The 72089-nt window shown below is 36.4% G+C and overlaps 1 protein-coding gene, 1 long non-coding RNA gene and 1 gene segment (V, D, J or C); all 3 read left to right on the plus strand.

The window, feature by feature from the left end:
• Positions 1-14998: 14998 nt before the first annotated feature.
• Positions 14999-15805, plus strand: LOC128649631 (Ig kappa chain V region 3547-like). The segment is given in 2 exon segments: positions 14999-15088; positions 15294-15805. Coding segments are annotated over 2 exon segments (438 nt in total).
• Positions 15806-30500: 14695 nt separating this feature from the next.
• On the plus strand, positions 30501-39119 carry LOC128649630 (zinc finger BED domain-containing protein 6-like). Of its 2 annotated transcripts, XM_053702998.1 has the most exons (4): positions 30501-30842; positions 35164-38695; positions 38795-38910; positions 39027-39119. In XM_053702998.1, the coding sequence occupies exon 2, from the start codon at positions 35300-35302 to the stop codon at positions 37154-37156; it is 1857 nt and encodes a 618-aa protein (XP_053558973.1). In that variant the 5' UTR covers positions 30501-30842; positions 35164-35299; the 3' UTR covers positions 37157-38695; positions 38795-38910; positions 39027-39119. The 2 variants fall into 2 exon arrangements, with proteins under 2 accessions (XP_053558973.1, XP_053558974.1); XM_053702999.1 differs by lacking the exon at positions 30501-30842 and having other exon boundaries at positions 34264-38695.
• Positions 39120-39510: 391 nt separating this feature from the next.
• LOC128649632 (uncharacterized) lies at positions 39511-42726 on the plus strand. Its single transcript, XR_008400684.1, has 11 exons — positions 39511-39619; positions 39988-40103; positions 40230-40345; positions 40472-40587; positions 40714-40829; positions 40956-41071; positions 41198-41313; positions 41440-41555; positions 41683-41796; positions 41926-42041; positions 42162-42726. It is a non-coding gene; the product is annotated as an uncharacterized LOC128649632 (long non-coding RNA).
• The last annotated feature ends 29363 nt before the right edge of the window (positions 42727-72089 follow it).

Below are 72089 nucleotides of genomic sequence, written 5' to 3' on the forward strand. Positions count from 1 at the left end.
GTGCTGCAAAGGGAAAGATTGGTTAATGCTTTCAGGCCGAGGTTGCTCATCATCACAGTTAAATTGTCCGTTTCCGGTCTGTGGGGAGAGAACATGATCAGTACCATTGACATTTATCATTACATTTTGTATATCTCTCCCCTCCCTCTCAGGTGATGCTGCAGTATTTATGACTGTGCCTGTGGTCCACTGCTGACCACTGGCTGTACCCCTAAAAAAGTATTGTTCGGTTGCTGAGCCGTAGAAGGTTGACTCATATTAGTCAATTGTTCGCTCGACCGATTTAACTGGGTAAAAAAGCATATCTACCTGATTGTACAAGTTACCTCTACCCCTGGGCCTATCTCTTGGTGCCCCATAACAATGATTCCTGGACCATTGGGTTCCCTCAGAATCAGGGCCGCTATTTCTATTCTGGCGTGGTTGCCCCTGGGGTTCAGCTTGTTCAGTATTAGTACTTTGGGGAGCATTATATACCTGGGGTGTCTGGTTACCCTGAGAATATCTTCGCCGTCTATTGTATCTACCCTTGCGTGGATACCAATTATTTGGTGAGCATTCTCTTTGTGAGTAATTATTTACCTGATTATGTCCCCCACTTTGGTTATAGTCTCCCTGCGCCTCAACCCATGTAGGGGAGGGGGCAGAGTTAAACCTCTGTGGAGATGGCCTGTTTTGACTGGACACCTCCGTGTAGGTTTTCTTTTTAGACTCTAAATTGAGGGGGCTAGGTGACAACCTAGTTTCTGCTACAATTTTGGGTTTTGACTCCTTTTTCACCCCCTGTTCACTGGATTGCTGAATAGAGTATAATTTTGTACTCTCTTTGATCAGCCATTCCAATGAGCAGTCCTCATAAAAATCTCTAGCTAAGTTAATTTTGATGGGTGTAGGCAGTGCTTCAAAAAATAAATTTACAAATTCTGAGCCATCAAATCTGGGATTATCTTCAGCCATACTGTACGCATTTTTCAATTCAGAAAGGAATTCGATTGGACTCTGATTCGCACTACATTTTAAACCATATACCTCTATTTTTGTGGCAGTTTTAGTGCGATATTGCCTTGAATTCTTTTCTGCATTGTCGTTTTATTCCACTCCAGAAATGAATATTCATATCCTTTAGTGAAGTAAAGAATTTGTGATGCTTACTGTCAAATACCCAGGGCAGAAATTCAATTTTTAATTTCTCACTTGTAACATTCATTATAGCTAAGGCATTTTCAAAAGCCTCTAAATGATCAATTACAGACTTTGTTCCCTTATTGGAGAATATAGGTACTGCACCCTGTATGAAAGTAACTATTTTATGGGAATCATAGACCTTATTAGATTTACTTTGGGATTCTCTATTAGAGTTTTCCTCATCCGCACCAGCTGCGTTATAGCCGTTTCCTGGATTTACATCATGAGGTGATTGTCTATTTGGGAAATCTATTTCTGACCCATTAGGGGTCATTTGTCTATACTCTTCCATATATTTTTGTACCTCATCCCTGACGCGTTCTCTAAAGGAGTTAGCATTATCTGCATTATTCTCACTGTTAATATAATGGTTTTCATTATGGCGATATGACCTTTTTAAATCACTTAATTCCTTCTGGCTTTGCGCAAGTTGTTTATTTAATTCTTGTATCTGTGCGAGTAAGTCTATGTTATCTAAGGTGGTTAGGTTTTCGGCAAATTCATCCATTTTATTTTTCCCTATTTTTAAATCCTCTTCGCGTCTGTGTGAGGAACGAATACTGCCTTCTAGCTCCTGTATTTGCAATTGTTTGTCGATGATACAAAGTGACATTTCGTCAATAATGCATATTATAAGGGGCCAAGATTTCAGTATAAGTTTGTCTCGCATTTTGGGATTTTTGCATTGATTAATCATTAATAATTCTTGGAAGAATTCATTTTTCTCATTCCACATATTATTATTAACGGTAATATTTTTAGCCCTAGTTTCAAGCATATCCATAAAATCATTTAATTTACCCGCAATATTAAACTTCTCTTTAATTTGACTTATGACATCTTTCTTAAGGATCTGACCTTTTGTAAGGGGTATTGTTATGGGACCATTTTCAACGTTATGTACAGAATTAAATGAGTCACTTCTGGCTACAGACATTATTATATTGGTTTAGTATTTAGTTCAATTAAAATGCTAATACAATTTTTACCAATAAAAAGAATAAAAATATTAATTTCGAAATATGGAATTTTTTTTTATTTTTTTTCTCTTTTATAATAATTTCTATTCACTACAAATATATGATATCAATGTGATAGATATTAATAAATCTCATGCAAGTGCCTCCATACAATATGTCAGTATTTATGATAAGAACCTTCAGTAGTGCTCTCCAAATAATATATCAGCTTATGGCACAATATATTTAAATAATTATCCTTCAAAATAAACCCTCAATCAATATGCATCTACTAGGAACCATACAATTAATATAAATACCTGAATTCTTTTATTTAGTTAATATCTATGAACATATTGAATATATTTGCAATACCAGAATATGACACAATATTATATGCGTTTGAAAACTATTTAAATATGCTATGCAAAGTTCATACACGTTTACCTTTAAAACCAGCCTTATTTACAAATAGCCTTTCATTCAGTTTACACAATGAGACTTAAAATCTTTAACTGCTAACAATTCAAGCAATACACTCAGTTATTTAACCACAATTTATTCTAACACACTTCTGAGTTATAATTATATATTTGCACAGATAAACAATTTAAGATTAGGATTAGTTTAACAATAAATAGGCTATGAAATGCTAACTTGAAATGTAAACTATTTCTTTAACTCTGCTACATACAGCAATAGTAAATGCTTACTTTAAAAATGTTTTGCATACAAACAGGCAAGCTAAGAACTATCCAAAACGATGACACACAGTTTAAAAGTACAATCTGCTCTTTAAATCTATTTGTTACAGCAATCTCTTAATACATTACCAAAAAGAGTACCAAATCGATATCCAATATTCCTTGATAGGAATATTTTCACCTCAGAAAATACCAATAAGTATAATTTGCAGTCAATGCGGAGAATAGATCAGCTTTGCTTGGGTAAATGGTATTTCACGCCCAACAGGAACCAGTTACAAGTTTAGTTCAGCAGAAATCTGTCCTTTCTCTATCTTGCATTAAGCCTATATAAGTTTTTCAATCACTGGTGAGTTTGGAAACGCCCAAGCGGAAACCTGGTCTCGGATTGGCCCTCGTGCTTGTCCCTGCTGATTGCTGGTTCACGTTGTAAATGTATGTTGTTAAGGAGATGCATCCTTGCAACAACCAATCATCTCTTGGCTGCAATTCTTGCATCATAACACCGGGTGGCAGTAGACAAACAACACAGCAATACATTTAAACATTTCTAGCAGTGAAAAAAAAATATTTCTTCAAACTATGTAATAACTGTCATAACGTCCTTACATCAATAAGTTCTATGTTTATATGTACTGTATTATATCACATTATTTATTCTGATCAATTTGACATGAAACACAGTATGTCCTTAACACCATACCATATCAAAACAATTATACTGCTATTTTTTCCAGATTGGTAGTATTTAAAACTCCTGATATATTGCATTTATTCAGATACAGCATGTTACATTTCTGTGTATTTCTTCCTGAATACATGAATCCTGTCTATGTAGATCTGAAATAAAAATAAATGTTAATAATCACTTCTCTTCAGGTCCATAAACATCTATTCATGTTCTTAAACACACAGAGGCTAAGATATTTTATGCTTTCAAAATATGCATGTATATATATAATACACACATACACATATATACACACACACATATATATATATATACATACACATCCACATCCACTTCTATGTAGTATCTTGTATTTATTTTCCTTTAGCCTCATCTGAAAAAACAGGAACATATGTTATATATATGTAATTCAAATATGGGATTATTACAAATTTCATTCAATCTATACAGATTTCAATCTATCTCCCAGATATATATTCAAGATAGTCTGGGGCATTATTTGATATGTTTATCTGCAAAATTATCAATGTAGTTATTATTTCTTTTTTTTAAATGTATTTATCTTTATTTATGCTGTCTTTTAGCAATGGTTCCCAAGAGTATAATTTAAAGCATGTGTTTTCACTGTGTGTTATCCTCCCCAGACACAACATCTACATTTTGTATATTCAAGTGTTAGCAGTTACATCTTAACATGTTTTCTGTTCAGCTAGCACAGATGTGTATCTGATTTTCAGGGGTAATTAACACCTCTATGTTAATCACTGTGTATCCAGAATTTTACCTGTGTTAATTTTCAGTTCCTTGTGGTTATACAATTGCATAATTTAGCATATTGAGTGTGGGAGATCTCTTGGAAACAATCCTTTGTTCTCAGATGTGTGTTTAGGATAACTTACATGCTGAGTGGGGGAGAACTAAAACATGATTGAAGTCAGTTTGTCTGAAAGAAATGAATCATTTTCTACTGACCAGCCAGATCTGAATGAAATATATATATATACATATTTATTAACCTTAAAATATATGATTAAAATATATATTTGTTAACCTTACATATACCTTGACATGATGATGGGTTACTTGACACGGTGGCAAAGGGTGTCAGGTTTTCCTATAAAAGGGGCAAAACAGTTGGTAAAATGGTGGCCCCTACCAGATTGGAAAGGAGCACTATCAACACATCATCTTGGCTACAGTTCAATGGAATGTATCGCTGTAATTATCAAGCATGTCTGGCATGTGCCAGAGAACAACTAGGGGACAGCTTTGAATGTCTGGCTACAGGTGAAAGACATCCAATAAAATTGTGTCTCAATTGCAGGTCTACTTACATAATTTATGTAATTTCCTGTAACCAATGTGCATTTCAGTATGTAGGCCTCAGTACAAGGGAGGCTAGAGCCAGAATTAGAGAGCACTTGGCTGATATTAGAGCAGGAACCCTCACGACACCGTTAATCAATCATTTCTCACATTTCCACAATAAGGACGTGAGTAGCTCTAAAGGATTACTTTCTGTTATAATTTTTAAGCTAAACAACTAACATATTAAAGTTAATAAACATTAATTAAAACCTACTGACCTATATTTTCTCCAAAACGAAGTTTCATAACGTTCTAAAAGTTATATCTTTTACTCGCCGATGATGTCACGTTATCCTGCCCACTATTTTCAGCACTGCATGTTCAAAATACTTAAACCAATAACTTTGTGTTTAAAGCGCCATTTTGAAACCTAGGTATTGCAAACGGATTGGTACAGAACAAAGGATACCCACGGAGTGGGTTTGGAAAACAATAAAATTTGCAGACAAGATTTCTGATATACGGTAGAGATATGTTAATGAAATGCTATTGATAAAAAGCGTATTTGGGGAAGTTAGTTAGTAACAGGCATAGAAAATATTTACTTACAGTGGCCCTTTAAGTGGAACATCATAGAAAAAGTCCCCCCTGTAAAAAGGGGTGAAGACAGAGCTAGAAAATTAGCAGAGAGGGAGGCCTACTGGATATTCAGACTCAAAACCAGGATTCCAGTGGGCCTGAACTCTGAATTTGACCTAATCAACTTCTGGTGAATAGGTGGTTCCTTGTGTTGAATTAGAACCCATGTCACTCCTACAACAAAACCAGAAGAAGTCTGATAGCGTGTAATCATGTTCTAAGGGGGTCTCTCAATTATCGAGTCTCTAGAAAGGAGAGAATATTAACAACACTATAGACAACATTGGATTCACTTGTATATATTAGCTGGGGGTGTGAAGGTGCCAACAAGTAATATCCAATTTAAAACCCAAAGCATATCATTGCATGTATTGCTTTTATGTCCTATGCATGTCTCCATGGGAGGAACATTGAGTATATTCATTTAATTTTATTTATGAGTAGGCAATCTACCCGGAATGCTGTCCTCCTATGTGGACATACATAGGTAATATGGGTATAATGTATTGAGACATGTTTCCCTTTAGACATATCTGGTACAATCATTCTAAGGCAAATTAAAAGTACTAAGTTTTGTGGCTTTAATTGCAGGCTGATAGGTAATGAGCTTTATTTGTCCGTTTCCGTTTATGACAATTTATTAGTCCAATTACCTGGACTGCTGAGTCACTGCTTATATATTTTTATGCTGTACAACAGCCTTTAACATAAATGTTCTGTATTTCTCCCTAAATACGAATGGACCGGATTGTGACTTAGCTATATAGAGGCACCACTACGGGCTAGAGATTAGCAAAGTGACAGTATTGTACACACTGAGTAGAAACCGTTTGCGCTGTCTCCATTAGGTGATGCATATGAGTACAGAGTGTGTATTGGCACATTGTGTAAATTCAGTGCTAGCGGAGTGTTTGCGCTATTTGACAGGGGTTCAGTATTAGCCTGCTTTTAGAAACAATGTCCATATTAATAATAAGCGCAGCAGAGGCAGGGAGTTTAGCTACTGGCACTTTCTGATTGGCCCAGCAGCATGAGGGTGTGTGTAACCCAGCGAATGGGAACAGCAGAAATGTCCAGCAATCCTATTGGCACAAATGTTTGGGGGGGGGTGTCTCATAGCCAATGGAAGAGTAGGGTAGGTATTTTAAGGTCATTGTATTGTAAAATGTTTGACATGTGGCTAAGATTACGGCGTGGAAGCCGAAACATGTTAGCCTGATTTTCATTCTGTTTTACCTACCTACACAGTTTTTACCCCAGGGGACACTGGACCCTGAACAAATGTTTTCACAATAAAGTATTTATCTTTTATCCCCCCTGCTAGACTGGGTGCTCCATTTTTTTTTTTTTCTTATACATTATGGCCATGGTGAGAGCACGGGTTATGCAGGGGTGATTTATCTGCACAGAGGAGTAAGGACTACAAAGATCAGTTGTCTGGCAGTGTTACTACATCAGGGAGAGGAGGAGTGCACGCATACCAAGGAGAGGATCACTGCAGAAGCGGAGCACCACTTCAAGAGGACAATACCCTTGATAGCTGGACAGAGTGCACCAAAGCTGATGCTTGCCGCCACATGAGTAGACTGAAAACGGATTGATGTGAGTACAGCTGTAGAGCTGTTTTGTTATCTTTTATTGTTGAGCTTACATGGTCCCAGTTCAGAATTACGATGTTTCTATGTGCATATGCATATGAAACTTAATTAACCAGCAGGAGGTACGACCTCTCCCTGATCAGACAAGTAAACTGAATGTATTTATAATTAGAGACTTGAGTTTTGCATATGTATATATTTATGAATCATAAGACGGATGAAAGTACCTTAGAGACATTCATTTATACACTGTCCTAAATACTTGCAACTCTCTAGATAAAGTTTTCCTGTCATCTGGGACTCCGGAATTGATTAGTTACACAACTGTTTCTTTTATACATTATTCAGGCCCTTCAGGGACAGGAGTTGTATTACTAGGTTCAGGCCTTGAAGCTTGACCTACTGTGCCTTACACCAATCCTACTGAAGCCCACACCAATCACACACAGCATCAAGGCTAGCCTGCTGTCCTCCCAACTCCACAGGCACCCATCTTACCAGACTCATGTGGAAACCTTGTTGCTGGGCCCATGTCCTTTGGCTGTGTAGCTGCACTCCATTGCCTTCCTCCAGTGGCTACAGAGGCGGAAGTGTCTCTGCATGGATTATTTGTGGTCATTGTGTCAGAATAGTCTACATCTACTATGGCTTCAGGTTGTGTTGCAGCTCCTTCCAGTGGCTCTTAAGTGTTGGTGTCAGTCACATCAGTGGTCCCTTTTCTGTTAGTTCTGCAGGTGAACCTGAGTACCAGAGGATGAGTGGGAATTACAGCTCTGGGGGAATTCCTCTGGCAATAGATGAACATATACTAGGAAAGCAGGTTCCAGACACAGCTCTGCTTTATCCTGGAAAGCAGGGACTCCTTGCACAGCAGCCCAGACTATCAGCATGGAGAAAAGTGGCCCAATACAGTGAGAGCACAGGATGATCAAATTAGACAGCAGGCAGCTCTGGATGGAGCACACATGAGTATTGCATAGCAGGAGAGGGATGATTATGCTGTTTAAAATAATTTTCTTGCTAGACATCAAGCGAGTTCCAGCCAGATGGATGTGGATTGGGGAACTTTGGTAAAGGAACAGTTGCAATCATTGCAGTGTCCAAGGGATTCAGCTCCCAATCATGCCCAAGGCCAGGCTGAGCTTCAAGAACAGATGAGCTGGCAGTTTTTACACACATATGCGCTAATATTTCTGACACTTCTTCAGATGATTGCTCTGACAAGGATGAATCATTAGGGTTAGTCAGCAAGGACATAAGTGCATGAATAAAAAGTTAGTAGTGGGTCAGAACGAGAAAGCAAGCAGTACACATGCAGGAGTGAGGGAGGTTCCCTCCAGTGTTACATTACCATTAGATAGTCTACAGGGTATGACAGGGTGTAGGGTGACACTTCACATGATCCATAACCATGTTTAATACACTCTTTACATGCTCAACTGAAGACAAAATACTGCAAGGCTGTTATGCTAACATTTTTTAAATCTCTGTTGAAGCTCACAGGCAGAAGGTAAATAGTGAGGTTGGCACTGGCTCTAAGTGTATGAAATGCCCTGACATTTGTGATGAGTAGCAAAGATGTTTTTAAGTGCTCGCCTTTTTACCTTCAAAAATATCCTAGTCAAGCCTTAAAGGGATATGAAACTCAAATTCTTTATTTTATGATTTAGATAGAGCATTCGATTTTAAATAACTTTCTAATTTACTTCTATTATCAAATTGTCTTCATTCTCTTGGTATCTTTTGTTGAAACGCAGGGGCGTATGCTTAGGAGGTTGCCTATTTCTGGAGCACTATATGACAGCAGTTTTGCAAGAATGTTACCCATTTACAAGAGCACTAGAGGGCAGCACTATTTCCTGTCATGTTGTGCTCCAGATGTCTACCTAGGTATCTCTTCAACAACAAAAAATCCTGGGAACGATGCAAATTTGATAATAGAAGTAAACTGGAAACTATTTTACAACTGTTTACTCATATACAATTATACAAGTATGTCCTATGTCCTCCATGTGCCCCCTTAAACGTTCTCTGTATCCAGTGAATGGTAGCCATGTGTTTAAAGGGCTGTGAAACCCAAAAACATATTTTGTGATTCAGACAGAGCATACAATATAAAAGTTTCCATTTCTATTATCAAACTGACTTTGTTCCTATGATATTCTTTAATAAAGAGATACCTAGGTAGGCATCTGGAGCACTTCATGGCAATAAATAGCGCTGCCATCTAGTGTTCTTGCAAATGGGTAACATTCTTGCAAAACTGCTGCCATATAGTGCTGTAGAAATAGGCAAGTTCCTAAGCATACATCCCTGCTTTTAAACAAGAGATAGAGAACAAAGAACATTTGACAATAGAAGTAAAATAGAAAGTTGTTTAAAACCACATGCTTTATCTGAATCCTGAAATAAAATGTTTGTGTGTCATATACCTTTAAATACATGGATACCATTCACTGGGGGGGCACATTGTGGCAATATGACACTGAGTTTCATTGCAAGATGTTGGCCAATGCTTTGCTTTCACTTGAATATGCAACTCTGGACTAGGTTAGGTCAGGAGAGATCTACTTTACTAGAATGGGCCAGAAGGCCGGTAGATTTTGTTCTTTTCACGTAACCGCAAATGTAGAAGGGAATGTTTGAGATTTTAAGGGAAACAAGGGCCAGCTGCTCCTTGCATCACATATGCAGATACTGTGGGGGCAGAATTCAGGCTGCAACTGTACAAAAATGTGTGAGCAGAGCATGAACAAATCACATTGTAAAAGTATAGCTGGAATTAAGAGAGCCTACTCCTCTGAGGGTGAATGATGGTTGTTTGGGTATCTGGATTATTGGACAGCACATTTAGTACTGTTCAGCCTCAGCTATAGTTTTGTGATACCAATCAGTCAAGCTGTCATGGGATCCACAATTCATAGAAACCTTAAAGGGACATTAAACTCAAACATTTTCTTTTATGAATTTAGATAGAGCATACAGATGCACTGTAAACAACTTACTTCTATTATTAATTTTGCTTAATTTTCTTGGAATCCTTTCTTGAGGAAACAGTGATGCACTACTGAGAACTAGCTGAACGGATTGGTTAGCCAATCACAAGAGGCAAATATGTGCAGCCACTAGTGATGTCGCGAACCTAAAAATTTCGGTTCGCGAACGGCGGACTCGAACTTCCGCAACTGTTCGCGAACGGGCGAACCGCCATTGACTTCAATAGGCAGGCGAAATTTAAAACCAACAGGGACTCTTTCTGGCCACAATAGTGATGGAAAAGTTGTTTCAAGGGGACTAACACCTGGACTGTGGCATGCCGGAGGGGGATCCATGGCAAAACTCCCATGGAAAATTACATAGTTGATGCAGACTCTGGTTTTAAGCCATAAAGGGCATAAATCACCTAACATTCCTAAATTGTTTGGAATAACATGCTTTAAAACATCAGGTATGATGTTGTATCGATCAGGTAGTGTAAGGGTTACGCCCGCTTCACAGTGACAGACCAAACTCCCCGTTTAAAGGTACAGTCTACACCAGAATTTTTATTGTTTTAAAAGATAGATAATCCCTTTATTAACCATTTCCCAGTTTTGCATAACTAACACATTTATATGTGTTTATGTTACAACAGATATGAGTGGTGGCACTGTGGGCAAGTGGGCCTGGCACACACGCTGGCAGGCAGCCAACTGCAATTAGATTACACTAGCAGACTGATGTTTAACAGTCAAAAAAGTTTTTTTTTTTTAAATTTACACTACTGTTACAACAGATATGAGTGGTGGCACTGTGGGCAAGTGGGCCTGGCACACACGCTGGCAGGCAGGCAACTGCAATTAGATTACACTAGCAGACTGATGTTTCACAGTCAAAAAAGTTTTTTTTTTTAAATTTACACTACTGTTACACCAGATATGAGTGGTGGCACTGTGGGCAAGTGGGCCTGGCACACACGCTGGCAGGCAGGCAAGCAACTGCAATTAGATTACACTAGCAGACTGATGTTTAACAGTCAAAAAAGTTTAGTTTTTTTTAAATTTACACTTCTGTTACAACAGCTATGAGTGGTGGCGCTGGCAGACAGGCAACTGCAATTAGATTACACTAGCAGACTGATGTTTAAAAGTCAAAAAAGTTTAGGTTTTTTTAAATTTACACTTCTGTTACAACAGCTATGAGTGGTGGCACTGCAGGCAGGCAACTGCAATTAGATTACACTAGCAGACTGATGTTTCACAGTCAAAATTATACAGGCAAAAAAAAAAAAAAAAAGACTGATGTTCTAGCCCTAAAAAGGGCTTTTTGGGGTGCTGTCCTTACAGCAGAGATCAGATGAGTCCTTCAGGATTGTAGTGGACACTGAATACAGTAGCCTAGCTATCAATTTCCCTATAAAATCAGCAGCAGCTACACTATCCCTCCTCTCACTAAGAATGCAGGATCAGAATGAATCTAAAATGGCTGCTGTCCAGGAGCTGGGAGGGTCTGGGAGGGAGTGTCTGCTGCTGATTGGCTGAAATGTGTCTGCAGACTGTGAGATACAGGGTCAAAGTTTACTCAATGATGACGAATAGGGGGCGGATCGTACATCGCATATGTTCGCCCGCCGCGGTGAACGCGAACAAGCTATGTTCGCCGGGAACTATTCGCCGGTGAACTATTCGCAACATCACTAGCAGCCACCAATCAGTACCTAGCTTCATGCACCGGAGCCTATCTAGATATGCTTTTCAACAATGGATACCAAGACGCAAATTAGGTCAAATAATTAAATTGGAAAGTTGTTTGAAAATTTTTGGGTTTCATGTATCTTTAAGTCAGCTTATCAGTTTCCAATGAGAAGTTGACAAAAGAGGTGACCATGGGTACGAACTTGATTTGAATTCTCCTCTTTTTCAGATTTAGTAGAATCCCTATGTGTGCTGATCCCGGAAAAAAAAATTGAAGTTTTGCTTAAAACAGCACCTTTCTTATATAATAGGGTGTTCATGGAATGATTCCAAGAATACGGTAATCCAGCTGGAGAGGTGGTGACAGCAAAAATTATTTATTGCATATCACAAAGACTAGAAAACAGGTGCTGTTTCGGGAGACAATCCTTTAGTCATGCCATGCCATGCCAAACAATCACATTACAATGACTTATATACACTACATTATATCATTGTGCAATGATAAATGCTAAGAGCGTATGATGTCGACATTTAACAAGGTCGAGAGGACATGATTCGCTACAGCAAATCATATCCGCTCGCCTTTTAATAAATCTACCCCTAAGAGTAAAGGCTGCAATGCGGTGCGAGGCGAAGCAGCTGCTTTGCACCGCACCGTGTCGCATCGCATTGCATCGCATCGCTTCTGAAGTTCGAATATTTCATCTCTGAGCACTCAGCTACGCGACCTGATGCAGCAGAGTACTCAGAGATGAAAAGGCAGGACACACTGAGAGCGCACAACAGCATCTACACGCTGCGCCGCCGCTCCGGTTGCATTGTGTCACACCCTTAAATTAGAAAGTTGCTTAAAATTCCATGCTCTATCTGAATCATGAAAGAAAAAGTTTGGGTTTCATATCCCTTTAATAGACATAATTTTGAAATGTTTTTGCTATATTGTAGTTAAGTTGGATATTTAATTTTGCTACTAATAAAAAAATTAAAGATGTTAGATGTCAGCGCAGACATTGGTTACTATATATTTTCCCCTTAGAATAAAACTGCCTTTTTTATGCATTTTGAAAGAATCATCTGCAATATGGAATGTTGTTTTAAAGGGCAGACTCTTTAAAATAAGGGGTTGCATGATTTTTTAGGTTGTATGGGGTCCAACATATTGGCTCCAGAAAATGCCCCAACCCCCAACCTTTAAAGATAAGAGCACTTCCTTATCTAGTTTGATGTCACAAATTAGAACAACTATGAAGGGTCCTTTGGTCCATCTATATTCTTGCACTATACTAATGGCGATATTTTAAAGAAGCCCACGATTAATAGGCCTATGACTATAATGTGCCAGGTTTTTCTTAATACAGCTAGTTTTTAATTAATTAATGTACCCCACTTACACCAATTTCTAAAACTGATAAATGTATTAAAGGCCAAAAACATTTACATTAGTGACAACATACAAAAACTTTTCCTATTCTAGCTACTCTGTACAACAATATAAATTATAGGCCCGATGTACTAATCCATAGGCAGACAAGGTTTCCAACTTGGGAACATGTCTGCCCATCTTCATGGTGCGCGGGCAGGGGACACTGTACATCTGCTACTATTACACAAGCATTTGCTTATGCAGCCCTGCCCCTGTTCTCTCACTACCTGACAAGTTTGTGCTGAGTGATTTATTTCTGTCATCTCTGGGGTAACTGCTGCTTCTTATATTGCGGCATGCAGCCTGTCCCGAAAGGGATCAAAAAAAGATGTCTGTGTATATGTGTGTGTGTCTGTATGTGTGAGTGAGTGTGTGTGTATATGTGTATGTGTGAGTGAGTGTGTGTGTATATGTGTATGTGTAAGTGAGTGTGTGTGTATATGTGTATGTGTGTGTGTGTGTATATGTGTATATGTGTGTGTATGTGCATGTGTATATGTGTGAGTGTATGTTTGTATGTTTGAGTGTGTATGTGCGCGTGTGTGTGTGTGAACGTATGGTTCCTCTGCCTGTAACTGATACGTTATTTCCTACTTCAGTGACGATTCAGGCTGTATCATGCCCCCTTTGGCGTCCAAAACCAGGGGTGTTATTATTTACTTGCTGGATGTCAAAGGGGGCACAATACAATTAGTATTGTCGGAAATAGAGTATCCATTACAGGTGTAGGAACCAGCGTCATATATGAAGACATGAAAGTGTAATTATTAAAAAGATTAAGCATTTACAAAGCCTTTCATGAATTAAAGTCCCCATCTTTTACTTTATGATTACATATGATTACACAAATGTTAAAGTTTACCATCACTTTAAGTAGTTTTTAGCTTCTGTGATGAAATTTGGGTAAAATATAGTACTATATAGATACTCCTTTATTTGTGTATGCAATTTAATTAATATCCAGCGCCCTCACTACTAATTGAACTGCGAAATACCATCTTCCAGAATACTCAGACTGTGAAGGGTAATTTATGTTGAAGTTTGATACAAATAAATATTCTCTGTATTCTGATCACTGTGTCTGTGAACCAATAGGAACAACAGATGTGCTCTGTCATAGTTAGGTCACTACATGAGTGTGGTGCATCTTTACCTTATGCACACTAGCACGGCACAGCTCTAAGCTTCTTAGGGGCTTCATGATCTAAACCTCTCCGCTCTAATATATCTCATCAGTACAGCGAGGTCCCTTAAAGACTTTTATATAGGCGATTTTTCTCTTGAGATTTGTTTATCTGTCTATGGGGAGTTCTGGATGTGAAGGAGAGACAAGTTTATTGCAAAATAATGCTCAGAAAAAGCCCCCAAAAATTTGGCGAGATTCCTCCCCATGCGGGCGAATTTTTGATCATCAGGCCCTTAATGAGAAATAACAATTGTAACCATTTCCTTCAAAGTTAAGAAAAACAAATGTTCTGCAACAGTTTTTTCTAACATACCCACTACAGGACACCAATTAAACCTAATTGTACCCCTACAAAACTTTATTATTTATCTCATTGTTTAACTTTTCATTTGTAACAAACATTTTTTGTTTTTTTAAATAAATGAATAAATAAGCTTACACATGATTTTCCAATCAGAGAATAATTTTACTCTCATTACAATAAATAAACCATAATATTTATTATATGAATCTTGCAGTAAGTTTGTTAGACCACAAGTTTCACTGAATTTGCATTTAAACAAATAAAGAACCAATATACTTATTATTTGTCTGTATGTAGTGTTGCTTTATGCCATTCTACACTTTGCTTCTGTATTAGTTAAGAGAATTTTTAACCCTGATCATCGTCAAAATGCAGATCATTGTGTCCATATTATGTGCAATGCTGCTGGTATCATGTATGTATAACTCTTTAGTGTATGTGTGTGATATGTTAGATAGAATTTATCATCAGAGTTGTTTATCTTGTGTGAGATTTTAGATGTTATTTAACTTTATTATGAAATATGCTGGTAATGTTAGGTGCTTTAATAATTATATTCTACAGAAGAGAAAGCTTTAATCAGTGTAATTATTAATCTCTGTATTCTATGTCTCATCCAGATACAGGTTCTGTTTCTGTTACTCTGACACCTTCAGTTAATTATGTTGCTGTTGGACAAACTGCTACTTTTACCTGTCAGGTGGGAATTAAGGACCAATATCGGGTGCGTTTCTTCAAACAATCTCCTGGAGAAATTCCTAAAAAAATTCTGAGCTTTCATCATAATCTCACCTCCCCTTATTATCCACCTGGAGTTAATTCATCTCATTATAGCTCCACTGTAAGCAGCTCTGGTACAGAGTATCAGCTCATCATTACCAGTGCAGAAGCTACAGATACAGCTGTTTATTATTGTGCTAAGGGGTTCCAAGACAAACATTATGAATATCACAGTGATACATCCCATAGCAATAACCTCTTAGCAACACTACACGGCAACATGTTGTTGTGAAATACAGTTCATTACATTTTACACATTAACATTGTTTTCCCTAAATGTAATATTAGATTTCTGATACATTTTACCTATTTATTTACACTAAAGTTACTTGTATAAAATGTTATAAATTTTCATGACTATTTTATTTAGGCTACTAGCTATAGTTTTTCTTAAGCATTAATGTAAAGATGGTGATGACTCTAAGCATACATAGATGCTATGGTATTGCAGTACTGATCTAAACTTCAATGCAAATAGACATTCAGAATTACCACCGTTAACAAAAAACACTATGGGCCAGATTACAAGTGGTGAGCTAAATTACTTTATTGCTCATATGTTAACTGCCCTTAAAGTAAAAAACTATAGCAGTCAGGTTAGTGTGCGTATTAAAAGTTAAAAGTAAATAGTTAGCTTGCGAGCCAAAGACCGATGCACGCTAATTCAGGACTTTCGATACTACTAACAGTTATCACTTGTGCTCTAACACGACACCGCGTTAGACCAACTGTGCTAAACCTGAAGTGAGTGAGAAAACTTTAGATTCCAATGTTGACATAGAAAAAAATTTCCTATTTCTTTTAAAATATTTATTTCTATATATTTTTTTTATAAAATATATATCTAAACCTATATATCTATATGAATATATATAGATATAGCTAGATAGATAGATGATAGATAGTTATAGATATAGGGCCAGATTATGATATTGGGTTTTACCAATCGTTTGCACGCAGGTTAAATTGTGCTGGTATTACAAGTTGAAAGTAAATGTGATCACTTGAGCGCAGATCATGTTAATGCTCATCAGGGGGTCGATCCGATAAAAATCGTCGCCCGCAAAAGCCGGCGACGCCAATATTTACGCTGATTTGGTATCACATATACGGCGTAACCTAGAAGTTACGCGCGTATATTTCTGCCGTCGCCCGTAGTTTTTTGGGCCATAGGCAGGTATACCAAACCAGCGCAGTTTGGTATCCAATATGCAGCGTAAGGACTTACGTGGCGAAAATGGAGAAAACTTACTCCATTTTCACCTCGCCACAAAAAGCAGCCGTAAGAAGCCTTACGCTGACTATTGGAGCCCCGTAACTCCCTAAACTAACTAGAAAATAAACCTAACACCTAACGCATGCGCAATGTCTATCTCCCTGTCAACCGCGATCTGCTAAATAAAACCTAACACCTAACGCATGCGCAATGTCTATCTACCTGTCAACTGCGATCCCCCCCCCCGAAATTCCTAATAAAGTTATTAACCCCTAAACCGCCGCTCCCGGACCCCGCCGCCATCTACATAAACTAACCCCCTACTGTGAGCCCCTAAAACCGCCGCCATCTACCTTATCTATCCCCTAATTAGAACCCCTTACACCGCTGTCATCTACCTTATCTATCCCCTAATCTGACCCCTTACACCGCCGCCACCTATATAAAAATTATTAACCCCTAATCTAATCCCCCTATACCGCCGCCAGCTATATTAATATTATTAACCCCTAATGTAAGCCCCTTACACCGCCGCCATCTCTATTAAAATGATTAACCCCTAATTTAATCTACCTACCCCGCCGCCAGCTATATTACCTATATTAACCCTAAGTATATTATAGTTAATATAGGTATTACATTATATATATTAACTATATTAACCCTAATTATATTAGGGTTAATATAGTTAATATAGTTACTATAGTATTTATATTAACTATATTAACTCTATCTAACCCTAACACCCCTAACTAAATTTATATTAAATTAATCTAATTCATTTATAAACTAAAATATTCCTATTTAAATCTAAATACATACCTATAAAATAAACCCTAAGATAGCTACAATATAATTAATAATTACATTGTAGCTATGTTAGGGTTAATATTTATTTTACAGGTAAATTGTTAATTATTTTAACTAGGTATAATAGATATTAAATAGTTATTAACTATTTAATATCTACCTAGTTAAAATAATTACCCAATTACCTGTAAAATAAATCCTAACCTAAGTTACAAATACACCTACACTATCAATAAATTTAATAAACTACAAACATCTATCTAAAAATACAATTAAATTAACTAAACTAAATTACAAAAAAAAAAAAACACTAAATTACAAAAAATAAAAAAAAGATTACAAGATTTTTAAGCTAACTACACCTATTCTAAGCCCCCTAATAAAATAATAAACCCCCAAAATAAAAAAAAATCCCTGCCCTATTCTAAATTAAACAAATTTCAAAGCTCTTTACCTTACCAGCCCTTAAAAGGGCCTTTTGTGGGGCATGCCCCAAAGAATTCAGCTCTTTTGCATACAAATACAATCCCCCCCCCCATTACAACCCACCACCCATATACCCCTATTCTAAAACCACCCAAACCCCCCTTAAAAAAGCCTAACACTACCCCCCTGAAGATCTCCCTACCTTGTCTTCACCACACCGGGCCGAACTCCTGATCCGATCCGGGCGATGTCTTCCTCCAAGCGGCAAAGAAGAATTCTTCCTCCGGCGATGTCTTCCTCCAAGCGGCAAAGAAGAATTCTTCCTCCGAACAGCCAATCAGATTGAGCTCGCATTCTATTGGCTGATCGGAACAGCCAATAGAATGCGAGCTCAATCTGATTGGCTGATTGGATCAGCCAATCGGATTGAACTTGAATCTGATTGGCTGATTCAATCAGCCAATCAGATTTTTCTAACTTAATTCCGATTGGCTGATAGAATCCTATCAGCCAATCGGAATTCGGCGGACGCCATCTTGGATGACGTCATTTAAAGGTACCTCATTCGTAGTACAGCAGTCGGCCGGGATGGATGCTCCGTGGCGGCGGAGCGAAGAAAGAAGATTGAAGATGCCGCCGGAAGAATGAAGACTTTGCTGCCGCTTGGAGGAAGACGTCGCCGGAGGAAGAATTCTTCTTTGCCGCTTGGAGGAAGACATCGCCGGAGGAAGAATTCTTCTTTGCCGCTTGGAGGAAGACATCGCCCGGATCGGATCAGGAGTTCGGCCCGGTGTGGTGAAGACAAGGTAGGGAGATCTTCAAGGGGGTAGTGTTAGGCTTTTTTAAGGGGGGTTTGGGTGGTTTTAGAATAGGGGTATGTGGGTGGTGGGTTGTAATGGGGGGGGGATTGTATTTGTATGCAAAAGAGCTGAATTCTTTGGGGCATGCCCCACAAAAGGCCCTTTTAAGGGCTGGTAAGGTAAAGAGCTTTGAAATTTGTTTAATTTAGAATAGGGCAGGGAATTTTTTTTATTTTGGGGGTTTATTATTTTATTAGGGGGCTTAGAATAGGTGTAATTAGCTTAAAAATCTTGTAATCTTTTTTTTATTTTTTGTAATTTAGTGTTTGTTTTTTTTGTAATTTAGTTAATTTAATTGTATTTTTAGATAGATGTTTGTAGTTTATTAAATTTATTTATAGTGTAGGTGTATTTGTAACTTAGGTTAGGATTTATTTTACAGGTAATTGGGTAATTATTTTAACTAGGTAGATATTAAATAGTTAATAACTATTTAATATCTATTATACCTAGTTAAAATAATTAACAATTTACCTGTAAAATAAATATTAACCCTAACATAGCTACAATGTAATTATTAATTATATTGTAGCTATCTTAGGGTTTATTTTATAGGTAAGTATTTAGATTTAAATAGGAATATTTTAGTTTATAAATGAATTAGATTAATTTAATATAAATTTAGTTAGGGGTGTTAGGGTTAGATAGAGTTAATATAGTTAATATAAATACTATAGTAACTATATTAACTATATTAACCCTAATATAATTAGGGTTAATATAGTTAATATATATAATGTAATACCTATATTAACTATAATATACTTAGGGTTAATATAGGTAATATAGCTGGCGGCGGGGTAGGTAGATTAAATTAGGGGTTAATCATTTTAATAGAGATGGCGGCGGTGTAAGGGGCTTACATTAGGGGTTAATAATTTTAATATAGATGGCGGCGGTGTTAGGGGCTCACTTTAGGGGGTTATAGATATAATATAGCTGGCGGCGGGGTACGGGAGCGGCGGTTTAGGGGTTAATAACTTTATTAGGTTGCGGCGGGGTACAGGAGCGGCGGTTTAGGGGTTAATAGCTTTTTTATTGTTAGACTAGTGAGGGGGGATAGCGGATAGAGGGTTAGACGTGTCGGGCTATGTTAGGGAGGCGTGTTAGACTTGTCGGGCTATGTTAGGGAGGCGTGTTAGACAGTGCGGGTGTTTTAGACTTTAGTCAGGTTTTATAGGCGCCGGCAGTTTCTAACGTGGCGCAAGTCACTGGCGACGCCAGAAATTTGTACTTGCGCAGATTTCTGGACATCGCTGGTTTGTCAGACTTACGGCACGTTAGCATCTGACGGCGACTTATATGGGATAGCTCGAGTTGCGAGCTGAAACTGCGGGCGACGCCGGTTCCCTCGCTTGCGCCGCAAACTGCGATCTATATCGGATCGCGCCCCAGGTTAGCGCGTCCTCAGGGCTATAGTTAACTGTTTTGAAAAACAAAAAGTGTCACAAAACACATAAAAAATACATTGCAAAGTAGAGTTACACCCATAGTAAAACTATCTAATAAAAATTATTTAAAAAATTATTGCACACAAAAGTTATAAGTGCTCAGGTGTTAGGGAAAAAAGGCAGACAAAGGACTTAGAGATTCATTCATATACATATCTAATGATGTATATGTATGTATTTATAAATGTCTATATATGTGTACATATGTATTTATATATTTATATGTGTATATATGTATACAGACATATATACACATATAAAATCATAAATACAAATGTACACACATATAGACATATGTATAAGTGCATTGGAGCCCTTTGCAGATAAATAGGTGAAAACATGTAAAAATATATTAATGCAATATTCATATTTTTCTTTCATGATTCAGACACAGAATACAATTTTTAACAACATTCCTATTTACTTCTATTATCTAATTTGCTTCATTGTTTAGATATTCTTTGCTGAAGAAATAGCAATGCATATGGGTGAGCCAATCACACAAAGCATCTACGTGTAGCTACCAATCAGCAGCTACTGAGCCTATCTAGATATGCTTTTCAACAAAGGATATTAAGAGATTGAAGCAAATTAGACAATAGAAGTAAATTGAAATGTTGTTTAAAATTGCACGCTCTTTCTTAATCATGAAAGAAAAATATTGGATTTAGTGTCCCTTTAATAAAGTTATATACTGTGTATTTACTGTAAATATTTCACATTTCGATGTTCTGCACATAAGAATATGTTCTATATATTTATAAATAGATATACCTATATATATATATATATATATATATATATATATATATTTATATATATATATAGCTGTATATATCTATACCTATATATAATTAAGTATATATATCAGTGTACCCATGATGCGTGCAAAAGGTTTTATTCTAGGGCAATTAGCACTATAGCGAAAGTGTTAAATAGTGCTCAACTTGTAATCTGGCCAATAGTGTATGTACAGATATATATAGAAATATTTATTTAAATATAAAAACATTTGAATTTAAAGTAATTCTATTCAAAACACATAAAACACATTAAAAATGAATAAAAATGGTATTGCATATATATATATATAGTAACAAGGGAGAGCACTTTCACTCAGTATATCAACTGCCAGGGTGCTAGTGTAATTAAATATAGCTGAACACAAAACAGGTCTTTCCAAAAAAATCTTTGACTGTGAAAGCAGTGACGTTTCGGGGACAAAGTATCCCCTTCCTCAGACACAGTGTATACAAAGTGCAAACAATATATAGCAAACATTACACAAACCCCATCCCCCAATTAGGACCAAAAAAACACCATAAGGTAGTCATGGAAACCACCCAATCACATAGTAAATAAATATAGTGTGTAATTAATTACAGCAAAGCTAATGCACAAATCTGTCTGAGCTTCATAATAAGTGCATGTGAATGAGATATATGTGACATGTATCATGTAACTAGAACAATATGGTCTGCATGAGAGAACAGGCACAATATAGAGGAACAGGCAAACAATGAAATGTACATTAGCATGTTAGCATGCGTATCTTACTTTGACCGCAACTTAATCACTATACAGCAAATTTCATATACTATACAGACAATGCGAGAAAACCTGTTATACATAAATAGCGCTCTGTAAAACATAATCAGAAAACATCATCCAAGTACTTCCTGAAAGGGCACATGCCTACTAGGCCCAATCAGCAGCCAGCATCAGTGTTGCGATGGCAACGCACCGTTCACTGCCAAAGTGCTCATAATAGTAAAAGGAAGACCCAATCGATAACGCAGATCCAATGGGCGCTGCGTGGTCACAGCAAACCAAGGCCACTGTGCTACAAAAAACATGTTAATGGCATTAATCAAATGAGCACATAATGAAATGGCTAAACATTGGCTAACCCTAAGGATATATATCCCCATGTATAGTATGCATTGACAAACATATTACTAGATCCAAAACAAAGTAATGTGTGTATAAAAACATAATCTGTGTATAGTACGGATAAGAGCCTATGACAAGAGGAAACAATTAACGTTAAACTCAAATGCATACACAATACAAACTAGTAGAGGCAAATACAGTGTTATCAAAACTATCACCTAGATTACGAGTTTCGCGTTAACAGCGGTGCGGTGCTAACGAGCAGTTTAAGCTCACCGCTCACTTGCAGACTAGGGTTGCCACCCGTCCCTTAAAATACAGAACACTTATAAGTTACACATGCTGCAGGGTGTGCAGGGAGGAGTATGAATAGTGCTGTCCAGAAACACAATACATGTTCCACCCTGCAGCATGTGTAACTCATAAGTGTCCAGGAAAACATGGCTGAGGTGGCAACCCTAGACAACGCTGGTATTACGGGTCTTTAGAAACCCGACGTTAGCCGCAAAAAAGTGAGCGGAGAGCAAAATTTTGCTCCACATCTCACCTCAATACCAGCGCTGCTTACGGTAGCGGTGAGCTGGCTAAACGTGCTCGTGCACGATTTCCCCATAGGAATCAATGGGGGAGAGCCAGCTGAAAAAAAACTAACACCTGCAAAAAAGCAACGTTCAGCTTCTAACGCAGCCCCATTGATTCCTATGGGGAAATACTTTTATGTCTACACCTAATACACTAACATGAACCCAGAGTCTAAATACCCCTAATCTTACACTTATTAACCCCTAATCTGCTGCTCCGGACATCGCCGCCACCTACATTATACTTATGAACCCCTAATCTGCCGCCCCCAACATCGCCGAACCCTACATTATATTTATTAACCCCTAATCTGCCGCCCCCAATGTCGCCGCAACCTAACTACATTTATTAACCCCTAATCTGCCGCCCACAACGTCGCCACCACTATAATAAAGTTATTAACCCCTAAACCTAAGTCTAACCCTAACTCCTCCCTAACTTAAATTTAATTAAAATAAATCTAAATAAAATGAATACAATTCACTAAATAATTCCTATTTAAAACTAAATACTTACCTGTACAATAAACCCTAAGCTAGCTACAATATAACTAATAGTTACATTGTAGCTATCTTAGGGTTTATTTTTATTTTACAGGCAACTTTGTATTTATTTTAACTAGGTAGAATAGTTATTAATCCCCCTAATAAAATAAAAAAGCCCCCCAAAATAATAAAAAGCCCTACCCTATACTAAATTACAAATAGCCCTTAAAAGGGCCATTTGCGGGGCATTGCCCCAAAGTAATCAGCTCTTTTACCTGTAAAACAAAGTACAATACCCCCCCAACATTAAAACCCACCACCCACACACCCAACTCTACTCTAAAACCCACCCAATCCCCCCTTAATAAAACCTAACACTAACCCCTTGAATATCACCCTACCTTGAGAAGTCTTCACCCAACCGGGCCGAAGTCCTCAACAAAGCCGGGTGAAGTGGTTCTCGTCTGACTTCGTTGAGGCCTTCGGCCCGGTTGGGTGAAGACTTCTCAAGGTAGGGTGATCTTCAAGGGGTTAGTGTTAGGTTTTATTAAGGGGCGATTGGGTGGGTTTTAGAGTAGGGTTGGGTGTGTGGGTGGTGGGTTTTAATGTTGGCTGGTATTGTACTTTTTTACCGGTAAAAGAGCTGATTACTTTGGGGCAATGCCCCGCAAAAGGCCCTTTTAAGGGGTATTTGTAATTTAGTATAGGGTAGGGCTTTTTATTATTATGGGGGGCTTTTTTATTTTATTAGGGGGATTAGATTAGGTGTAATTAGTTTAAAAATCTTGTAATTATTTTATTATTTTCTGTAATTTAGTGGGGGGGTTTTCGTACTTTAGATAATTGTATTTAATTGTATTTAATTGTAGTTAATTTAGGGAATTAATTTAATTATAGTGTAGTGTTAGGTCTAATTGTAACTTAGGTTAGGTTTCATTTTACAGGTAAATTTGTCTTTATTTTAACTAGGTAGCTATTAAATAGTTAATAACTATTTAATAACTATTCTACCTAGTTAAAATAAATACAAAGTTGCCTGTAAAATAAAAATAAATCCTAAGCTAGCTACAATGCAACTATTAGTTATATTGTAGCTATCTTACGCCTAGATTTAGAGTTTTGCGGCCAAAGGGGTGCGTTAGCTACGCGTGCTTTTTTCTGGCCGCAGCTTTTAAATACCGCTGGTATTTAGAGTTCACAGAAGGGCTGCGTTAGGCTCCAAAAAAGGAGCGTAGAGCATATTTACCGCAACTTCAACTCTCGATACCAGCGGTGCTTACGGACGCGGCCAGCTTCAAAAACGTGCTCGTGCACGATTCCCCCATAGGAAACAATGGGGCAGTTTGAGCTGAAAAAAAACCTAACACCTGCAAAAAAGCAGCGTTCAGCTCCTAACGCAGCCCCATTGTTTCCTATGGGGAAACACTTCCTAAGTCTGCACCTAACACCCTAACATGTACCCCGAGTCTAAACACCCCTAACCTTACACTTATTAACCTCTAATCTGCCGACCCCGCTATCGCTGACTCCTGCATTTTATTATTAACCCCTAATCTGCCGCTCCGTATACCGCCGCAGCCTACATTATCCCTATGTACCCCTAATCTGCTGCCCCTAACACCGCCGACCCCTATATTATATTTATTAACCCCTAATCTGCCCCCCACAACGTCGCCGCCAGCTACCTACAATAATTAACCCTTAATCTGCCGACCGCATCTCACCGCTATTATAATAAAGTTATTAACCCCTAATCCGCCTCACTCCTGCCTCAATAACCCTATAAGAAATAGTATTAACCCCTAATCTGCCCTCCCTAACATCGCCGACACCTAACTTCAATTATTAACCCCTAATCTGCCGACCGGATCTCGCCGCTACTCTAATAAATGGATTAACCCCTAAAGCTAACTCTAACCCTAACACCCCCCTAAGTTAAATATAATTTAAATCTAACGAAATAAATTAACTCTTATTAAATAAATTATTCCTATTTAAAGCTAAATACTTATCTGTAAAATAAACCCTAATATAGTTACAATATAAATAATAATTATATTATAGCTATTTTAGGATTAATATTTATTTTACAGGCAACTTTGTATTTATTTTAACCAGGTACAATAGCTATTAAATAGTTAAGAACTATTTAATAGCTAAAATTACAAAATTACCTGTAAAATAAATCCTAACCTAAGTTACAATTAAACCTAACACTACACTATCAATAAATTAATTAAATACAATACCTACAATTATCTACAATTAAACCTAACACTATCAATAAATTAATTAAATACAATATCTACAAATAAATACAATTAAATAAACTAACTAAAGTACAAAAAATAAAAAAGAACCAAGTTACAAAAAATAAAAAAATATTTACAAACATTAGAAAAATATTACAACAATTTTAAACTAATTACACCTACTCTAAGCCCCCTAATAAAATAACAAAGCCCCCCAAAATAAAAAAAATGCCCTACCCTATTCTAAAATTAAAATAGAAAAGCTCTTTTACCTTACCAGCCCTGAAAAGGGCCCTTTGCGGGGCATGCCCCAAAGAATTCAGCTCTTTTGCCTGTATAAAAAAACATACAATACCCCCCCCCAACATTACAACCCACCACCCACATACCCCTAATCTAACCCAAACCCCCCTTAAATAAACCTAACACTAAGCCCCTGAAGATCTCCCTACCTTGTCTTCACCTCACCGAGTCCCGATCTGTCCAGAAGAGCCTCCGATGTCTTGATCCAAGCCCAAGCGGGGGGCTGAAGAGTGACGTCCATCCTCGGGCTGAAGTCTGGATCCAAGCAGCGGCTGAAGAAATCCATCATCGGGCTGAAGTCGGAAGTCCATCATCGGGATGAAGTCTTCTATCAAGCAGCATCTTCAATCTTCTTTCTTCCGGAGCGGAGCAGAGCCATCTTCTTCCCAGCCGACGCGGATCCATCCTCTTCTAACGACGCCTACTCGCCGAATGACAATTCCTTTAAATGACGTCATCCAAGATGGCGTCCCTCGAATTCCGATTGGCTGATAGGATTCTATCAGCCAATCGGAATTAAGGTAGGAATATTCTGATTGGCTGATGGAATCAGCCAATCAGATTCAAGTTCAATTCGATTGGCTGATCCAATCAGCCAATCAGATTGAGCTTGCATTCTATTGGCTGATCAGAACAGCCAATAGAATGCGAGCTCAATCTGATTGGCTGATCCAATCAGCCAATCGGATTGAACTTGAATCTGATTGGCTGATTCCATCAGCCAATCAGAATTTTCCTACCTTAATTCCGATTGGCTGATAGAATCCTATCAGCCAATCGGAATTCGAGGGACGCCATCTTGGATGACGTCCCTTAAAGGAACCTTCATTCTTCAGTTGGACGTCAGAAGAAGAGGATGGATCCGCGTCGGAGGTCTTCAAGATGGAGCCGTTCGTCATCGGATGAAGATAAAAGATGCCGCTTGGATCAAGATGGTTGCCGGTCCGGATCTCCTCTTCTTCCCGGATAGGATGAAGACTTTGGAGCCTCTTCTGGACCTCTTCAGCCACCGCTTGATAGAAGACTTCAGCCGGATTATGGATCGCCAGCCCCCGCTTGGGCTTGGATGAAGATTTCAGAGGCTTGGATCAAGACTTCGGAGGACGGATCGGTGAACCTGGTATGGTGAAGATAAGGTAGGAAGATCTTCAGGGGCTTAGTGTTAGGTTTATTTAAGGGGGGTTTGGGTTAGATTAGGGGTATGTGGGTGGTGGGTTGTAATGTTGGGGGGGGGTATTGTATGTTTTTTTTTACAGGCAAAAGAGCTGAATTATTTGGTGCATGCCCCGCAAATGGCCCTTTTCAGGGCTGGTAAGGTAAAAGAGCTTTGAACTTTTTTAATTTAGAATAGGGTAGGGCATTTTTTTATTTTGGGGGTCTTTGTTATTTTATTAGGGGGCTTAGAGTAGGTGTAATTAGTTTAAAATTGTTGTAATATTTTTCTAATGTTTGTAAATATTTTTTTATTTTTTGTAACTTAGTTCTTTTTTATTTTTTGTACTTTAGTTAGTTTATTTAATTGTATTTATTTGTAGCTATTGTATTTAATTTATTTAATGATAGTGTAGTGTTAGGTTTAATTGTAACTTAGGTTAGGATTTATTTTACAGGTAATTTTGTTATTATTTTAACTATTTTAGCTATTAAATAGTTATTAACTATTTAATAGCTATTGTACCTGGTTAAAATAAATACAAAGTTGCCTGTAAAATAAATATTAATCCTAAAATAGCTACAATATAATTATTCGTTATATTGTAGCTATATTAGGGTTTATTTTACAGGTAAGTATTTAGTTTAAAATAGGAATAATTTATTTAATAATAGTTAATTTATTTCGTTAGATTTAAATTATATTTAACTTAGGGGGGTGTTAGTGTTAGGGTTAGACTTAGCTTTAGGGGTTAATACATTTATTATAGTAGCGGTGAGGTGCGGTCGGCAGATTAGGGGTTAATTATTGTAGGTAGCTGGCGGCGACGTTGTGGGGGGCAGATTAGGGGTTAATAAATATAATATAGGGGTCGGCGGTGTTAGGGGCAGCAGATTAGGGGTACATAAGGATATCGTAGGTGGCAGCGCTTTGCGGTCGGCAGATTAGGGGTTAATTATTGTAGGTAGCTGGTGGCGACGTTGTGGGGGGCAGATTAGGGGTTAATAAATATAATATAGGGGTCGGCGGTGTTAGGGGCAGCAGATTAGGGGTACATAAGGATAACGTAGGTGGCGGCGCTTTGCGGTCGGCAGATTAGGGGTTAATTATTGTAGGTAGCTGGCGGCGACGTTGTGGGGGGCAGGTTAGGGGTTAATAAATATAATATAGGGGTCGGCGGTGTTAGGGGCAGCAGATTAGGGGTACATAAGGATAACGTAGGTGGCGGTCGGCAGATTAGGGGTTAAAAAAATGTAATCGAGTGGCGGCGATGTGGGGGGGCCTCGGTTTAGGGGTGCATAGGTAGTTTATGGGTGTTAGTGTACTTTAGAGCACAGTAGTTAAGAGCTTTATGAACCGGCGTTAGCCCAAAAAGCTCTTAACTCCTGTTTTTTTTCTGCGGCTGGAGTTTTGTCGTTAGATTTCTAACGCTCACTTCAGCCAAGACTCAAAATACCGGCGTTAGAAAGATCCCATTGAAAAGATAGGATACGCAAATGGCGTAGGGGGATCTGCGGTATGGAAAAGTCGCGGCTGGAAAGTGAGCGTTAGACCCTTTCCTGACTGACTCCAAATACCAGCGGGCGGTAAAAACCAGCGTTAGGAGCCTCTAACGCTGGTTTTCACGGCTACCGCCCAACTCTAAATCTAAGCGTTAGGGTTTATTTTATAGGTAAGTATTTAGTTTTAAATAGGAATTATTTAGTTAATTGTAGTAATTTTATTTAGATTTATTTAAATTATATTTAAGTTAGGAGGTGTTAGGGTTAGACTTAGGTTTAGGGGTTAATACATTTAATATAGTGGCGGCAACGTTGGGGGCGGCAGATTAGGGGTTAATAAATGTAGGTAGGTGGCGGCGATGTTAGGGACGGCAGATTAGGGGTTAATAAAATGTAACTAATGTTTGCGAGGCGGGAGTGTGGCAGTTTAGGGGTTAATATATTTATTATAGTGTTTGTGATGTGGGAGGGCCTTGGTTTAGGGGTTAATAGGTAGTTTATGGGTGTTAGTGTACTTTTTAGCACTTTAGTTAAGCGTTTTATGCTACAGCGTTAGACCATAAAACTCTTAACTACTGACTCTAAAATGCGGTACCAGGCTTGACAGGAGAGGGTCTACCGCTCACTTTTTGGAAGACTTGTAATACCGGCGTTATGCAAGTCCCATTGAAAAAATAGGATACGCAATTGACTTAAGTGGATTTGCGGTATATTCGAGTCTGGCCAAAAAAGTGAGCGGTACACCTGTACCTTCAAGACTCGTAATACCAGCGGGCGTTAAAAAGCAGCGTTGGGACCTCTCAACGCTGCTTTTTAACCCTAACGCACAACTCGTAATCTAGCCGTATGTGAGGGAAACAAACCACTCATGTTTAATGCATTATGCCCCAAATTGAATTGTTAGGGAAGTTATCCTAAAACCAAAATATACTGCAAGAGAATAATCGTCTAATGGAAATAAGTGATGTACCAAATCTAGTATACAATTGATACTGACCTATTATGTATAATAAAAATGGAGCCTATGACAAGAGGATATAGTGGACCCTAAACTCAAAAATGTATACCAAAATATACTGCAAGGGGATAATCGTCTATTGGAAATAAATAATGTACCAAATCTAGTACATGATTAATACTAACCTATTATGTATAATCTAAAATGGAGCCTATGACAAGAGGATATAGTGGACCCTAAACTCAAAATTTTATACCAATGGTTTTGGACTCTCATTAGATTTAAAACAGACGTGGACCCTCATTATTGATGACAAGATAGTCCCAAAGTCATAAGTCGTGGTGGTGACAGAAATAGAATATTTCTGCAAACAGAAGCGAGGTGTATCTATCGCCTGAACACTGTGCAACCTAATGGACTCAATACTGCCATAGACTGGCACTGTTTTTTATGACTTTGGGACTATCTTGTCATCAATAATGAGGGTCCACGTCTGTTTTAAATCTAATGAGAGTCCAAGACCATTGGTATAAACTTTTGAGTTTAGGGTCTACTATATCCTCTTGTCATAGGTAGGGATGGGCGAATGTTTCTAAACATTCGAATTTTAAAACGAATTTTCCGATATTCGTTCGTTCGAACCGAATTTCGAATGTTTAGTTAACATTCTAACATTCGATTTTCGAATGTTCGTTTTCGAATTTTTCGCTTACATTCGAAAATATTCGTTCTTATTAATAGAATGTTTTATTTTCGATAATATTATATTCGAATTCGAAATCTATATTTCACTTTCGAATTCGATATATAATATTCGAATTCTATTCTATTCAAATTCGAATTTTATATTAGAATTCGAAAACTATATTTCACATTCGAATTCGAAATATAATATTCGAATTCGATTCTAATCGAATTCGATGAGATATATCATATTCTAATTCGAAATGTTATATTCGAATTCGATTGAATATATTATATACTATTTTTAATGAGATATTCGAATTCGATTTAAATTTCGAAATAGTATTTGCTTTTCTAATGTACTATTCAAATTCGAATTTGTTATAATAATGCTATTATATTATAAATATTCGAAATTTTCGAATTTGATTTTAATTTCGAAATTGTATTTCTTAACTAAAATTGTATTTTTAAATGTAATATTCGAATTCGAATTATTTAATATTCGAATTTAAATATTTAAATCAAGTTATTACCCTCCCATATGTAAATGTTATAAATAGATGTAGCTCTTAACATTTCATTTGAAAGGTTTAGTTTTGGAGAAGGACGTACTGGTTTTGTGGTCGTGTACTCGTGTTGGATTATTTGGATACCAATTTTTTTCTATATACTATTATCTATTTGCTCCTGTGGCATCTTTTTTTGGAATTTTGTGTGGACACATTACACAACTGTGGAGGGTGGACTGCACGCCGTGAGAAGACGCATTTGTTATCTTCATCTTCAATCAATTTCATCAATATTTGTGGAGGTAATATGCGGTCTATTTATTTTTATAGGCAAAATACAGGCCATATTTTCATGCTGTCTTAACTAGAGCACTGGTGAAATAATCAGTACCTAAGGTGAGGGCCAATTTAGTTAACATGGTTACTGATTATTTTACCTGTGCTCCAGTTAAAGTGATATGAAACAGATTTTTTTTTTTTTTTTCATGATTCAGATATTTCTTTCACTTTTACCAAGAGAATTGAGAAACATTGATAATAGGAGTAAAATTGAAAGTTGCTTAAAATTGCATGCTCTGCCTCTGTCTGAATCAGTAAACTTTAATTTTGACTAGACAATCCTTTTAAGACGTTATAAAGATAGCTTACTACTAGCCTAGGTTAACTTGAGGACTGTGGTTGAGAAGTACTGATGTTCATCATAGAGATGTAATTGTTGTAATGTAGTGTTGTTTCTTTTTTACTGTGCTGCCTGCTAGTCCTGCGTTGTAGTATGGAATTGGGCAAATTTGCAATTTGGCAGCCAGTGATGCTGACTAGGTTCTAATTTATATGTATTGTATATATACTCGATTTTATTTGAGATTTTTGAACTCTGATATGTATAATTATGTACTGTAATGTAAAAATCTTATTTTAATATATATATTTTTTTTTTTAATTGGATTTTTTCATTTTTTTTTAAAAATGGTATGCATTTTTTTGGCTTTGCATTTTGATGAGTTGATAATGCTGTAGTGCTATATTTACCTATGTAGATTGTATTGTATTGTATTTTTTTCTATTTGAAATTCAAAGTTTTAAACAACATTCCAATTTCCTTCTATTAGCTAATTTGCTTCATTCTTTAGATATCTTTTTTGAAGATATAGTAATGCACATGGGTGAACCAATCACACGAAGCATCTATGTGCAGCAACCAATCAGCAGCTACAGATGCTATCTAGATATACTTTTCAGCAAAGGATATCAAGAGAATGAAGCAAATTAGATCATAGAAGTAATTATAAAGTAGTTTAAAATCACATGCTCTTTCTGAATCATGAAAGAAAAAATGTGGGTTTCATGTCCCTTTAATAAAGTTATGATGGTGTTATTTTCAAATGTTATATGTTTTATAGTTATAGAGTTCATTTCGAATTTAAGGCCAATATAGTAGTTATATCAAGTGATAGATGTGTTTAATTTTTTAAAATTCGAATTTCAGTTATTATTGTGTTAATTTCGAATTATTAACTATTAAAGATGTAAAATTCGATTTTTAATTCTAAATGAACTATCTTCTCTATTATTAATTACTAAAGGTGTTAAAATTCGAATTTAAAATCGAAATCAACACATATCACTTTATATGACTATATGAAGTGATAGAGGTCTTGATTTCGAATTAAAATTCGAATTTTAAAACAACTATTAACTATATTAGATATTTTAATTTCGAATTTTACATATTTGTTATAGTTATTGTTTTATTTTCGATTTGTATGTATTATTGTATTATTTTCTAATTTAAAACTATAGCAAAGATGTAAAATTCGAAATTTTATTCGAAATTAACACATCTTATCTATTATAGCTACTAGTGCTGTTAAAATTCGATTTTTAATTCGAAACCAACAGGTGTTGATTTCGAATTAAAAATCGAATTTTAACACAACTATTAACTATAATAGATATGTTCATTTCGAATTCGAATTTTACATATTTGTTATAGTTATGTTTTATTATCGAATTGTATGTATTGTGTTAATTTCGAATTTAAAACAATAAGGATAGTGTAAAATTCGAATTCGAATTTTAATTCGAAATTAACACATCTTATCTATTATAGTTACTTGTGCTGTTAAAATTCGAATTTTAATTCGAAACCAACACCTCCATCACTTAATCTAACAATTAAATGATAGAGGTGTTGATTTCGAATTAAAATTCGAATTTTAACAAAACTATTAACTATAATACATATATTCATTTCGAATTCTAATTTTACATCTTTCTTATAGTTATTGTTTTAGTTTCGAATTGTATGTAACATTATGTTAATTTCGAATTTAAAACTATTGCAAAGATGCAAAATTCGAATTCGAATTTTATTTCAAAATTAGCACATCTTATCTATTATAGTTACATTTACTGTTAATATTCGAATTTTAATTCGAAATTAACACTTCCTTTACTTTCTATAACTATTAAATGATAGAAGTGTTGATTTCGAATTAAAATTCGAATTTTAACAGCACTATTAACTATAATAGATATGTTCATTTCGAATTCGAATTTTACCTATTTATTATACTTATTGTTTTATTTTCGAATTGTATGTAACATTATGTTAATTTCGAATTTCAAACTATTGCAAAGTTGTAAAATTCGAATTTGAATTTTAAATCGAAATTAGCACATCTTATCTATTATAGTTACAAGTACTGTTAATATTCGAATTTTAATTCGAAATCAACCGTTCCTTTACTTTCTAAAACTATTAAATGATAGAAGTATAATAGATATGTTCATTTCGAATTCGAATTTTACCTATTTATTATACTTATTGTTTTATTTTCGAATTGTATGTAACATTATGTTAATTTCGATTTTCAAACTATTGCAAAGTTGTAAAATTCGAATTCGAATTTTAATTCGAAATTAGCACATCTTATCTATTATAGTTACAAGTACTGTAAATATTCGAATTTTAATTCGAAATCAACCCTTCCTTTACTTTCTATAACTATTAAATGATAGAAGTGTTGATTTCGAATTAAAAATCGAATTTTAACAGCACTATTAACTATAATAGATAAGTTCATTTCGAATTCGAATTTTACCTATTTATTATACTTATTGTTTTATTTTCGAATTGTATGTAACATTATGTTAATTTCGAATTTCAAAGTATTGCAAAGTTGTAAAATTCGAATTCGAATTTTAATTCGAAATTAGCACATCTTATCTATTATAGTTACAAGTACTGTTAATATTCGAATTTTAATTCGAAATCAACACTTCATTTACTTTCTATAACTATTAAATGATAGAAGTGTTGATTTCGAATTCGAATTTTATATATTTATTATACTTATTGTTTTATTTTCGAATTGTATGTAACATTATTTTAATTTCGAATTTAAAACTATCGCAAAGATGTAAAATTCGAATTTTAATTCTAAATTAGCATAACTTATCTATTATAGTTACAAGTAGTGTTAATATTCGAATTTTAATTCGAAACCAACACCTCCATCACATAGTATAACTATTAAATGATAGAGGTGTTGATTTCGAATTAAAATTCGAATTTTAACAACACTATTAACTATAATACATATGTTCATTTCGAATTCGAATTTTACATCTTTATTATAGTTATTGTTTTATTTTCGAATTGTATGTATCATTATGTTAATTGCGAATTTAAAACAATAGCAAAGATGTAAAATTCGAATTCGAATTTTAATTCTAAATTAGCACATCTTATCTATAATGGTTACTAGTGGTGTTAAAATTCGAATTTTATTTCGAAATTAACACATCTTAGCTATTATAGTTAATACTAGAAGTGTTAAAATTCGAATTTTAACACCATTCCATTACTAACTATAATACATAAGATGGTTTTATTTCTAATTAAAATTAGAATTCAAATTTTTTATCTTAGTTATCAAAGTCTAAGACAGTTCGTCTCCCATTTGGCTAAATGTTTGAAATGAGACCCCTCCACGCTTGTAATGTATTTATTAAAATTGCATAAGTACACGTACACACGCACATACAGTCATACACACACATTCTCATACACACACACAATCTCATACACACACTCTCATACACACACACTTTCAGACACACTCATACATACATACTCTCATACACACACACTCTTACACACACACACACTCTAATACACAAACACTGATACAACACACACACAGAATCTCATGCACACACATACTCTCGCACACACGCACTCATACACACACAATCCCATACACACACAATCCCATACACACATACTCTCATACACACACTCTCTCATACACACACAATCTCATACACAGACTCATACAACCACACACACACACTCATACACACACTCACTCACATACATACACACACACTCACGTATACTACACTACAAGTTTTACCAACTATATAGTTCTAATCTGCTTTGTCAATCAAGAACATTCAAAATCACATAGTCAGTAGACTATACAAAAATGTAATACATTTCTATTAACTTTGGTTTGCATACTAGACATATATGTAATGTTATATGTATTATATATATATGTATTATTTGGGTGTATATGTATGTTTTATCCTAAGTTAAATCATTGTTAATTATAGAGTGAGAAGATTTATACAGCAGCAGCAGTAGCAGCAAGAAATAACGACACAGACGTGCAATAGCATTTTGTTACTCATCAAATTTTATTATTCAATAAAATTAAAGCAGTGTCTTCTTTAATTGGAATCTACCAAGATGCCAAAAAAAGTTGCAAGAAGAATGATTTCAGCTTCCAGCAGCAGCAGTCAACAGCAGCAAAAGCAAATGGAGACCAATAATGATGCAGTTGAAGTAGTTAAAGAAAACAAAGTGTCCGGAACCACACGCAGTGGTCGTCAAAGAATGGCAATTCATGCATTTTTGAAGAAAAAAAATCCCCCAATTGGATCTGAACATGCAGAGCAGCAGTGCTTGCAGGAAGCAGCATTAGAAAATTCCACTTCTATTAATGAATTACCCAGAGAACCAGCAGGTGATAATGGAGTTGATCTTGAAATAACTATGGAAACTTCCGGAAGGAATAGCAGCAGCAGTAGCAGCATCTCTGTAGAAAATGAAAATAATTCTGAATTTGAATTTGAAGATTTTATATCTGAAGGATCTGTGTATACTCCAAATCTCGATTGTGATTCTGATGATTCAGATTGTAGTATCATTGAGGAACCAAATCCACCTTGCACCATCACTTCTACGTATCCACTGTTCCAAAAGCATCTCAAACGTGCTATTCCATCCAAAGAGTCACCAATGTTGCAGTCACAGTCAGATAGAATTCATTCTAATGCTGCCAACGGGGCCAAACAAAGAAAAATTCCCACAATTGAACCACTAGATGCTACACCACCACAAGTTGCAACTTGTGAAATAAGAGCAGCTGGCGCTGCTGTAATGGAAATTCCATCATCATCATCCATTATGACTCCCAGGTCACGTAGTAGTGCAGTAGGTGGTAGTGTAGTTTGGAATTTTTATTCTGTCGATAAACTAGATCAAAGTAAAGCAACATGTAAAATATGTAATAAAAAAATAAGTCGAGGAAAAGCAGGAAGTAATTTGGGAACCACTTCCTTGCGGTCTCATATGAATAGTAGACATAAAGTGATATGGGACAGATATTTAAATAAAAATCTTGCTTTATCCACAGAAAGAAATACTAATGTTATGCTACCACCTACTGCCAATGATGATGGCTTTAATAACACCAGTAGAAGTTCATGCAGCAGCAGCAATCAACTTTTATCAAATTTAGTGCCAAGTTCTGGGAGTACAGCAGTGTCTAAGCGACAGAGTACTTTACAAGTTGCTTTTGAGAGTGGTCAAAAATATCCCCCAAACCATGAACGTGTTCGCCAAATTAATTTTAAAGTTGCAAAAATGCTTGCAATCGATATGCTTCCTTTTAAATTTGTTGAAGGTCAAGGCTTTCGGGAATTAATGCAATCAGTGGTTCCCCGTTGGCAAATCCCGAGTCGTCATTATTTTTCACGAAAAGGTGTTCCAGAAATTCATAAAATTGTTTTACAAAATGTTGGCAAACAATTAGAAATGTCAGAGTGTAACAAAGTTCATATTACAACTGACATGTGGACAAGTCCACAGGGTGCAGACTATATGACTGTGACTGCACATTGGGTATCATTTGCCGTAAGTAATGACTCTAATGAGTATGTTTCCTCAAGGCCAATGCGACGCATATCTTATCGTAAGCATGCAACACTGTGCATGAATAGTTTTGAACGAAAGAATCACAATGCAGCTAATATTCTTGATAAGCTGAATGAAGTAATAAATGATTGGTTTTTGCCACGCAGCCTCACGGTTGGTTTTGTGTCTTCAGACAATGGCTCTAACATTGTTTGTGCACTCAAGAATGGACAAATGATACATGTGCCTTGTTTTGCACATATATTAAATTTGGTTGTTAACAAATTTCTTTCAGATTCAACACATATTCATGACATGTTGAATGCTTCACGAAAGATATGCTCGCATTTCCACCGTTCCTACCATGCCCAAAATTCGTTACTAACATTACAAGAAAACAATAATTGATGTTTCTACGCGATGGAATAGCACGTTTGACATGCTTCAACGCCTTTATGAACAACGAAAGGCAATAATTGAATACCTTATGACTTTAAGAAAAACATTAGATGGAGTCCATTTGACTTCGGCACAGTGGCATCTTATGAGTGATGTGTGCAAGGTTCTTCAGCCGTTTAAAGAGGCAACATTAATGGTAAGTGAACAAGATGCAAGCCTTAGTCAGGTCCTTCCATTAATTTCGCTTCTTGAAACTAGACTGAGTTCCTTGCATCAAGTGCAAGATAACTGTTTATCTGATTCTGCTGAAGATGAGAATGATATAGAGTTGTTTGATCTTGCTCAGCTTGGAAGAAAATTAATTTTGTGTTTGTTGAAAGATCCAAGGATCATCTCCATCAAAAAAAGAGATGAGTACCTTCTTGCTACTCTGTTGGACCCACGTTTTAAAGGTCAGATGTATAATTTTGTTGATGGAAAAGAACATACGGTTGAGAGATGCAAGGGAGTACTCATCTACAAAGTAAAGCAAGAAATTGAAATTAATCGGCGAGCAAACTCAAACAACTCTACAAATCAGTCTAGCAGCAGTTGCACTGGTAGTGGTCGGACTTCTTTCCCAGATTGTAACAGTTCTGAGTCTGACTCAATATCTGACAATTCAGTGTGCGGCGGTAATTCCACTAACTCATTGTGGGGTCTTTTTGGCAAATATGGCATTATGGCTACAGGTCAAGATGCAAGATTACATGAAGACAATCAGTGTTCTGCAGTGCAAATGGTAACTGCATATATGTTGGATAACACTTTTATAGAGCCTCGTTCTGACCCATTGAGTTACTGGAAATCCAAAAAAATATTATGGCCTGAATTGTCACATATTGCCTTTCAATATTTAAGTTGTCCCCCAACGAGTGTTCAGTCAGAGCGTGTGTTTAGTGCTGCTGGTAGTGTTGTGACTGATCATCGAAATAGACTATCTAGTGTAAATGTTGACCGTTTAACATTTCTCAAAATGAATCAACACTGGATACCAGAACAACATCAGTTGGAGGCTATCAGACAAAACACTACCGGCAGCAGTGATACAGACGACGATGATCCCTCAGAACAAAGACCAATTGTGTTTGCGGTGGATACAAATATGTAAACCTCCCCCAAAAATTTTTTTTAAAAGGATATAAAATATAAAAATTATTTTTTTAAAAATCAAAGTATAAAAGATCATTTTTATTTTTTATGTCCTTTTACTGCTTCTTCGGCTGTCCTACCGCTACCTACTGCTACTGCTGCTGGATTTCGAATCAGATAAACAGTGTCTTGTACTACTAGAATTTAATGTTATATGATATTTAGCATTCATAATCTACAGTTGATGTTGCTAGTGCTGCTGCTATTTCTGCAAATTATAGTATTTCTTTTTTAAAAAAAAGAACATGAAAAATCTACCATCATCACCTTGCGAATATTTTTAAAAAATGGCGCAAAACAAAGGGTTTCTTTAAAGAAGAGGACTTCTCCTGCTGAATGCTCCACAAGCTCTCTAAGGTAGGAATGTGGTTATAAATCTAATTTAACTTTTAAAAAAATTTTTGTCTACTGTTTTATTTACTTAAATAACCTGTTTTATTTTTTGATATTATACAGGATCCTTTCAGAATTCTAATGCCGGGCCTGGCCCTTATTTGACTGTGTATTTAATAACTGCTGTTGCTGTTGAGAGTTGGTACAATTTTCTCAAAGGAATTTTCCATCTCTGAAAGGTATATAGTTATTAGTATTGCATACCCCTTTAATTCATTGACTTTCTTTTACTAAGTTTTTTATGTTATTTTTGTGTATTGTTAACTTAATTATTCTGTTTTTCTTTTTTATACAGGATCCATTCAGAATTCTAAAGCCGTCTCTTATTTGACTGTGTATTTAATAACTGCAGTTGCTGCTGTTGCGAGTTGGTACAATTTTCTAAAAGGCATTCTCCATCTCTGAAAGGTATATAGTTATTATTATTGCATACCCCTTTAATACATTGGCTTTCTTTTACATAGGTTTGCATGTGTTATTTTTGTCTACTGTTTACTTAATGAAACTCTGTGTTTTTCTTTATTATACAGGATCCTTTCAGAATTCTAAAGCCGACCCTTATTTGACTGTGTATTTAATAATTGCTGCTTTTCCTGCTGCTGAGAGTTGGTACTATTTTATAAAAGGCATTTTCCATCTCTGAAAGGTAATAATTTAGTTATTAGTATTGCACACCCCTTTAATGAATTGTCTTTCTTATACCTAGGTTTGCATGTGTTATTTTTGTCTACTGTTTACTTAATGAAACTCTGTGTTTTTCTTTATTATACAGGATCCTTTCAGAATTCTAAAGCCGACCCTTATTTGACTGTGTATTTAATAATTGCTGCTTTTCCTGCTGCTGAGAGTTGGTACAATTTTATAAAAGGCATTTTCCATCTCTGAAAGGTAATAATTTAGTTATTAGTATTGCACACCCCTTTAATGAATTGTCTTTCTTTTACCTAGGTTTGCATGTGTTATTTTTGTCTACTGTTTACTTAATGAAACTCTGTGTTTTTCTTTATTATACAGGATCCTTTCAGAATTCTAAAGCCGACACTAATTTGACTGTGTATTTAATAATTGCTGCTTTTCCTGCTGCTGAGAGTTGGTACTATTTTATAAAAGGCATTTTCCATCTCTGAAAGGTAATAATTTAGTTATTAGTATTGTACACCCCTTTAATGAATTGTCTTTCTTTTACCTAGGTTTGCATGTGTTATTTTTGTCTACTGTTTACTTAATGAAACTCTGTGTTTTTCTTTATTATACAGGATCCTTTCAGAATTCTAAAGCCGACCCTTATTTGACTGTGTATTTAATAATTGCTGCTTTTCCTGCTGCTGAGAGTTGGTACAATTTTATAAAAGGCATTTTCCATCTCTGAAAGGTAATAATTTAGTTATTAGTATTGCACACCCCTTTAATGAATTGTCTTTCTTATACCTAGGTTTGCATGTGTTATTTTTGTCTACTGTTTACTTAATGAAACTCTGTGTTTTTCTTTATTATACAGGATCCTTTCAGAATTCTAAAGCCGACCCTTATTTGACTGTGTATTTAATAATTGCTGCTTTTCCTGCTGCTGAGAGTTGGTACAATTTTATAAAAGGCATTTTCCATCTCTGAAAGGTAATAATTTAGTTATTAGTATTGCACACCCCTTTAATGAATTGTCTTTCTTATACCTAGGTTTGCATGTGTTATTTTTGTCTACTGTTTACTTAATGAAACTCTGTGTTTTTCTTTATTATACAGGATCCTTTCAGAATTCTAAAGCCGACCCTTATTTGACTGTGTATTTAATAATTGCTGCTTTTCCTGCTGCTGAGAGTTGGTACAATTTTATAAAAGGCATTTTCCATCTCTGAAAGGTAATAATTTAGTTATTAGTATTGCACACCCCTTTAATGAATTGTCTTTCTTATACCTAGGTTTGCATGTGTTATTTTTGTCTACTGTTTACTTAATGAAACTCTGTGTTTTTCTTTATTATACAGGATCCTTTCAGAATTCTAAAGCCGACCCTTATTTGACTGTGTATTTAATAATTGCTGCTTTTCCTGCTGCTGAGAGTTGGTACAATTTTATAAAAGGCATTTTCCATCTCTGAAAGGTAATAATTTAGTTATTAGTATTGCACACCCCTTTAATGAATTGTCTTTCTTATACCTAGGTTTGCATGTGTTATTTTTGTCTACTGTTTACTTAATGAAACTCTGTGTTTTTCTTTATTATACAGGATCCTTTCAGAATTCTAAAGCCGACCCTTATTTGACTGTGTATTTAATAATTGCTGCTTTTCCTGCTGCTGAGAGTTGGTACAATTTTATAAAAGGCATTTTCCCTCTCTGAAAGGTAATAATTTAGTTATTAGTATTGCACACCCCTTTAATGAATTGTCTTTCTTATACCTAGGTTTGCATGTGTTATTTTTGTCTACTGTTTACTTAATGAAACTCTGTGTTTTTCTTTATTATACAGGATCCTTTCAGAATTCTAAAGCCGACCCTTATTTGACTGTGTATTTAATAATTGCTGCTTTTCCTGCTGCTGAGAGTTGGTACAATTTTATAAAAGGCATTTTCCATCTCTGAAAGGTAATAATTTAGTTATTAGTATTGCACACCCCTTTAATGAATTGTCTTTCTTATACCTAGGTTTGCATGTGTTATTTTTGTCTACTGTTTACTTAATGAAACTCTGTGTTTTTCTTTATTATACAGGATCCTTTCAGAATTCTAAAGCCGACCCTTATTTGACTGTGTATTTAATAATTGCTGCTTTTCCTGCTGCTGAGAGTTGGTACAATTTTATAAAAGGCTTTTTCCATCTCTAAAAGGTAATAATATTTTTATTAGTATTGGACACCACCTTTAATGAATTGTCTTTCTTTTACCTAGGTTTGCATGTGTTATTTTTGTCTACTGTTTACTTAATGAAACTCTGTGTTTTTCTTTATTATACAGGATCCTTTCGGAATACTAAAGCCGGCCCACATTTGACTGTTTTTTTTAATAATAACTGCTGCTGCTGCTGAGTGTTGGTACAATTTTCTCAAAGACATTTTCCATCTCTGAAAGGTAATAATAATATAGTTATTAGTATTGCACACCCTTTTAATGCATTGGCTTTCTTTTACCTAGGTTTGCATGTGTTTTTTTTGTGTACTGTTTACTTAATGACACTCTGTGTTTTTCTTTATTATACAGGATCCTTTCAGAATTCTAAATCCGGCCCTTATTTGACTGTGTATTTAATAATTGCTGCTTTTGCTGCTGCTGAGAGTTGGTACAATTTTATAAAAGGCATTTTCCATCACTGAAAGGTAATAATATAGTTATTAGTATTGTACACCCCTTAAATGCAGTTGCTTTGTTTTAGATAGGTTTGCATGTGTTATTTGTACTGTTTACTTAATGAATCTCTGTTTTTCTTTATTATACAGGTTCCTTTCTGATTTATAAGTCTGTGCTTTGTTTGTCTGTGTATTTAAAAAATTGAGGAGCACTGACTACAAGTGCTTCGTTTCTGTACTGCTGGAGTTTTCGTTTCTGTACTGCTGGAGTTGTGCTGAGAACAGGATCCTTTCTGATTTCTAAGTCTGGCCTTTGTTTGTCTGTGTATTTACAAAATTAAGGAGCACCAACTAGTCTACAAATGCTTCATTTCTGTACTGCTGGAGTTGTGCTAGAAACGGGAAGATACTTTCAGATTTGCTAAATCTGGCCTTTGTTTGACTGTTTATTTACAAAATTAAGAGCAACAATTACAAATGCTTTGTTTATGGACTACAAATTAATCTACAGACTGCTGATGGAACTGAGCTGAAAACAAATCAGTTTCTGTATTTTTCGAAAAATGCTGCTTACTGCTGCTGCTGACAATATTCTTCCATCTCTATATAAAAATAATTATTCATGCCAATTATTGGTGTTGTGGGGAGGATTGTGGAGAATTTTTTCAAGTGTTTATTGATTATTAAAAATAAAATAATATATAAATACTAAGAACAGTTGTATATCTTTATTTTCTCTATTATTTCAGTTATGATAACTATGAGGGTCATATAAATAAATCAAATAGCTAACACAAATAAAAACACTTATTTTATTCGAAAAAATAAGACAATAAAGAATACACTTTTTTGATGAAACAACTTTATTGTTGAAAAAAAAATTAAGATGTATATTATTATTGCTATTAAAGTATAGTTCAAAATTTATAATTCACAACTCGAAATTTGAGTGTTAAAGGGACACTGAACACAAATTTTTTCTTTCGTGATTCAATTTCTGATTTGTCTTTGTTCTCTTGCTATCTTTTTTTGGAAAATAAAGTATCTAAACTTTTTTTTTTGGTTCATACCTGTGGACAGCACTTTTCAATTGGTGGATGAATTTGTCCACCAATCGGCAAGAACAACCCAGGTTGTTCACCAAAAATTAGCCGGCATCTAAACTTACATTGTTGTAATTTAAAATAAACATACCAAGAAAATGAAGAACATTTGATAATAGAAGTAAATTAGAAAGTAGCTTAAAATTGTATGCTCTATCTGAATCACAAAAGAAAAAAATTTGGTTCAGTGTCCCTTTAAGGTAATTGTATTTATTCATGGGCAACAGTGTTCTTCTAACACCAACATGCAATGTGCATTGGCGTATTTAGATTTTGTGCAGCCCTAGGCACTCAAAATTCTGCTGAGCCCCCCCAAGGTCTTAGGCATTTTTTGGAATTTTTTTTTTTATTTGGAATAGTATTTCCAAAGTAAACGTCCACCAGAGCTTGCAAAACACTTGCACAGAGAGTGACCTACATAATCACAGACACATACAAAGTTATGCACATAGACACTGTCACACATGCGCACGTGCACACACACACACATATATATAAATATATACACTCACACATACAAATACACAACTATTACTACAATATATGTAGAAAAACTCAGATTCAATACTTTGCAAGCACAATGCTGAGTGTTGTAAATGCAAGAAAACTAAATGTAATAGCTATTCGAATAAAAGAAAGGTTCAGAGTTACCTCTCTTATTATACTCCCTTGATTTTAAGTTTCGTAAACTAAGTCTCTCATTAGATACCTGTATAATACTTCTAAAATAACTCTATGAAATATAGCCACAACAAATCTACTGCACCGCTCACATATATGCTGCCCTAGGCAAGGGCCTTGTTTGCCAAGGCCAAAATATACACCCCTGCCTCCATAGTAACCTACCTAATCAACTACAGTAATTTAATAGAGGGGGGTTATGAATGAAATAAGACTGTTTCGCCCTATCTTGGGGCTCGTCAGTATGGCGTAGGTTAATTATTTCACTCAATGTGTAATTTGAGTGATTAACATCACCAGCCATAGACAGCCTGTTTGGCCCATATGAGCCTCCTCCAATTAAATATTACTAAGTATCAATGTTTAAAATGTAAAAAAAAAATATTTATGATAAATACTTGTGAAATATAAAAAGGACATTACAAAAGAAAGGTTTCATGTCCCTTTAAATGGTTGGTTATAGAGGAAGGTTAGTATAGTAACCCGATTAAAAAATACCACCTATGGTAGATTATTTCACATGTGATCCTCTATCAATGATCATCATATCATAAGATTCTGAAGTTTTAAGGAATAAATGAGGAATTGAGTATTTTAATTTTAAATATAGATATAAAATCTCAAAAAGATGAAATGCTTGAGTTGAGTTGAACATCAACCATACAAAAAATAAAATTTTGGAAAATGAATGAGGCACAAAGATGGCGAAACGGGCTGCCTATGGTTGATGTATTTTTATATCTCAACACATTTCACCTTTTTTAATATTATAATAGACTAAAAAACATTATTTTCGGATCTTTTTTTTTTTTCTTTTTCAAAGTTAGAAAATGTATTTTTTTTGTGGTCACTAATTTCTATACAAGGTATAGATTTTCTTAATCTTACAATAAAATTTAGTTTGACACAAGAGCTGTGGGTGAGACAGAGACTAAAGTCAAGCGTGACTGATTTGATTATCTTCAATGAACAAAAATTTGTCAATACAATTATCAATAGCTGTTTTATTTTACTTTAGAGATAATATGTCTAAATATTTCTTGTCTACAAGAAAAAAAAGGAACCAACTTGTAACTGCTTCATCTCTGTGCTGTGTGACTGTCTGAGAATGAACAATTTTGAACATTTATTAAATATTTCACTCAGTAAATGTGTATTTGTGCACTGCAGTGTTTATTCACTGGTTTTGTGTAATATTTCTTTTTTTAATTAGCTCATCTTTTTATATATTCTGTTAATCTTAAAGATGATCAATAACTAAGTCAATTAGCAAGACTCAGGCTGAGTATTTGTGATGTGCACTGCACATTTAGATGCAATCTTCAATGTTAAAATTGAACTTGCACAATCCTTAAAACAATTAATTAATTTATTATTAGCTGTTTTTAAATAGCATGTGATGTCCCTTTAAGAGGTCCGCTATTACAGACCATAATCAATTGCAAAGTATTCTTCTCAGATTCCTAAAAAGGATAACTGGAAGGAAGCAAATTTACAGGGGAATTAAAAATCCATTCCATTCTCGGCATGTTTCAAAAGTAAACTACCATGGTGGCATGGATGGCACAATACCATGTGCATTTTAAGAGAGAGGCTTTTAAAAAGGTGTGTCAAGCATTAAAAAGATAATGTCAAAATTAAACTTCAAATTGTTGATTAGATAAAGATTTGAAAATTTTTCAACATTAATTTCTTTTTAAATATACAATTGTACACCTTTTGTTTTAAATTATTGGGGGTGAAATGTTTGGCCTAAATCATGCCATCCTTGGTGTTAGAAAAACTTCCAAGTTAGCAAGGTGATCATGTGATTCATTTTAAATTAATAATGTACCTAGTACTTACCGTACCAAACCACAAAAAAAAGATATAAAAGCCTTCAATTTCATATGCATAATGAGTGACGCCCAACTACAGAGCGCAGCAATTTTCAATAAGTTTCCGATTAAATTCGATTTAGGAAATGTACAACAAATATCGCTTGATAATCTATGTTGAAAACAAGATACCTAGGTAGAGGCAAGGCATTCTGGGCCCCTAAATGGCAGGAAATAGTGCAGACTGCAGACATCCAGTGCTGTTTCAATTCATTCTTGCAAGACTGCTGCCATTTAGTGATCAAGAGACGTGCACACTCCTGAGCTTTTATTCCTACTTAATTTCAACAAAGATACCCAGAGAAAACAATGTCAGTACAGTAGAAGTAACTAGAGAACTTAAAACTTTTGCTCTGTCTGAACAGTGACAAATTTAGGGTTAAATAATAAATATACCATTCCCTGCAAAGAAATTGTCAAGGCAAACTGCTTTAACTAACACATAAAAGGGATTGTTTTTGATTTATTTGTTTTTGTTTAGTTTTTTTGTGTATGTGTGTGTATGAGACAGAGTGTGTGCGTGTAAAGTAGAGAAAAGACAACAGAGTTTAGAATAAGAGATATAATTAAACACATAAAAATTCATGAGGACAATGTGAGACGCCCTTTAATGAGTGCAGCAATTTAAAATAGGTTTCCCATTTAATGTACTTTTATTTAGGAAATGTACATAAAATATCGCTTGATAATCTTTTTCTGAAAAGTAAAACTAGATACCTAGGTAGCAGGGACGTGCAGTCAGGGGCACTGGCCATATGCGGTCAAAACTGAATGAATACAAACAATTAATATTTCTAAATAACAAATACATATATTTTATTCACTTGTTAAGTTATGGAGAGAGGCAGTGAGTGAGCACTACAGGTCTGCTTAGATCCATTGCTCACCATGACTAGTATTTCCTATGAGCCGCGACCCGCGAGCACCAGCGTCCAGCACCACCCACAGAGTTGTTGCAGCTCAAAGCAGACAAGAATAAACCCAATCTGAGGCAGCTCCCATAGTGTGTATAAAATATGTGTCAGAGTGTGTTGGTAGTGTACGTGTGTGTGTATATATATATATATTGAAAGTAATGCATTCATTTTGCAAACTGCAAGTCACATAAAATTAATATGATAAGTGATAGAATAAATTAAAAGTAGCGCTACAATAGCTTTAAGTATTAAAAACTATGGGTAAAAGTAATAACAAAATTTGATGATAATAAGTAATAATTATAAAATTCTTACACAATCAATATAAAGTAATGTGTGATGATAATATACAAATAAACCACAATAGGAGAATTAGCTAGAAAAACATAGATTGATTTAATATAAAAAGATGATAAACGAATAACACTTGATAAAAGGAAGCAGAAAAAAAATTAAGCATATAAAAAATATTTTTGGTAGATTTAGCTTTTTTAATAATGCATGGACAAACAAAATAAAATAAGACAATCAAATGAAAGAATGTCTACATCAAACCAACTTAATGAATTTGGTTGCAAAATTCATATATAAAAGAGAGAGAGCCCAGAATTTAAAAAGTCTTGATCGACATAAAATGATTCCTTTCTTAAAATAATTAATCCAATGGATCATTATAGAGAATTACCTTTTTTTAAAAAAAAAAGCATGTCAAATAGGTAGGCGTTTTGGTATCTTTAGCTGTACCTATAGTTAAAGCTAATAGTCTTTTAGCGTCCCAAAAATGTAGTTTCAATTTATCACTTAAAAGTTGTTTTGTATCTTAGCTGTACCTATAGTTAAAGGTAATAGTCTTTTTGCGGTCACAATTTGTAGTTTCAATTTATTTCTTAAAAGTTATGATTAGTAGTTCAGTAAAAATAGTAGTGGCCAGCCACTATTAAAACTTTCAGAATCCCGCTGTGAAATGTTAGGAGCACAGTTTAGTACACACAGATCTTACTTGTCAGATTCATACCTTAGGTGGATATATACCTGGCATGCTGTGCAGGTAATCTCACCCTTTAGAGTCCACAATATGATATCTTGCAGGCTTATGATGTCGGTGCTCGGTAATGATTGTAGATGATTGTTGGACCCAGTTTTTTTCAGACTTGCGCAAGTCACCGTGGTAAACCGGTGTTTCTTTATACCTTAGGTGGATATATACGTGGCCTGCTGTGCAGGTAATCTCACCCTTTAGAGTCCACAATATGATATCTTGCAGGCTTATGATGTCGGTGCTCGGTAATGATTGTAGATGATTGTTTGTCCCAGTTCTTTTCAGACTTGCGCAAGTCACCGTGGTAAACCGGTGTTTCTTTTCTCAGTGATTTTCCTGCTCTTATTACTTAAATGTACGCAGGAAGCAGTAGACAGCTTGCAAACTTCCCAGTTTGGTTAGGGATCTTTATTTGATATAAGGAAACAAATCCTGGGTACAGCTTTTAAAAATACACAGCTTTCTAAGCATTTCACCCGATTTCAGGTCTTTTAAAAAAAAAAAATGGGATAAGTAAATTTTCTATACTGATCCATTGGATTATTTTTTTTCAGAAAGGATTCATTTTATGTCAATTAAGAATATTTATATTATGTGCTCTCTCTCTTTTATATATGAATTGTTCAGTTCAACAAAATTCATTAAGATGGTTTGATGTATTGTATACATTGTTTATTTTGATTGTCCATGCATTATTGAAAAAGCAAAATCTACAGAAAATGTTTTCTATATGCTTAAATTTCTTGCTGCTTCCTGTTATCAAGTGTTATTCGTTTATCATCTTATTATATTAAATCAATCTATGTTTTTGTTGCTATTTCTCCTATTGTGGTTTATTTGTATATTATCATCACACATTACTTTATATTGAGTGTGTAAGAATTTTATACTTATCACTTCTTATCATCAAATCTTTTAATTATTTTTAACCATAGTTTTTAATACTTAAAGCTATTGTAGTGCCACTTTTAATTTATTCTATCACTTATCACATTTTTTATAAGCAGGAGGAGGTTATCATAAAAGAGGCCTAAGTATTTGAAGTCCAGCGCTGAAAACTTAACACACATAGAATTAATATCAAACAGCTGAAGCTGACAACTGACAATTATCCATGTAACAACAACCAGTTTCATCATTGATAACATAACAGTGCAAGGAGTTGTATTGTAACTTTATAACATATCCATGAAAGCAGAAATGTATACACCATTACAAGCACAAAACCATTACTTTAATATTTCATAACAGCTTATTATTTACTGCATGCATAACCATTATTCTTGGTTTTTCAAAAGATACTTCAGAACAACAATATGAAAAGAAAGTTCATATCAATAATTGTGCCTTATACATAACATTTGAAGCCATATTAATGAAGAGTCCATGTCCATATAATGCTAATTGTCTATCACAGCAAATACCCTGGGGGGACCGTTAAGCTCCGACTCCGAGTCCGTCTAGCAAATCGAATCACTCGATTGGTATTGTGAGATAACTATTGGAATTTGTAAATTTCTCCTATATATGTGGTTAAAAAGGAATGAAGGGGCGCCCTAGACGAGAGTCAAACAGCTCACAACAAATACCGAGGGGGACCGGTGAGCTCTGAGTCGCTCCAGTATATCGAATCACACGATTGGTATTGTGACGTGAGATGGAATTTGCAAATTTCTCCTATATCTGTGGTTAAAACAGAATGAAGGGGCGCCCTAGATGAGAGTCAAACAACTCACAGCAAATGCTGAGGTGGACTGGTAAGCTCCGAGTTGCTCCAGCATATCGAATCACGCGATTGGTATTGTGACGTGAGATAACTTATGGAATTTACAAATTACTCCTATATCTGTGGTTTGCTTAGGAGCATAAATTTTTGACAAAGTTATGGCTTTAATGTTATTTATAAGGTATCATTATTGATATGAACTATCTTTCCATATTGTTGTGCTGAAGTATATTTGAAAAAAAACAGAATAATGGTTAATGCATGCAGTAAATAATAAGCTGTTATGAAATATTAAAGTAATGGTTTTTTGCTTGTAATGGTGTTTAAATTTCTGCTTTCAATGATATTTTATAAAAATACAACTCTGTACACCCTTAAGGAATGATGAAACTACTTGTTACTTGTTATATGAATAACATCACTTGTCCACTTAAGCTATTTGCTATTTTAACTCTATATTACAATTATAGTGTATATTTGCTATTTTAACTCTATATTACAATTATAGTGTATATTAGTGTATGAGTGAGTGTGTATGTTTGGACATATCATAAATGTTGATGATGAGATAGTTACAAAATAAAAGTTTGATTGTATACAGGCCTGTGAAAATAGTTTACTTACAATGCAAACAAAAAATTAAAACAATATCTAGGATAAAAATTAATGTCATCCAGCCTTGTACACATATTAACTGCCAGGCTGTATACCAGCACAGCCCATACTCTAGCTGTAAGTGCTCATACGCCTCAAACCCATATCACTTGCCTCTGTGTACCATTTGTGTTGATAGGTATAAATATTGGTACTACATTTGCATATATTTAACAACTATTTAATTATTTTCTTACCTGTATGCGATTGCGTGTGTTGTAAAGAATGCTAATTGTCATGTAATTTAATCGTAACTTTAAAGGGACAGTAAAATACAAAAGAAAATTTACATGATTGAAATAGGGCGTGTAAATTTTAAACAACTTACAAATTTAGTTTTTTAAAAAAATTTGATTTGTTCTCTTGGTATACTTGAAAGCTAAACCTAGGAGGTTCATAATCATATACAGCAATTACTAATTTCTTAGCCCTTGAAGACAGCCTCGAATCTGAATGCATTTTGACCGTTTTTCAACACTAGAGGGCATTAGTTCATGTATTTCGTAAAGATAACATTGAGCTCACGCATGTGAATTTACCTAGGAGTGAGCACTGAATGGCTAAAATGTTAGTCGATCAAAGTGACTGAAATAACAGGGAAGTTTGCATAGGCTTACATACAAGGTAATTACAGAGCTAATACGTCTATTATTATTATAGCTGTTTTGGTTTATACAAAACTGACGAATGGGTAATAATAAAGCAAAGGGATTATCTATATTTTTAAACAACAAAAAATCTGGTGTTGACTGTCCCTTTAAGCTAACTCTATTGGGTTTTATATATGTGTCTTGTGCGTTGTATAGCCCTTGGCAGTGCCCTACAACAACCACCAGGCTCTGACCTCAGTCACCGTCTACTGCACGTCACTGCTAGGTAGAGGCAAGGCATTCTGGAACCCTAAATGGCAGGAGATAATGAAGACATCTAGTGCTCTTTCAAATCATTCATGCAAAACTGCTGGCATTTAGTGTTGATCAAGAGACGTGCACAGTCCTGAAATTTGCTACCTGCTTATTTTCTTAAAAAATACCCAGAGAAGACAATACATGTTGTCACTTGTCAGTACAGTAGAAGTGAATTGGGAACTTAACCATATGCTCTTTCACAGGCTAATTTCTTAGACCTTGAGAGCCGCCTCTATTCTGAATGCATTTTTATATTTTTTCACCAATATAGGGTGTTAGTTCATGTGTGTCAAATAGATAACACTGTGCTCAGACACTTTAAGTTAGCTATGAGCCAGCACTGATTGGATGAAATGCAAGTCTATCAAAATAACTGAGATAAGGGGGCAGTCTGCAGAGCCTTAAATTAAAGGAAATCACAGAGGTTAAAAGTGTATTAATATAACCGCAATGGTTATGCAAAACTAGGGAATGTGTAATAATAAAGGGATTATCTATCTTTTTATACAACAAACATTCTGGTTTTGAATGTGCCTTTAACAAAAAAAAAGGATTTGATTTTTTATTATATTTTTGTTGAAGGTTTTTTTTCATTAGAAAGAGTAGAGGAGAATAGAGAGTTTAGAATAAGAAAGAGATACAAACCGAAAATGTAATGTGGACAATGAAAGACGCCCCCTACATAGCGCAGCAATTTTAAAGGGACAGTCTAGTACAAAATAAACTTGCATGATTCAGATAGGGCATGTCACTTGAAACAATTTTCATATCTACTTTTATCACCAATTTTACTTTGTTCTATTGGTATTATTATTTGAAAGGTTAACCTAGCAGCAGGTTTATATACTAATTTCTTAGACCTGGAGAGCCGCCTCTATTCTGAATGCATTTTTATATTTTTTCACCAATAAAGGGTGTTATTTCATGTGTGTCAAATAGATAACACTGTGCTCAGACACTTTAAATTAACTATGAGCCAGCACTGATTGGATGAAATGCAAGTCTGTCTAAAGAACTGAGATAAGGGGGCAGTCTGCAGAGGCTTAAATAAAAGGCAATCACAGAGGTAAAAAGTGTATTAACATAACAACATTGGTTATGCAAAACTAGGGACTGGGTGTGTAATAAAGGGATTATCTATCTTTGAAAAAAATAACAATTCTGATGTATACTGTGACTTTAAATAAGTTTACCATTTTATTCTATTTAGGAAATGTACCACAAATATCGCTTGATATTATTTGTTGAAAACAAGATAGCTAGGTAGAGGCAAGGCATTCTGAACCCCTAAATGGAAAGAAATGGTGCAGAAATCTAGTGCTCTTTCAAATCACTCTTGCAAAACTGCTGCCATTTAGGGATCAAGAGACGTGCACACTCCTGAGCTTTTGTTCCTGCTTGATTTTAACAAAGATACCAAGAGAAAACAATATCTGTACAGTAGAAGTAAATAAAGAACTGAAAATGTATGCTGTCTGAACAGTGACAAATTTAGTTTTAAATATCCCTTTAAAAATAAAAAGGGAAAATGCAAAAAAAGGAACTTTTTTTTTTGTTTTTATATTTGTTTTATATATTTATTTTTTTTTATATATTTTTAAAAAAAATTTTATATTTTTGTTTTTTATATTTTTTTTTATATATATATTTTTATATATATTTTTTATATATATATATTTTTTATATAACAGTATATATATATATTATTAAAATAAACTATGCTACCTATGACCTAAAAAAGTGATGGAAGGCAAGGTAGTGGTTGGTACTGTTAGCACTAGGACATAAAAAAATACAAAACAGAAAAAAACACAGCAAGCAGCAATTCCAGCAAACAATAATCCCTTTAAGAGGGTAAACAAAACAAACAGGGAAAATAAACCTAGAGGAGTAGTATATTTTTTTTTGTGGGAGAGGGTTGTTCTAAAATTAGTCTGACTCTTGACATATAAGAATGCAGAACACGCGTCACTTCCGGTGACATGACATCTGCTGTTGGAGGTGTGTGGTGCTCACTGCACATGCGCAAGAAGCCCATCCTCCTAAAATCAGCAGTTGAAGCCTACACAACGGGTCAAGGAATTATATGGGCAGTATACTTCATTGCACAGGCACAAAGAATACCGCACATGTGGACACACACAACCCGACTCCTCACGCTCAGTTTAATAAACTGCATCAGATGGTCCATAATTTTTACAGGTGATTTGGCCTTTAGTTTGCATGCACACACTGCCGTAAACAGGCATGCGCACTAAAGGCCAAATCACCGGTAAAAATGATGGACCATCAGATGCAGTTTATTAAACTGAGCGTGAGGAGTCGGGTTGTGTGTGTCCGCATGTGCAGTATTCTGCGTGCCTGTGCAATGAAGTATACTGCCCATATAATTCCTTGACCTGTTGTGTAGGCTTCAAATGCTGATTTTAGGAGGATGGGCCTCTTGCGCATGTGCAGTGAGCACCACACACCTCCAACAGCAGATGTCATGTCACCGGAAGTGACGCGGGTCCTGCATTCTTATAAGTCACAACTAATTTTATAACAGGGGCAATGGACAAAGGGAAATAATACCAATAATGTTGTGAAAGCTAAAAATTGCTTTCAGCAACAAGAAGACCCCTTTAAGTGCTCTCAAAATGAGGCACTGATTTTTTTTTTTGGGGGGGGGGAGGTTAACTATAACAAGCCCTCTTCTAATCTCCTGAGCTCCTCAGGGTGCTTCTCAGCCAAATGAGCACGAAAAGCGGCATATCTGCTTGAAGCAACACATTCTCCATATGACACCACCTTCAAGCACACACCACATACTAAGCCACAAAGGCGAAAAATCCTTTGACAGCCACCTGCAGTAAGGTCAAAAGATGACCCTACCTGCATTGTATGTGTAGGGGACTGGGGGGGGGAAACCAGTGAAAAAGGTGCTGGTGATGTAGCCGACCCAGCTATTACAGCTGAGGCTGGCGTTACAGAGGACTGTAGAGGAGAAGAGGAAGGAAGGGGCACAGCTACACTTGTCGTGGCTGTCATTGAGCTTGTTGACGGCACCACTGGTGCCGCAACACTTCCAGGACGGGGTCTTATCCTGGAAGTACGCAACCCCTTCGACTGTCCAGCAACAGTTTTGGATTTCCGAAACCGAGATTTCTTGGAGATTCCAGAACTAGTTGATGGACTATCCACCACACTCCTGCTGGATGTAGTGCCTGTGGTTTGTGAAACTGGAGGAGGGGGTCCAACCACTGGGGAGCTCGCTCCTTCTCCACTGTCAGCACAAGGAGTTGCAAGTCCTTTTTTAGAACCTGGCCTCTCTATCTCCTTGTGCACAATGGAGAGGTGATGCGTAAGGGCAGTAGTGCCCAATCTCCCTCCTTTCCCCCTCTTGATGCTCTTCCCACAATGAATACACTGCACCTGCAGTGCTTCATTTACACTGGAGCCATCAGGAATACAAAAATGTTCCCATACCCACGACCTGAGTCTGGATTTAACAACTCCAGCGTCATGCCTGCGCTGTGATTCAGCAGGCATGGTGAGAGACACCGGTACATCAGAAGAGGGTAAGGTAGTGGCAGATGTAGAAATAGTGGTGTCGTCAGAAGCAACTATTGTACCTGTAACACCTGGAGTTGCTGGGCGGTGGACCCCGGCCTCCACAGGCGCAGCAGCACCAGAGTGCTGGGAATTTACACCACACTCAGGTACAACAACTAATTCTGACCCCATTGCATCTGATGTGTCAGCTGACACATCATGCAAAGAAGAATCAAGTCCCAATTGCACCGAATGGTGGATGACATCCGCCGCCATGGGAGAAGAAGTTCGCATAGAACTTAACTTCTCCCCGGAATCATCTAAATTGGCACTTGATTCTTCCCCACTTAAGTCAATATCAAAGGTTGGAAAAGCCTTGACTTGACTTGCTGCAGAATGAGGAATCCCAGTAACATTAGGAGACAACATATCCTGCAGGTCCACATCAGTTAGGAATGAGTGCTCTTCAAATCCTGCAGCCAAAGAAGTACTTGGATCACCAGCGGTATGCGATCCATTTCCATCATTAACTGAGGATTTCAAAGCAACATCATCGCTAAAACCCGCAACAACATCAGCACCAGCTGATGCACTCCTCCTATCTTGCCCATCAGGGGAGATACTACCAACAGGTAAAGACATGTTTTTTTTTTTTTAAGTTAAACTAAGAATAAAAAATATACTACTCCTCAAAAGTTTTCTGTTTGTTATACTAAATTTGCTGCTTGCTGTGTTTTAAAAAGACAACAAAATAAAACAAATAGCACACAAACAAAGAGAAATTATATCCAAATAGAAAAATAAATACAGAAGCTATGCGACAAACCAACCTGTCTCACCCACAGCTCTGAAGTGTCTGATATTAGTTGTTTTTCTCCCTGAAAAAAATTTTGTTCTAGAACACAGCCAAAAAGATACATTTTTTGATACATTTCGAAAATTCGATTTAAATCGAATTTTTCGAATGTGATAATCGAAATAATGTTATTCAATTAGATTTAAATATGTTTAAAAATCGAATACATATTTTCGAATTTCGAATGTATATTATTTCTTTTATTTTCAATCGAAATCGAAAATGACATTCGAAATCGAAAGTGCATTTCGAAAACGGAAATACGCATTCGAAAAAGGAAGTTACATTCGAAATCGAATATGCACTTTCGAAATGGAATATGCACATTCGAAATATATTATACAAATTCGAAATTGAATGTCACATTCGATTTCGAATGTCGCATTCGATTTCGATTGTGACATTCGAAAACGAATGTGACATTCGAAAACGAATGTCACATTCGGAACCTAGAAAAAAATTCGAAAATCGAATTTTATAGAATCTTCGTTCTTACCGACATTCGAATTTATAATTCGAATTTCGATAATAACATTCGTTCTATTTTCGAAATTCGAAATTTTACACATTCGCCCATCCCTAGTCATAGGCTTCATTTTAGATTATACATAATAGGTTAGTATTAATCATGTACTAGATTTGGTACTTTATTTCCAATAGACGATTATCCCCTTGCAGTATATTTTGGTATAAATTTTTGAGTTTAGGGTCTACTATATCCTCTTGTCATAGGCTCCATTTTTATTATATATAATAGGTCAGTATCAATTGTATACTAGATTTGGTACATCATTTATTTCCAATAGACGATTATACCATTGCAGTATATTTTGGATTTAGGATAACTTCCCTAACAATTCAATTTGGGGCATAATGCATTAAACATGAGTGGTTTGTTTCCCTCACATAGTTTTGATAACACTGTATTTGGCTCTACTAGTTTGTATTGTGTATGCCTTTGAGTTTAACGTTAATTGTTTCCTCTTGTCATAGGCTCTTATCCATACTATACAAAGATTATGTTTTTATACACACATTACTTTGTATTGGATCTAGTAATATGTTTTTCAATTCATACTATACATGGGGATGTATCCTTAGGGTTAGCCAATGTTTTAGCCATTTCATTATGTGCTCATTTGATTAATGCCATTAACATGTTTTTTGCAGCGCAGTGGTCTTGGTTTGCTGTGACCACGCAGCGCCCATTGGATCTGCGTTATCGATTGGGTCTTCCTTTTACTATTATGAGCACTTTGGAAGTGAACGGTGCGTTGCCATGGCAACGCTGATGCTGGCTGCTGATTGGGCCTAGTAGGCATGTGCCCTTTCAGGAAGTACTTGGATGATGTTTTCTGATCAGGCTGTAACTGTTCCATAAGTAACAACGGCTTTACAGAGCCCCATTTATGTATAACAGGTTTTCTCGCATTGTCTGTATAGTATATGAAATTTGCTGTATAGTGATTAAGTTGCGGTCAAAGTAAGATACGCATGCTAACATGCTAATGTGCATTTCATTGTTTGCCTGTTCCTCTATATTGTGCCTGTTCTCTCATGCAGACCATATTGTTCTAGTTACATGATACATGTCACATATATCTTATTCACATGCACTTATTATTAAGCTCAGACAGATTTGTGCATTAGCTTTGCTGTAATTAATTACACACTATATTTGTTTACTATGTGATTGGGTGGTTACCATGACTACCTTTTGGCATTTTTTTTTGGTCCTAATTGGGGGGCGGGGTTTGTGTAATGTTTGCCAATATATTTTTTGCACTTTGTATACACTGTGTCTGAGGAAGGGGATACTTTGTCCCCGAAACGTCACTACTTTCACAGTAAAAGATTTTTTTGGAAAGACCAGCGAGTGCCAGTGTGATGAGAGTGGGAAGTGATGTCACCGGATGGGGGCGTGGTTTAGGTCCGTTATTGTCTATGTCTCAGTTACTAAGTGAGATGTATTGTACCAGGTGTACTTCCATGCTCTGCAATAAAATAGTGTTGTACCTTCTATGCTGTGTCCTGCATCTCATGACATGGTGTCAGAAGTTCTTGCCTGTGCTTCTGTTTCCTGATTGATGACAATGTCGAAGTTTACCCCACCTGAGCATTTTTATTTCTCTCAGCCTGCAGCTTGGCTCACATGGCGTCGGCAGTTTCAGCGCTTCAGGATTGCTTCCAAGCTGGACAAGGAGAGTGGTAAAGTACAAGTTAATTCTCTTTTATACTCTATTGGGAAGGATGTGGAGCCAGTGTTCAATGACTTTGCTTTCCAAGAAGGGGAAGAATTTGACTTTGAAATAGTTATGAACAAATTCAGTGCCCACTTTATGCCCAAAAAAAATTGTGATTCATTAGAGGGCTTGTTTTCACAAACGTGCCCAGCGTGTGGGAGAATCTGTGGAGTCATTTGTGTGCAGCCTGTATGAACTAGCTGAATTCTGTGAGTTTGGTGTTGCTAAAGAGGAGAAAATCAGAGACAAAATAGTCATAGGAATTGCAGATGCTGAAGTCTCACTGAAGATACAGTTGGAGGCTGTTTTAACATTGGATCATGCTATTAGGATGGCCTGCCAGTGAACTGGTGAAAAAGCAAAGTGCTGATCTGAGGTCTGAGAGTATTGTGGATGAAGTGCAGCAGTTCAGGAGAGCTGCTAGTGAAAGGCACATTGTGAGCGGTAGACTAAGGGCAACAGATAGGCCCAGAAGGTGCAACCATGCCCATGATCAGAGTGTTATATGCCCAGCTAAAGACAAAAGATGTAGAAAATGTACCCGAATGGGCCATTTTGAAGTGGTGTGTAAAACTGAATATATTAAGGAGATGCAGGTGGATAGTGACCAGGAGGGTCAAGAAGTGTCCTTTGTAGAGTTTGTTGTTGAACGGCCTGGTTCAGATGAAGATTGGAGGGTTACTCTTACTGTAATGGGAGCCAATGTTGCCTTTAAGATTGACACAGGAGCAGACATCACTGTTATGTCCCTTGCAGCATTCATAAAACTGCCTCGACAGCCTCAGCTGGCGAAAGGTACAACAAAAGTCCATAGTCCTGGTGGCCGCATTGATTGCACGGGGAACTTTCTTGCCAGCTGCGAGTACAAGCAGAGGAAATTCACCATGTGGGTGCATGTGATTAGAGGTCAGTGTGTTAAAAACCTATTGAGCAGAAAAGCAGCCTGTGGTTTGGGCCTAGTCGCCAGAGTGAATGAGATTTCAGAAGATATGTTTGGTGAATTGGGGCTACTGAATTGCAACCCAGTCCGAATATCACTTAAAAGTGACACAGTCCCATACAGCATTACCACTCCACGTAGAATTCCATTCCCACTTATGCCTCAAGTGGAGCAGGAACTTCTGCGTATGAAGAATATGGGAGTTATTGAAGAGGTTGTTGAAGCAACTGACTGGTGTTTCCCCATTGTGCCTGTTGCGAAGAAAAACGGAAAGGTACGTATCTGCGTAGACTTGAAAAGGCTGAATGAGGCGGTGAAGAGAGAAAGATATGTGCTGCCGACACTTGAAGACATAGCTCCGAAATTGGCTGGGGCGAAGTTCTTCTCTACACTGGATGCTTCCAGATACCTCTAGATCCAAAGTGTGGCAAACTGACTACCTTCCTTACACCGATAGGTCGGTTTTGCTTCTGTAGACTCCCCTTCGGGATATCCTCTGCTCCTGAAATCTTTCAAAGAGAAATTAGTTCTCTTCTAAGAGACCACAAGGGCACGGCAGTCGTCATGGACAACATCCTGGTGTATGAGTCTACATTGAAAGAACATGATCAGCGATTGAGCTGTGTGCTGCAGACCATTAGAGAGTCCGGGCTGAAATTAAATAAGGAGAAATGCCATTTTAGGAAAGCTGAGTTATGTTACTTTGGGCATATCATCAATGGGGATGGCATCAAGCCAGACCCCGATAAAATCTGTGCTATTGAACTGATGAAAAGTCCTTCTGATGTACATGGGTCTTGTAAATTATGTGGGCAGGTTCTTTCCAGATTTATCCACAATACTACACCCTATCACAGAGTTGCTAAAGAAAGATGTTGCCTGCATCTGGGGACCTTCACAGGAAGAATCCTTTGTGCAGGTCAAGTCCATGCTGGGGTCTGCCCCAGTGTTGGGGTTCTATGACCCTTCCAAAAAGGCTGTGGTTAGTGCTGATGCGAGCAGTTATGGGTTAGGGGCCGCCCTCCTGCAGTTGAATCAGAACAAACTACAGCCCATCGCCTACTATTCCCGTATACTAATGGCTGCTGAGTCAAAATACGCCCAAATTGAGAAAGAGAGTCTGGCTGCAGTTTGGGCCTGTGAGCGCTTCCAGCATTACCTAGTGGGTTTAGAGAAATTTAGTCTGGAGACTGACCATAAACCGCTAGTCCCTCTAATCAACTCCTATGATATTGACAAAACACCCCTAAGATCCCAGAGACTTCTAAATAGAATGCTCAGGTTCAACGTTCAGGCAGTTCATGTGCCGGGGAAACAACTGGTTGTGGCAGATACATGTTCCAGGCTCCCGCTGGCTGCTGCTGAAGAATCTTCAACGGAATCAGATGTGAAAGTGTATGTAGATTCAGTTCTGGCCTCCAAATCCACTTCTTTAGGGAAGCTAGAACAAATAAGAAAGGAGACATATTTAGATACAGACCTTCAAGAAGTTATTAAGTACATAAAAGAAGGTTGGCCCGAGAGTCGGGCAACCTTGATGTCTTTAAGTTTTTACCAGTCAGAAAGGTTGCAGCTCAAGGAGCTGGATGGGTTGGTGCTGTTCCAGGACCGCATTGTTACTCCTGTTAGCATGCGGCAGGAGATGTTAAGCAGGATTCATGATGGCCACTTGGACATTACAAAGTGCAGAGAAAGGGCAGCTACGGCAGTATGGTGGCCTGGGATCAGTTCTGACATTGCAAGCCATGTGTCAAAATGTGGCTTTTGCAGGGAATGCTGGCCTACTCAGAGAAGGGAGCCCTTGATTTCTATTCCGCTGCCTGCAGGCCCGTGGCAGAAAATATCTGCTGATTTGTGCGAACTGCATGTGAAAAAGTACCTAGTCGTGTTTGACTACTATTCCAGGTATTTGGAGATTGCACCCTTGAATGAGATCACAAGTCAAGCCGTTATCACTCGTCTCAAGAGCTTGTTCGCCCAGTGACCCGACCAATGGAGTTAGTGAGTGATAATGCAATGCAGTTTGCTTCCACGGAGTTCAGTTCTTTCAGCAGTGAATATGATTTTGGCCATTCCACGTCGAGTCCACATTACCCGCAGGCCAATGGAATGGATGAAAGGGCAGTTCAAACAACAAAGTTCATTTTAAAGCAATCTGAGCCGTACCTGGCCCTCTTTTCCTATAGGGTGACTCCCATTCAAGCCACAGGTTTTAGCCCGGCACAGCTGATGCTAGGAAATCAGATTCACACCACCTTACCCTCTGTGGGTGTCTTCCAGCCAACTAGCTCTATTCCTCGGGACGAGGTCCTTAGGAGGGATGAAGAGACAAAAAGGGGCTATTGATTCTTCTATGACAGGAGACACTCTGTAAGGCCCTTGCAGGAGCTGAATGCGGGGCAAAGTGTCAGAATTAAACTGGATGATGAGAAGAAATGGAAGACGCCTGCTACAGTAATTGGACGCTCTCCAGAACCAAGGTTTTATGTAGTCCTTACTGATGGAGGGACAGTCACACGTCGAAATCGAAAACATCTTCAGCCTGTACCTGAGAGTTTGGAACTGGATGCCTCAGTACCACCGCCAGTGGGATCCACTGTTTTAAGAGGGGTGCCTTCCCCTCAGCCAGATCACAGCGGGGATACATCTTTGCCTCCAGCAGACTCTCAATCACCTTCTTCTGTATCAGAGTACAGTTCATGTAGGATGACATCAAGTGGAAGAGTGATGAAACTTCCGGCCCAATATCGGGATTAGCACTAGTTAGAGCAGTGACCGGAAGTATGGGCAGAATAATCCCATGGTCACTGTGGACTAGGGTAGTCTACCCCGTTGTTCAAGTCAGGATGTAATTCATGTTGTTTATACAGATTTTTCTCTTTAACTTGTTATTTGTTATATATTAAACAAAACTGTTGTTGTATGCTTCTTGAATACCTTGTTATTTGATGTATTCAAATGGAAAAAAAAATGTATGCTTTGTCCTTTGAAAAGATGTGATGACAGTGGGAAGTAACGTTATCGGATGGGGGCGTGGTTTAGGTCCGTTATTGTCTATGTCGCAGTTACTAAGTGCGATGTATTGTACCAGGTGTATACTTCCATGCTCTGCAATAAAATAGTGTTGTACCTTATATGCTGTGTCCTGCATCTCATGACAGCCAGTTTTGTGTTCAGCTATATATATTTATATATATTTTAGTTTCAACTGGGCAAAGCGCAACTCTAGTCTGTAATGATGGATTGAAGGATGGGGTTTGTTTAATAAAGCAAGTCCCACGACAAGTATAACAAGCCATTGGGAAAAGATTAAAGGGACAATGCAGTTAGGGAAGTGACTGATACAAGTTAATTATATGCAAAATACCAGGAACAACCTTTCACCTGGAGGTTGATTTTTGCTGCTGCCTTTTGTTTGCAACATACAGTGTCTGCTGCCTGTTCGCTACAAAGCCACGCGAACATGTTTCCAAGCCAAAAATCTTGACTGCCCATGGCTTTGTATATGGGGCCAATTATCTCAGTACATCTTCTCATTTTAAAATTAAAGGGACATTCAACACTAAGGACTAGATTACAAATTATGTGCAAAATATAGCTTCCGCAAAAGCGATAATTGTGCTCAACTTATTAATAGCAGTGCATGCAAATGTGCGCTGGTATTACAAGTGAGGTTTGCAAGTGAGGTTCACATACAGGGACGGATTTACATCTCAGGTGCCTGTAGGCACAAAAACCTGTTTTTTATCTCCCCCCATAATTTTAATGAATTTTGGTTTAATCATGAAAATAGCTTTACCAATGCAGCAACCAGAAATCTATCTCCTACTGATGAGTTCCAAAAAGAACGAAACAGGCTTGTCCGGTGAGTGATTTCTGGTTTGCTGTAATAATCCTGTTAAAAGGATCGCTGTGTCAAAACAGTATTTTGAAGCAAAAAAACTGAGAATTTGCATATCTAATTTTCATATCTTACCCAAAATTCTCTTGTGCATTGGTAACATTGTATATTAAGAATTTCTGGGGAAAAGCAAGCAGGGATACTTGCCTAGATGTGCAATTTCCTATGCAAATATTTACATTGATTTAATTTTGAGACATGGAGGATTTTGATTTCAGTTTTTTTATTTCCCCCATAATTTTAATGAATTTTGGTTTAACCATGAAAATAGCTTTACCAATGCAGCAACCAGAAATCTATCTCCTACTGATGAGTTCCAAAATGAACGAAACAGGCTTGTCTAGTGAGTGATTTCTGGTTTGCTGTAATAATCCTGTTAAAAGGATCGCTGTGTCAAAACAGTATTTTGAAGCAAAAAAAATGAGAATTTGCATATCTAATTTGCATATCTTACCCACAATTCTCTTGTGCATTGGTAACATTGTATATTAAGAATATAATCAAAGAATTCCAGCAGCACAACAGAAGTGAGATATATTCCAAATTTATTAGGTACCTGGAGGAAAAAGCATGACATTTCGGGCTCAGTTGCCCTTAATCATATGACCTCAATACAGTACACACCTTTCTTAAATACCCAACACCACAGGTGTGGCTAATCATACCTTTACCTGATTTTCAAACATAACTTTCTAATCTCTGCACCACCTAGTGGTATAAATATAATAGTACATCTAAATAAAAATAAGTCAATATAAACAGTGTTACATACTGGTATTTTGGCTACACATTTAGTAAATGCCATAACAAAGTTAAAGAATATACAAAACTCAATATTTACAAATATAGTAGGAAGGGAAAGTTCTTCATCACAACGCTCATATTTAGAGAAGGGAAATTGCAGAATCTGAAAAATCATAAAAAAATATTAAAATCAATTTCACGATTCATTCCTTTTGGATACAAACAATCCAACCTATAAATCCACATTGATTCTCTTCTTTTCAAGATCAACTCCCTGTCACCACCTCTTCGTGGGACAGGGACATGATCTATGATTTGAAACTTTAGTTGTGCAATTGAATGGCCAAGAGTTAAAAAATGATTGGAGACTGGGGCATTTAAATCTTTACACCTGATATTGGACTTATGTTGTGTAATTCTATCCCTCACCCTTTGGGTGGTCTCTCCAATGTAAACCCACCCACATGGGCATTTAATCAAATAGATCGCATAGTTAGTGTTGCAAGTAAAAAAGCCATTGATTTTATAGACTTTACCAGTTAAAGGATGCGTAAAATTAGGGCCCTTAGCCATATTATTGCAGCTTGCACATCCTAGACAGGGGTAACAACCCAAACCTTTTCCAGAGATATAGCTTTGTTTTAATTTCTTACTCCCAATATCTGCTCTTACAAGTTTATCTTTGATACTGGTCCCTTTCCTATATGCGGGCATAGGGCTATTAGCAAAAACTTCTGTACCTGGATGACAATCCCTTAACATAAACCAGTATTTATTGACAATTTTTTGTATTTTTAAACTCTGGTTGTTATACTCTGAAACAAAGATAATTCTACCATCTCTATTGTCTACTTTATTACTACTTTTGTGCATTGGTAACATTGCATATTATTCTCTTGTGCATTGGTAACATTGTATATTAAGAATTTCTGGGGGAAAGCAAGCAGGGATACTTGCCTAGATGTGCTAATTTCCTATCTCCTACTGATGAGTTCCAAAAAGAACGAAACAGGCTTGTCTAGTGAGTGATTTCTGGTTTGCTGTAATAATCCTGTTAAATGGATCGCTGTGTCAAAACAGTATTTTGAAGCAAAAAAACTGAGAATTTGCATATCTAATTTGCATATCTTACCCACAATTCTCTTGTGCATTGTTAACATTGTATATTAAGAATTTCTGGGGAAAAGCAAGCGGGGATACTTGCCTAGATGTGCTAATTTCCTATTCAAATATTTACATTGATTTAATTTTGAGACATGAAGGATTTTGATTTCAGTTTTTTTTCTCCCGCATAATTCTAATGATTTTTTTGTATAAATATATATATATATATATATATATATATATATTTAATCCAGTAATATATAGATAAAGAGAAATGGTAGAGCTATATGAGATACCATAGTTAAAGTAGGGGATTTCAGCACTCAATTTATAACCCATTTAATCCAATTTCTTAGAAGTGTACGGCTGCAGAACAACACAAAATCCAAAAAATGAACTACACATGCACAGACTTAAACACATGCAACCAGTTTATTGCAAGAAGTTGCCAACATAAAAATAAACAGCTAAAAAATGCTTATCATCTCTAAAATGCACCACTGCAGTGGATTTTTAATAAAGCATATCAAGCATAGTGATAGGTCATCACAGGTATTAAAGAACTATATGCAGCAAACAAGGGTTGAAAACATGTGATCTACAAGTTACTAACTGATATTGTACATAAACAAATTTTATGCCGGTTTCTCTATGATGATAACAGAACAAAGTCCTTTATATAGACCATATGAGTCCTTTAATAGAGGAAATCAGATGTTATATTTAGTAGCAATTTGTATCACTTGGTAATCCAGCTGAATAAACCATTTTGCAAACATATGTTCATTGATTATTGTTAACCGAGGTAAAAGCGTCCTCTAATGTTAACTAGAACTTGACATTGATACCGCTTGATAGCAGATAGATCATCTTTCAGTGGTGAAAAGCAGATACAATAAAGCAGACCTGTGTTAAAGTATTGCAGCAAACATCCGGGAAAACAAAGTCACAGTATTATTGGCAAACGGACCGGGACATGAGCCTCCGACATCCTTATCTCACCTCTCACAACCGCGTCTCCCTGCTCACTGGGGACACAGACTTGCAGGTGTATATTTTGCTTCTGTGTGTAAACCGTATCCAGGCGGCTTATAGGAACCACTTGATTACCGCAAGATCCAGGCTTGCTTCCTCAGTTTGAATTTTGAAATTCCCGGGCAGGCTCAGGCCAGCTGCTTCATTCACAGGTGTAATGATAGCTGTTTTTAGGAAGGTCGACGCGCGTTTCGCCCCATAATGCTGAGCGAAACAGGGGCCTCGTCAGGACTGTCCATCTCCTCCAATTTTCAGCCTTTATTGCAAAACCAATGAACTGGGAGGTAGTACCTCAGCCAATCAAATTAGCTATTTACACACACCCTTTTAAAATCTTAAACCGAACATTCCTGTTTATGTTAAAGATAAGTTCAATGGTTATCCATATTATAGATTAATACAATATGGCCTGCATTAAAAAGATGGAACATTTTTTATTTAGCAACTTTTCTACAAAAAACAAAAACCGCATGCGAAAAAACCTTATGCATGTTGTAGCTCAATTAAACTTTATTTCTTTGGTTACTATGCCTAGATGAATGTGCTTTACATAAATCCCATATTGACTTAAATTCTGTAAATTTGAAATGACTTACTGAATAACTACAAAGGTTACTATGAAGGTAAACTTTGACATACACACCCACAACTAAGAAACAAACTGAAGGGAAAATGAATGTCATAGTTAATGACCTATTTATAAAATTGACTAATAGTGATACAACTTCTCACTTATTTATTTTTTCTCCAGTTACAGCAAATGGAGAATTTCAAATTCAGGATATGAATCTCTATTTTAGAAAAGATGCATATTCAATCCTTTCGTTTAAACCAAAAGGTGACACCGTATTCAACATAAAGGTCCATCTTGCTTCCTTTTTTAACAAACAGTTATCCTCATCTCCACCTCTTCCATTTGTTATTCCTCTGTCAATCCCTATAAATTTCAAAGAAACAGTACTACTATTATGAATCTCCTTAAAATGACGAGCTACACTTGTATCTCTCCCGTAGAGGATGCCATCTCTGTGCTCCTGTACCCTGTCCTTGAACAAACGTTTTGTTTTACCCACATAGAACAGGGGACAGGAGCACCCCAAAAGATAAACAACCCCCACTGAGTTACAATTCGAAAAACATCTAATAGTATAATTTTTACCTGTATTGGCTGAAAATGTTTTGCTTTTAGGCAAATAGGGACAATAGACACAATGCCCACAAGGAAAGCTTCCTTTCACTTGTTTATTAGTTAACCAGTTTGTAGCTGGTTCAGACCGAATAAATCTACTTCTAACTAATTTATCTTTAAGATTAGGAGATTTTTTTGCGGTCAATAGGGGTCTATTTCCTACCTTATCAGCTATTTTGTCATCTAAGGTTAAAAAATGCCAATTTTGAGATAGAATATTTCTTATACTTTGCCATTGGCAATTAAATGTAGTAATGAATCTGATATTATTCTCAGTTTTTGTTTCTTTTTGATTATACAAAAGGTCTTGACGGTTCAGTTTACTTACTTTATTTAGGGGTTTTTTAACCAGGTTATGAGAATAACCTCTTTCAATGAAACGTTTACACATTTTCTCAGCATGATAATTAAATTTAGTATTTGAAGAACAGTTTCTCTTTAATCTCAAGAGTTGGCCATATGGAATGCCTTTTTCCAAGGGCTCTGGATGCCCAATCGAGGCTTCCAACAGATTGTTTGTTGCCGTGTCTTTACGAAAATTTTCAGTTGAGATACGGCTTCCTTCTTTTTTGATACAAATGTCTAAAAAGGGTAATTCCTTATTGCTATAGGAATAAGTTAGAAAAATGTTGCGATCATTTTTATTTAACTCAGAGATAAAGTCATGTAGGCAGGCCAGGGGGCCATCCCATAGGATAAAGATGTCATCCACAAATCTAATCCATAGGGACACATGGGAGTCAAACGTCTCACTATATTGATCAAAGACATCCAACTCCCATGCTCCCAAATGGAGACACGCATAAGTTGGCGCACATACTGCACCCATAGCTGTCCCCCTGACCTGCCTATATACTGAGCCATCAAACTGAAAAACATTGTTTTCAAGAATGAAATGAAGAAGTTTTATGACAAAGGCTGTATGCATGTCACTGTTTAATCCCCTACTTTCTAAAAAAAGTTTACAGGCACTAATTCCTTTCTCATGTGGTATAGATGAATAAAGACTTTCTACATCTAAGGAGACTAGGATAGTGTCAGGGGAAACAGTTAGGTCGTCTAATTTCCTCAGAAGGTCTGGAGTCTCTTTTACATACGAGGGAAGAGATAAGAGGAAGGGTCTCAGGAAGAAGTCTACATATTGTCCAATGTGTTCGCTGATGCCGCCAATCCCAGACACAATGGGTCGCCCTGGGGGATGTGTCATATTTTTATGAATTTTAGGGATAATATAAAATGTTGGCATAACCGGACACACTGGATTCATAAATTTGAACTCATCTGGAGAGATCAGACCTTCCATTTTGGCCTCTTGTAAGATTCTACTTAATTTTGACTTCATTTGGTTAATAGGATTTCTAGGGAGTTTCTCATATTGCAATTTATCTGATAACTGTCTTTTGACTTCGTTCAGGTAAAAAGACTCATCTAATAGAACCAAATTTCCGCCCTTATCGGCTGGCTTAAAAATTACCCCTTTTACAGAATTCAGCTCTTTTAAAGCTTGTCTCTGTTTTGCTGTTAGATTATCTGCCCATATCCAGTCATCTGGCAATTTATGGATTTGTTTTTCTACAGCTTTTACAAACAGTGACACAGCTGGAACTTGTGCTATAGAGGGCATGAAAGTAGATTTCAATTTAAAATTGGGTCTAAAAATAGACTTCAATCCAGTAGTGGACTCACTCTCTTCATTTTCTGACAAGAATGATGTTAATATCTTTAAAGTTTCCTCATCCTTTTGTTGCTCAGAGCGCTGAAACATGGTATAGTGTAACACTATTTTTCTGGCAAAAAGGTGAAGGTCCTTAATTAGATCAAATTTGTTTAATTTATTTGTAGGACAAAAGGATAAACCTTTCTTTAACACTTCAATATGAGTCAAGTTTAACCTGAACGAAGAAAGATTAATTATCTGCAATTCATCTGTAACTGTATTTGGGACTAGTAACCCTGATAGGGTCTTCTGCATGGTCTCCCTCTGCTCCTGTACCCTTGTCTCATATTCTCTCCTCTCCCTCTCTGATTTCGTTGGGGATACCTCCGCTCTACTAGGTTCAAATTTCTGTTCTCTCCACCTCTTCCTCCTACCCCCCCCCCTCCTTCTTCTCCTCCTTGTTCTGAATTCTGAGACCCCGATGTTCCATTGTTTTTTGATGCCCTTTCTGAATCAGTTTCAATATCAGACATGTCAGTACCTGAATCATATGATCCTCTATCAAACTTATAAACATAAACCTTTTTATTCACATAATCCTCTTGATCTCTGTGTAATTTTCTACATTTCCTCAACTTAATATCTGCTTGCAATTTTGAAATATGTGTTTTCATTTCCTCATTCAATTTGCCAAAGTTGGGGTCATTGTCAAATTTATTTACCACCTCCAAAGCTTTCTCAACATCATCTTTCAGTTTTTCTAATCTTTTGTCATTCCTTTTTATAAGCATTTCAATCATACTTAGGGCACATGTTGATAATTTCTCATTCCATTCATCCAGGAAATCCAAACCACCTTCTTCCTCTCTTGCATTGAAGCCTGGGTCTAAGAATAACCGTAGACCTCTAGGCACAATCTTTTTTTCTACATAGTTGGCTAAGCTAGAATTTTCAGCTCTGACTTTTACTTGTTTTGCAATGCAATTCTTATATTTTTTGAAGGCATTATACACATTTGTTTCCAAATCACCGCTCTCTAAGTTAGTATTAGTTAGGGATTCTTTTAACTCGGCTTCCCATAATTCATCTGAAAGGGTAAAGGCCATGTTTTAATGGATTCTATGCTCTCCCACAGTCAGTACATAAATGGGTTAATATTTAACAATCTTAGTTGTTTACAGTTTCTCTATTCCACCGAATGGAGTATATGTAGAATCCTCTTTCTTACTCCTTAATACAAATAAATTTACAAAAGTGTGGAAGAAAAACAAAGAGGTCCAGAACCTTAATGCAAAGACACAGGATTTTTTTCCGGTAATTTATATATATATATATCGAATGACTCAGGGTCAGCTGAAATCAAAGGTTTTTTCGCATGCGGTTTTTGTTTTTTGTAGAAAAGTTGCTAAATAAAAAATGTTCCATCTTTTTAATGCAGGCCATATTGTATTAATCTATAATATGGATAACCATTGAACTTATCTTTAAAATAAACAGGAATGTTCGGTTTAAGATTTTAAAAGGGTGTGTGTAAATAGCTAATTTGATTGGCTGAGGTACTACCTCCCAGTTCATTGGTTTTGCAATAAAGGCTGAAAATTGGAGGAGATGGACAGTCCTGACGAGGCCCCTGTTTCGCTCAGCATTATGGGGCGAAACGCGCGTCGACCTTCCTAAAAACAGCTATCATTACACCTGTGAATGAAGCAGCTGGCCTGAGCCTGCCCGGGAATTTCAAAATTCAAACTGAGGAAGCAAGCCTGGATCTTGCGGTAATCAAGTGGTTCCTATAAGCCGCCTGGATACGGTTTACACACAGAAGCAAAACATACACCTGCAAGTCTGTGTCCCCAGTGAGCAGGGAGACGCGGTTGTGAGAGGTGAGATAAGGATGTCGGAGGCTCATGTCCCGGTCCGTTTGCCAATAATACTGTGACTTTGTTTTCCCGGATGTTTGCTGCAATACTTTAACACAGGTCTGCTTTATTGTATCTGCTTTTCACCACTGAAAGATGATCTATCTGCTATCAAGCGGTATCAATGTCAAGTTCTAGTTAACATTAGAGGACGCTTTTACCTCGGTTAACAATAATCAATGAACATATGTTTGCAAAATGGTTTATTCAGCTGGATTACCAAGTGATACAAATTGCTACTAAATATAACATCTGATTTCCTCTATTAAAGGACTCATATGGTCTATATAAAGGACTTTGTTCTGTTATCATCATAGAGAAACCGGCATAAAATTTGTTTATGTACAATATCAGTTAGTAACTTGTAGATCACATGTTTTCAACCCTTGTTTGCTGCATATAGTTCTTTAATACCTGTGATGACCTATCACTATGCTTGATATGCTTTATTAAAAATCCACTGCAGTGGTGCATTTTAGAGATGATAAGCATTTTTTAGCTGTTTATTTTTATGTTGGCAACTTCTTGCAATAAACTGGTTGCATGTGTTTAAGTCTGTGCATGTGTAGTTCATTTTTTGGATTTTGTGTTGTTCTGCAGCCGTACACTTCTAAGAAATTGGATTAAATGGGTTATAAATTGAGTGCTGAAATCCCCTACTTTAACTATGGTATCTCATATAGCTCTACCATTTCTCTTTATCTATATATTACTGGATTAAATTTAAATTTTAGGGGTCTGCACCACTTTTGATTTCAGCTGACCCTGAGTCATTCGATATATATATATATAAATTACCGGAAAAAATTCCTGTGTCTTTGCATTAAGATAGGTTCTGGACCTCTTTGTTTTTCTTCCACACTTTTGTAAATTTAATTATATATATATATATATACATACATATACATACATACACATACATACAAACAAATATGCCATGTGAGTGGTTTACACACATACACATTTTATAGCCTTACAGTCTACAAACTTTGTTGTCAAAGTGCCCTAAAGGCTGTAAATCACAATTGGCAGCTTGTAATAAAGAGCAGAGCAGCTAGTCCCACATAACCTCCTCACCTCCAAGGCCTTTATAGAACAAAAACTTTCATCCTGAAACAGAATTTAACCCCCTGGCTATCAAAATGCCCTACAGCACATAACAAGTGAATACACTGCAACCCTCTCTGGTAGCCAAGGGGTTAAAGTGTGCTCTGCTTGTTATGTTGTCATTCTAGGCAGCATTAGAAGCCTTATACAGTCCTAACCTGTTGTTCTGAAGCTTTCATTCCTCAACAAAAAAGCCTGGCGAAAATGGGAGGGGTTTAGTTTTAATCTTTGCCCCTCTCTCCTTCATGGCTCCCTCAACTGCTGTAACATATTCCCAATGAAACACTTGACTCTGTAAGCACCTGGCAGCACAATTCTTACTAAAATGAATGCCCTCACAAAAAAAATAAAAAAATGTATTACTGATAGGCAGGCGCCCCTCACTGCAAGGCGCCTGTAGGCACATGCCTACTGTGCCTAATGGGAAATCCGACCCTGTTCACATATTCTTTAAAACAAACCCCCCAATAAACTGCATATACCAAACAATTAAAATTAATATAAATTCCTAAATTCTTTATATTAGTTAGTTATAAACACATTGAATTATATTTATAGAAAACCAGATTATGATGCCGAATTATCAAGCCGTCAACTATGCTGCATTCGACGGCACCAATACGCTTGCCTAACATTGCCAAACATTGCGGTCGCGGACCTGAATACGATCTCCATATTTATAAAAAAAAGCTGTCAAAAAGCCGCGCACCAAGTACGGGGCGATGAGCAGCGGACTGTTGTTAACTAGCAGTCATCGATCTCGCTGCTATTCGGCTTTTTCCGAAATGTATTTATACCCTGTCACTAAACACACCACTATACTAAAATGTTTAACCCCTATCCTGCCGCTCCCGGACCCCGCCATAACTAAATAAAGTTATTAACCCCCATCCCACTGCTCCCGGAGCCCACCGCAGCTCTAATAAAGTTATTAACCCCCATCCTGC

This window comes from Bombina bombina, chromosome 2 (assembly GCF_027579735.1).
Source record: "Bombina bombina isolate aBomBom1 chromosome 2, aBomBom1.pri, whole genome shotgun sequence".
In the NCBI taxonomy this organism is placed as follows: domain Eukaryota; kingdom Metazoa; phylum Chordata; class Amphibia; order Anura; family Bombinatoridae; genus Bombina; species Bombina bombina.

Coding starts and splice junctions, on each gene's coding strand:
- LOC128649630 (XM_053702998.1), top strand. CDS start 35,300: ATGCCAAAAAAAGTTGCAAGAAGAATGATTTCAGCTTCCAGCAGCAGC.